At 46.6% G+C, this 71,395-nt stretch overlaps 2 protein-coding genes and 1 long non-coding RNA gene across 9 annotated transcripts; 2 read left to right on the forward strand and 1 right to left on the reverse strand.

The window, feature by feature from the left end:
• Positions 1-23,894: 23,894 nt before the first annotated feature.
• On the forward strand, positions 23,895-32,220 carry LOC132345745 (uncharacterized). Its single transcript, XR_009495254.1, has 2 exons — positions 23,895-24,840; positions 25,242-32,220. It is a non-coding gene; the product is annotated as an uncharacterized lncRNA (long non-coding RNA).
• A 19,330-nt stretch (positions 32,221-51,550) lies between these two features.
• On the forward strand, positions 51,551-55,504 carry SOWAHA (sosondowah ankyrin repeat domain family member A). The gene has a single exon (XM_002689150.6). It carries the CDS (start codon positions 52,316-52,318, stop codon positions 54,005-54,007), a length of 1,692 nt encoding a protein of 563 aa, XP_002689196.1. The 5' UTR covers positions 51,551-52,315; the 3' UTR covers positions 54,008-55,504.
• Positions 55,505-63,523: 8,019 nt separating this feature from the next.
• On the reverse strand, positions 63,524-71,240 carry SHROOM1 (shroom family member 1). 7 transcript variants are annotated; one of them, XM_024994605.2, is made up of 10 exons: positions 71,177-71,240; positions 70,573-70,726; positions 69,834-70,134; positions 66,272-67,261; positions 66,125-66,180; positions 65,673-65,882; positions 64,899-65,468; positions 64,669-64,810; positions 64,288-64,560; positions 63,524-64,192 (listed from the first exon to the last, which is right to left on the reverse strand). In XM_024994605.2, the coding sequence occupies exons 4-10, from the start codon at positions 67,217-67,219 to the stop codon at positions 63,860-63,862; spliced, it is 2,532 nt and encodes an 843-aa protein (XP_024850373.1). In that variant the 5' UTR covers positions 67,220-67,261; positions 69,834-70,134; positions 70,573-70,726; positions 71,177-71,240; the 3' UTR covers positions 63,524-63,859. The 7 variants fall into 7 exon arrangements, with proteins under 7 accessions (XP_024850373.1, XP_005209371.1, XP_015327685.1 ...); XM_005209314.5 differs by lacking the exon at positions 69,834-70,134; XM_015472199.3 differs by lacking the exon at positions 69,834-70,134 and having other exon boundaries at positions 70,435-70,726.
• Positions 71,241-71,395: the final 155 nt, after the last annotated feature.

The raw sequence follows: 71,395 nt of genomic DNA on the forward strand, positions 1-71,395 counted from the left end.
AATCAGTCCTGCATATTCATTGGAAGGACTGATGCTGAAGCTGAAGCTCCAATACTTTGGCCACCTGATGCGAAGAATGGACTCATTAGAAAAGACCATGATGTTGGGAAAAATTGAAGGCAGGAGGAGAAAGGGACAGACAGAGGGTGAGATGGTTGGATGGCAGATGCCATCCATCGATGGACATGAGTCTGAGCAAGCTCTAGGAGTTGGTGATGGACAGGGAGACCTGGCGTGTTGCAGTCCATGGGGTTGCAAAGAGTTGGACAGGGCTGAGCGACTGAAGTGAACTGAACTTATTAATTAATAGAAGCAATACTGTTCATATTAGTAACAAGAAATGTCTCCTTGCATAAAGCTTATATCAGAATACATAAACCCACTAATAGTTAACAGTAAAAAAAACCTAAACCAATACCTAATTATTTATTAAAACAATTGTTAATCAGCATGTTACTGAAAGAGTACGTGGGCTCTGGCTGCTTGCTGCTCAAAACCAACAAACAGGCCAGATTGGCAGAAAGGAAAGTGTGCGTATTTTAGATGCCGGAATTGTGGGGAACGGGGTGGGGGACGTCTATCCAAAGACCGTTCCCACCACCGACAAGCAAGGGTTGAGCGCTCTTATAGATGAGGGCGGGGGGTAGGGGGTAGGAACAGAGGAGGGGGGACTACACGCAGAAACAGCACAGTCAGCTCTGACAGTCATCTCGAAATTGGTCATCGGGGTCTGACCAGCGTCATCTTGTTTCAAGTACAGTTAATCTTCAGTTCCAGGGTCAGTGTGTTCCCATTTTTTTGTGGCCAGTTTTCTGAACTGTGGCGGCTCCTGTCCTGGGTTCGGTCTGGTCATCATGTAGTTAATTTCTCCATCTGGTGTTTTGGTGTCTATAAGGCAGCTCACAGGATGTGGCTCAGAATATTATCTATAGACCTTGAGAAAGAACTAAAGGTCCTTGACCATGCTTAATGACAGCATTATTATTGTTTAGTCTCCTCTGACTGTTTTCCTTTGTTTCAGCATTTCTCACTTTTCTGATTAAACTTACTTTTTGACTAAAACTTCCACAGACAAAAGGCAGGCGGAGGACGCGATGGGGGGCGGGGAGGACAACAGGGTCCTGCTCTGTTTCAAGCACAGACATACATCCAAGGAAAGATTAAAACAAGTGAACGAACTCAGCAATCACAAATCCTGCCTGTTTACCAAGAACTCTGCCTCTTGTAGTTCTGGTATCAGAGGCATGGCCTCTCTGGTGACATCTCTCTAACTGTCACAGGATCCTGTCTGCAGACATGTATCATGGCCATATGTTCTCTGAATAAGGACTTGCAAGAATGGCCATGTATGGGTTTTACCAAATATTTTAATTAAAAATTTTGGTTTTTTATATTTGTAATTTATTTATCATAATATTTGACAGGGGCTGGTCTGGCACATGGGATCATTTAGCTGTGGCATGTGGCATCTAGTTCTCTGACCAGAGAATGAATCTGGGGCCCCTGCATTGTAAGCACAGACTGTTAGCCACTGGACCACGAGGGAAGTCCCTACCATGACCTTTAATCACTGAAATTGACCTTCCTGGGAAGAGGTGGGAATAAAACAAGAGGAGAAGATCCTACAAAGCATTGATTAATCCATTAATCCAAAATATAATCAAATTTTAAGGGAAAACATAACATGTCCTCTGCCTGCCTTCTGTCTGTAGAAAACCTTTACACTCCCAGGCTTCTCTGAGTTCCAAAGAGTACATTTAACAAGAGAAATGAGAAGAAGCAGAAAGGAAGGAAAACTGTTAAAGAAGACAAAACAATAACTTAGCCATTAAACCAAGTCAAGGACTTTGGGCTTCCCTCGTAGCTTGGTTGGTAAAGAATCTGCCTGCAATGCATGAGACCCAGGTTCGATTCCTGGGTAGGGAAGATCCACTGGAGAAGGAAATGGCAACCCACTCCAGTATTCTTGCCTGGAGAAACCCAGGGATAGAGGAGCCTGGCAGGCTACGGTCCATAGCGTTGCAATAGTCAGACGCAACTAAACCACCACCAAAGTCAAGGACCTATGTCCCTCTTCAAGGGCTGTAGATAATATTCTGAGCCACGACCTCTGAGCTGTCTTATACACTCTGAAACCCCCACCAGGTGGAGAAGTTGACTGCAGGCTCCACAAGCACGCATACTCCAGACTCGTTAGAACCAGAAGGTGATGATGCTAAGTCCTGATGACTTCACCACCAGCCAGTCAGGACAAGGTCCCTGAGCAGATCACCCCCTCCTTAACCGTGGCTTTAAACTTCCCATGGAAGCCTTCAGAGAATGTGAGCCTTTTGAGCACGGCCTGCCCTGGACCCCTTGCTCAGCACCTGCAACACACGCTTCCTTTCCTTCCCCACAACACGGGCTTAGCGGACGGGGTTCACCTGCTGGGACCAGAATCTCAACTGGGGTTCAGGAACTGCACACCAAGGGCTATCGGTCATTTAGCAGAGCATAGAGCACAGCTGCCCCAAGGCGCCTGACCTCATATGAATGCAACAAGAGGAGACAAAGGATCACCGGTAAATCAGGGCAACACCCTCAACTAAGATGTCGGAAATCTCAGGGGAACAAGACACGTTACCAGAAAAGGAGAGAGAGGAGGTCTCCGAGTACACACGATCCTGATTTGTGCTGAGGGGTGAGACCCATACAACCCCAAGACCCTGCACCTGAGGTCACATGTGGACACTCTCGAAGGTGACCCTCCTCCCAGACCCTGTACCTGGGGTCACACGTCCACAGTCTCTAGAGTGACCCCCCTCCCCAGACATTGAAACTGGGGTCACATGTCCACAGGTAACCACAGGAATGGACCTTAAAGGATCATTTCTAAGAGAAGTCAGTCAGGCATAGGAAGACAACAGTGTGTGATGTACCTTTTAGGCAAAATATCAATAGACATACAAAGTATCAAATTTATAAGCCCAAAGGAACTCTGAGATTTCAAACACAAACAAAGGGTTCCAAGAAAAAGAAAAAAGAAAGGAATGCAAAGGGCCTGAAAATGAATTAGGAGATCTGAATTTACACAGACATAGAAACCTGTATGTGTAATCAATAATTCTCAAGGATTAGCCTCTTCCTTTCTCCCTTCCTTCCTTCCTTTCCCACATACATGGGAACCTATACCTCTAACTTATACACAGAAATCTGTATCTCTAGGAGAGAATCCACAGAAATTATCTCCTACCTTCCTTTTTGAATGCACAGAAAACTATCTGAGATACATAATCCACCAGTACCTGATGCTCACCACTCTGTTTGACCTTCTATGGCAAAAAATCCAAAAAAGAATAGACGTATCTCATAGATACGTTATACCTGAATCAGGCGGCTGTATATGACAACAATCAGAACACTGCAAATAGACCATACTGCAGTATAACATCGGCATGATATTAAAGAGAAGGAAAGAGAAGCAGTGTCTACTGTATTCCCCCGACCTCCCTGACTGGACCTGCTACCCCATCCCTGGAGCCCAAGCAGACTTAGGTCCCATTGCTGGACTAGGGTTGGTTTGGCACAGCCTGGCAGGGTGCCTTTCATTGAACCCTTTTTAAACATCTACTGTCTGATATGTTCTGGCTTGGACCAGACTTCCCAGCAGGATCCAGCCCTCTAGGGACTGGGGAGCAAATATTATGAACCCTGAATATGCCCTCGTGCTGGGCCTTCCAACTCAAGCCTCCTTTCTGGAGTGCAGCCTCCTAGGCACAGAAGCACACTCAGCAGGGTGCTGTGGACCCAGTAGTAATTAGTCTGGTATATGTGTGTGTGTGTGTGATGCTTTATGGGGGAAAAGTAGTGAAACACAAGCCCTTAGGTGTTTGCTCAGGTACAATTCACTCTAATCCACAGCCCAGGATGCTGACTTTCCCAGGAACCAGAGATGTGCTTTAAAAAGTGCAGTCGCCTGTAAACATTTCCTGTAACTACAACTTGACCAGAGAGGCTGACCAGCACCTCTAATTCACAAGCCCTGGGGTTTCTGTTAATGACAGCTGCCCACAGGAAATCTCCCAGGGTGGGGGTTGCAGAAATAAATTTCAAACACAGCAGAGTCTCAAGAAGTCAATTGCCACAGTAAATTTTCCTCACAAGGAAACAAGAAAAAACAAAAGCAAACCTCCCTAATGCTGCAGGAATACCAATCAAAACAACAATGGCAAATCAAATCCCATCAGTCAGACTGGCCATCCTCACAAGTTTACAAACAATAAAAGCAGGAGAGAGTCGGCAGGTGAGGTAACCCCACCGCATGTTCAGTGGAAATGGACATTGACAATAGCCACTAGAAAGCACAGCCTCCGAATGTAAAAAAAAAAAAAAAAATCTTGAGAGAGAGTCAGTCCTAGGATCAGACATTCCCACACCTGGGCGAATATCCTGAGAAAGTCATCATTCAATAAAAACACGTGCACCCCAACATTCACTGCAGCTTTGCTTTCGACAGCTAAAAGAGAACCTGCAAAGTGTCCACTGACAGATTAAAGGTTAAAGAAGGCGTGTTACTTATAGACAGTGGACCATTACTCAGCCATGAAAAAGCACCATTGAAATTATGAAATTATGCCACTGTCGCTAAGAGGATGGACCTTGAAGAATCATACAATAAGTAAAATCAGTCAGACTGAGGAAGACAACAGTCTTTGATGTCCCTTGTTGCTGCTGCTGCTGCTGCTAAGTCGCTTCAGTCATGTCCAACTCTGTGCGACCCCATAGACGAAAGCCCACCAGGCTCCCCCGTCCCTGGGATTCTCCAGGCAAGAACACTGGAGTGGGTTGCCATTTCCTTCTCCAATGCATGAGAGTGAAAAGTGAAAGTGAAGTCACTCAGTCGTGTCTGACTCCTAGTGACCCCATGGACTGCAGCCTACCAGGCTCCTCGGTCCATGGGATTTTCCAGGCAAGAGTACTGGAGTGGGTTGCCATTGCCTTCTCCGAAGTCCCTTGTAGGAAAAACTTAAAAAGAGATACAAAGGAACTAAGTTTCAACCCAAAAAGAGACTCAGAATTCAAACACAGAGGGTTCCAGTAAAAAAAAAAAAAAAGAAAGGGCAGGGATGACTTTGGAGGTAGGGACTTACGTATACACAGAAATCTGTATGCGTAATAGATAATCCAAAAGGATTATCCCTTTCCTTCCTTCCTTATATACCCAGAAATCTGTAGCTGTCATAGATGCTCAAGAAGGACCTGATGTTCAGCAAGTAGAACTTAGCTTGAGCTTCTGCCATAACTTCTATGGCAAAAGAATCCAAAAAGGAACAGACACGCTGTATGTATATGTCGTAACTGAGTCAGGTGGTTGTACACTAACAGCAAGCACAAAACTGCAGATCGACTGTACTCTGACATGGCTTCAGCATGAGATTAAATAAAAAGAAAAAAATCAATGCCCAGTTTATTCCCTTCAACCTCCCTAATTTGGGCTGCTATCCCATCCCTGGAGCCTAAGCAGGCTTGTGTCTCATGTTTGGACTGGGGTGGGGTCGGGAATACAGCCAAAATATTTTTTAAAATGGGTAACTCTGTGATTTTGACCCCATAAAGTACAATAGACAAGACTGGGAATCAAGCTAATTGTAGAAGCACAGTTGAATTGATACAGACGGTGGGGTACATGTACACAATGCAATATTTCTCAACCATAAAGAAGGAGGAAATAATGCCAAGGCCGGCCACAGGAGAGAAAGTAGAGATGATCATTCCAAGTGAAGTAAAGGACACAGGAAGAGACAAGTATCAGTATCATACGATATCACCTCTGCTGCTGCTGCTGAGTTGCTTCAGTCGTGTCCGACTCTGTGTGACCCCATAGACAGCAGACCACCAGGCTCCCCCGTCCCTGGGATTCTCCAGGCAAGAACACTGGAGTGGGTTGCCATTTCCATCTCCAATGCATGAAAGTGAAAAAAATAAAGTGAAGTCGCTCAGTCGTGTTCAACTCCTAGCGACCCTATGGATTGCAGCCCACCAGGCCCTTCAGTCCATGGGATTTTCCAGGCAAGAGTACTGGAGTGGGTTGCCATTGTCTTCTCTGGATATCACCTCTAGGTGTAATCTAAAGATGAATACCATTGAACTTCTTGCCTGGAGACAGAGCCTCACAGACTTAGAAAAGAAATTTCGAATCACCAAGATATAAAGATGTGTGGCATGAAGAAATGAGTTGCTTCAGACTAATATATGCACATTACTATTTATAAAGTAAATGACCAGGACCCCACTGTATAACACAAGGACACTTACCCCACACTCTGTAATAACCTATATGGAAAAAGCTCAATATGTATTAGTAGAAGTGAAACTAGTTGTGGTAGAAGGAAAAAAAAAACCACCCACAAGACTGTAATTCACCTATACACTCCAGTTCAAACGATGAGATAAAAACAGCAAAAGCAAAAAAGAAGTGCTGACTCAGTTTCCCTCAGGACATAGTGACCTGGGCTGGTGTCACATCCCTGGAGCCTGATTAGCTTGGGTCCGAAAGCTGGAGGGTCCTGCGGCTGAGGGAGCTGGGAGGATGTGGCAGGCAGTGGGCCTACACAATGGTCCTGGAGTGCCTGTTGCCCTCCAGATGTAGGTGGGATAACTTAAGGGACTGGAAGTAACAGTCCCTTAAATATATATATATATATATATATATATATATATATATATATATATATATATATATATATATATACACACACACACACATTAATATATATCAAATAGTACTTACTGAATAGCATAGTGAAGTTTACTGAACACAGTGTGATCATTTATATGTGAAAAAGAAACAAAAAATAGTTAAAAGTCTATGTATTAATATAACTGAATCGAGTTCCTGTACATCTGAAACAAACACAACATTAGAAATCAATTATATTCCAATAGAAAACAAGGAAATAACAGTTTAAAAAAAAAGAGTGCTGCATGAAGACGTGCTGCCCCCTTGTGGCCAGTAGCGTGTAACAGCACCATGAAGAGCAGGCCTGCTGGGCATTTAACATTCACAAGGATTCAAGGTCTGTAAGTTGTCAACTAAAATATATAGCCATAACCTGAAAGTTTCATAACCTGAAAGTCCATTCTAAAGGAGATCAGTCCTGGGTGTTTATTGGAAGGACTGATGCTGAAGCTGAAACTCCAGTACTTTGGCCACCTCATGTGAAGAGTTGACTCATTGGAAAAGACTGATGCTGGCAGGGATTGGGGGCAGGAGGAGAAGGGGACGACAGAGGATGAGATGGCTGGATGGCATCACCGACTCGATGGACATGAGTTTGAGTAAGCTCCGGGAGTTGGTGATGGACAGGGAGGCCTGGCATGCTGCGATTCATGGGGTCGCAAAGAGTTGGACGTGACTGAGCGACTGAACTGAACTGAACCTGAAAGTAGAAAGCTATTTTACTTGGTAGGAATGTTTACAACTCCAAGCCTGGGAGACAACATCTCAGTAGCTCTGAGAAGACTGCTCCAAGGAGGCAGGAGGGGGAGTCAGGCTATATACAAGTTTGCAACAAAGGGAGCAGGCAGTCTGAACAGCAAAGATCAGATATCAAGTTAAGGAATTTAGCATTCTGTGTATGGGAAGATGAAAGCCTCTGGACTCGCTGCGCTCACTCATTCCTTATGCGCCTCAGCTGTCTGGGACCAATTGTTCACCTTGCTTCTTGCAGTCCCCCAGCTCCTCAGCAATCATCAGCATCTGCTGGATCGCAGTTTGAGGAGCCCTCATTCACATTTGGAGGCCAGAAATTGCTGATGGCTGTGGCATTTCTTGTTTATTAATATGGCAGGAGATATTTTCATTTCACAAAGTAAAAAACACCTGCCCTCCTAAGGCATGAAGAAACGCCTTAGGGATGGTCATAGGAAAAGAATTCAAAACAAGGCAGGCAATAATGAAGCCAATTTCAAGAAGTTTAACTCACACCCTTTAAAATAATCACAAGAAAAGATGTCAACACCACTATTTATTAGAGAAATACAAAGCTAAACTACAGCGAGGTATCACATCACACCAGTCAGAATGGCCACGGCCAAACACTATAACAACAGTAACTGCTGGAGAGGGTGTGGAAACAAGGGAACCCTCCTCCACCGATGCTTGGGATGTAAATTGGTAACAGCCACTGTGGAGGCCATTGTGAAGCTTCCTTTAGCCATGGAAATGAGAATGGGGTTAGAATACTCCTTAACACCACGTGCAAAAATAAACTCCAAACAGATTTTAAAAATCTAATTGTAAGGATGGATACTATGGAATTCTTGAGAAAAATATAAACAGAACACAATTTGACATGAATGCAGCAAGTTCTTTGTGGATCCACCTCTTAGAAGAATGAAAAATAAACCACAAATCAGAAAACGGGACCAAGTTAACCGTAAAAGTTTTGCATACCAAAAGAAAACCCTCGAGGAAGGACAAGGACAACCCTCAGAATAGGAAGAAATATTTACAAAAGAAGAAACTCACAAGGAATTCACCTCCAAAACAAACAGCTCATGCGGCTCAATATCAAAAATACATACAAACCAAGAAAAAAAAAAAAATGGGCCAAAGATTGAAATGGATATTTCTCCTAGGAAAGCCTACAGATAGCAGATAGGCACGTAAAAATATGCTTAGCCTCACTAATGACTAGAGAAATGCAAATCAAAAGTCCAATGAGGTAAGCATTCATATTCATCAGATTGGTGATCTCAAAACATCTTAAAGAATAATGCTAGAGAGGGTGTGGAGAGAAAGTGCTCTTGCACGCTGTTCACAGCATACTTAGGAGAATACATGGAGGGCCACTTAAAAATAACACAGAAGTGTTGCTGGCCAAAATCTTAGCTTTCTCTGTCCACCGAAGCTGAATAAAAAAATAAGGTGACAGAGCTTGGAGGAAACAGAAAGGTGGCTTTAATCCTCAGCCAGTGGACAGGGCAACCCAGAAGGCTAATGCCCCAAGAACTGTGCCCTGCACCCGCCATGAGGCGTCTAGGGGCTCATATAGGGCAAGGCTCCCAGTAAGGGGCTGGTGATGAGGAACAACTGTTAGAATCTTCTCAAAAACAGTCATAGGCTGGCATCAGTAACCCGGCAATTGAGGCTGGCAGCTCGTTGGCTCTGCAGCCTTCTTTCTGATGTGTAACCACAAGGGGAAGGTGTCGTAAGGGTAAGCAACGGACAGTAGGTGTGAAGCGCCGCTCCTGCAGAGTTAGGGAGCAGAAAAACTAAGTTACGGACATGCAGAGTTAGGAGCCGCTAAAGTAAAAAGGAAAAAAACAAAACTAGGAATGCTCAAGTGAAAGTGAAACACGACTGAGCGACTTCACTTTCACTTTTCACTTTCATGCATTGGAGGAGGAAATGGCAACCCACTCCAGTGTTCTTGCCTAGAGAATCCCAGGGACTGAGGGGCCTGGTGGGCTGCCGTCTATGGGGTCGCACGGAGTCGGACACGACTGAAGCGACTTAGCAGCAGCAGCAGCAGGAATGCTCAGGCCTGCTCACTGTTCTCTTTATCTTCTTTGGTCTCAGGAAAGAAAATAAAAAAAACTCACTCTTCTTTTTTTCTCTCTTTTTTTTTCTCCTTTTCACTGCAACAAATTCCCCCATCATTTTATTTCCTCCAAATCAATGGAGAAAGGGAAAGAGGTGTTGTTCTTGTTGTCTGGCTGAAGACAAACCCTCAGTTTTGCTGTTTGACAATCACCAGCTGTTAAGCCCAGGGGCCCATCTATCTCCTACTTCAAATTTTTCTTGAGAGACATGAACCCCAAGAAATCTTTATTGAGGTGATGAGGGACAGATGGTAATCTTTTGTAACTTCTTCAATGCTGACATGGGACTCATAGACCCTATCTAATCAGGGTCACGGAGCTCTTGCCCTGTGTTATTAAGGGGCCCCAGAGTGACTTTTGTGGTTATTCCCACAGGATCTGTTTGGAGGAGTGGCTGTAATCTCTTTGGGGGTGTGGGTTTTCTCTCCACATCATTATTATCTTGATGTAACTGTTGTCATCTGGAGGAGACAAGTCTTAACAGGTAGTTTAAGAAAACAGAGGTCATAGATCAGTAAAAGAGTTATTGTAACTAGGGGTCAAAGAAGGAGTAAGAACCAAGTTACGTTTGATGATGATTTTGGTTGTGGTCAAGATAGGGTCAGTGCTTGGGTCATCCTGTCCAAATGGATGGAGCCATTCGGACTCAGAAATAGTCGGAGGAATGACAACTTGAACATTAATAGACAAATTAGAAAAAATTAAGCCTGAATCCTAATTTAAACTTAAAACTTTGAGGGGACTTGTAGCCAGGTGGCCAATTGTCTAGGTTTATCTGCATAGGTCTTAACCTTCAAGGGATTCCCTGGTGGCTCAGAAGGTACTGAGTGGGGTGCCATTGCCTTCTCCGCATGCAGAGCTAGAAGGGACTAAAGTTAAACAAACAAACAAGGAATGTTCAGGTCTGCTCACTGTTCTATCTTCTCTGTTCTCAGGAAGGGGAAACACAAAATTTCATTTCTCTTTTTTTTTCTTTTCACTGCAACAAATTCCTTCTTTTTTCCCTTTTCACTGCAACACAAGTACTTTAGGACCCAGCAGTCCCAGACTTGGGCTTAAACCCATAGAAAATGAAAAATTTTAAAGACATGGGAACCCCTAAAATCTTGGCCCAACAACGTACAGTAGTCAAGTCTGGGAAGCAAGATAAATGTAGAAATTGCAGAAGAATGTAAATATAAGATGGGGCACAGGTACACAATGCAATATTTCTCAATGATAAGGAAGTAGGAAATAATGCCATCCAGCCACAGGAAATAAAGTAGAGATGATCATTCCAAGTGAAGTAAGGGAGACAGAGAGAGAAGTATTATATGATATCCCCTCTAGGTGTAATCTAAAAATGGATACAAATGAAGTTCTTTCCCAAAGAAACACAGCCTAATGGATTTAGAAAAGAAACTTCTGGTCACCAAGAAAATCAAGTTGCATGAGATGGAAAAGGGAAAAAAAAAAAAAAACCCCACAAGATTGTAATTCACCTATATACTCCAGTTCAAATCGTAGGGCAAAAACAGAAAAATACAGAAAAAGAAATGCTGGTTCTATTCCCCTCAGGCCGTAGTGACCTGGGCTGGTGTCACATCCCTGGAGCCTGACTGACTCAGGTACCAAGGCTGGAGTGTCCTGGGGCTGAGGGAGCCGGGAGCATGTGGCAGGCAGCATGCCTCCACAAGGGACCTGGAGTACTTCTTGCCCTCTGCAGAGCCCCCAAACTTCAGAAGTAAGTGGGAGAAGTTAAGAGTTTGGAATTAACATATACACAGTAAAATATATAAAATAGATGATCAAAAAGTAACTACTGAATAGCATAGGAAAGTTGATGAACACACCATAATCATACATGAAAATGAACCCAAAGAGAATGAATAAACATCTATGCATAACTGAATCATGTATCTGTACAACTGAAACAGACACATCCGAAATCAACAATATTCCAACATAAATAACAAGGAAATTACAGGGGGAGGAAAAAAGAACAGTGGAACATGAAGCAGGGCTGCTCCTTTGTGGAGCTTGCTCCTTTTAATTTAACAACACCGTGAAAGGCAGTGCCGCTGGGCATTCAATATGCACAAGGATCAAGGGGCTGTAAGTAACAAATACCCGCTTTCAAGAAATGTCCTGGGTGTCACTGAAGAAAAATTCAAAACAGGGCAGGCATTCAGGTGGCCAGTTTCAAGAGGTAAGTTTAACTCACACCCTTTAAAAGAATCACACGAAAAGATGTCAACCTTACTAAATATTGGGGACATGCAAATCAAAACTACAATGAGGTATTTCCTCATATGGTTCACAGTGACCATTGTCCAAAAGTTGACAATAAATGCTGGAGAAAGTGCGGAAAAAGGGAACCCTCCCACACTGCTAGTGAAAAGATTACGGCCACTACGAAGAACAGGGTGCAGGGTTTTTAAGAAATGGTCATGAGAATGAAATTAGAACACTGCCTAACAGCATACACAAAAATAAACTCCAAATAGATTAGAGAGCTAAATAAAAGGACAGATAATATGAAACTCTTAAGGGAAAAAGCAGAACATACTTTGACATAAAATGCGGCAAGTTTTTCTTGACCCACCTCTTAGAATCATGAAAAATAAAACAAAAATAAATAAATGGTACCTAACTCCCCTTAAAAGCGCTAGCACAGCAGAGGAAACCATAAACACCACAAAAAGACAAACCTCAAAATGGAACTAATATGAGCAAACAAAGACACCCACGAGGAATTTATCTCCAAAACACAAACAGCTTATGCACCTCGAAATCAAAGAAACACCCAGGCAAATGGGGCACAAGATTTAAATGGACCTTCCCCTACAGAAGACATAGAGATGGCCATGAAGCACATGAGAAGATGCTCAGCATCTGTAAGTATTAGAGCTGTGGATCAGAAGTACAACGGGGCATCATCTTAACACAGGTCAGAAAGGTCATCATAGAAAGTCTACAACAATAAATGCTGGAGAGCGAATGGAGGAAAAGAACCCTCCTAGCTGTCGGTGGTCAGGAAATCCACAAAGGAGAACAGCACAAAGAGTCATGAAAACTGAGCAGAGAAACCACAGGCACAGCAGTCCCGTTCCTGGGCGCAGATCCAGGGAAAACCATCACTTTACAAGACAGGCGCACCCCGATGTTCATGGCAGTATTATGTACAGAGCCATGACATGGATGAAGCCTCAGTGGGTAAGGACAGACGAATGGGTAAACGAGATGGGGCACACACACACAGAGAAATGTTGCTCAGCCATAAAAAGGGTGACATTACGCCATGTGCAGCCACAAGGAAGGAAGTAGAGACATCACAGCAAGTGAAGTAAGTAAGACAAAGGAAGGCAACTATCATATGGTATCTCTTGGAGGTGGATGCTAAAACTGGATACAAATGAACTTCTTTACCAAACAGAACCGGCCTCACAACATAGCAAAGCGCCTATGGTTACCAAAAGGAAAAGGTGGTGGGCAAAGGAAATGAGAAGGTGGAGATGAACATACACACACGACTCTTTGTAAAATAATCAACAAAAACCCACTATGGGATGAGGACTCCTAATCAACACTGCATAAACTATATGGGAAGAGAACCAAAAAAAGGACATGTACACAGCTATGTTTAAGTGAATCGTGTTGCTGTCCACCTGAAACAAACAAACAAACACTCCCTACAACATTGTAAGTCACTCTGCTGCTGCTGCTGCTGCTAAGTCGCTTCAGTCGTGTCCGACTCTGTGTGACCCCATAGACAGCAGCCCGCCAGGCTCCCCCGTCCCTGGGATTCTCCAGGCAAGAACACTGGAGTGGGTTGCCATTTCCTTCTCCAAAGCATGAAAGTGAAAAGTGAAAGTGAAGTCGCTCAGTTGTGTCTGACTCCCAGCGACCCCATGGACTGCAGCCTACCAGGCTCCTCCATCCATGGGATTTTCCAGGCAAGAGTACTGGAGTGGGGTGCCATTGCCTTCTCCACCAATACAAAATACAAGTTACAAAAAGAGAATGCTGACTCTCTTCCCTTCAGGCCTTAGTGACCTGGGCTGCTGTCACATCCCTAAAGCCTGGGCAGGCTTGGGTCCCATGGATGGACCGTCTTGGGACTGAGGAAGGTGGGGAGGACATGCCTGTCAATGAGCCCTTCCCCATGGACCTGGTGTGCCTGTTCCCCTCTGCACTGGCCCACAATCTCCAGATCCAGGCGGGTCCTCCTACAGGGAAACTACACCTACTGCACCCACAGGATGTGGAGCTTCTGGGCTGGAAGAGATGTGAAAAGCCCCTTGGGTTCCATGTTTCCAGGTGATGGGGTTCCCACCTCCAGCCTCCTTCCTTAGGGTCACCCCACCTATAATGAAAGCACCCACCACAGAGTGGTGTTGCAGGAACTGGGATGTGTCCAGGGGAAAGGGGTAAGGGAGGAAGAAGGAATGGGACACAAGCCTTGGGTGTTTCTTCTGGCACATGCCACTCTAACTGACAATCCAGGAACAGGACTTTCCCTAAGGCTCTGGTTCCCCCAGTAACCAGGGAGGGGGCCCAAAGGCATGCTGCCGCCTCGTGGCCATTTCCCACAACAATAAGTGAAACCTTTGCTCACGGGCACTTAGTCACTAGGCCTGTGGGCTGTAAGGAAAAAACACCTGCCCTCAAGAGGTGTCCTAGGGGAGGTCAACAGAAAAAAATAAAAAACAGAGCAGGCGTTCAAGAAGCCAATTTGAATAAGTAAGTTTAACTCACACTGTTTAAAAAAATCACACGTAAAGATGTCAACATCACTAAACGTGAGAGAAACGCAAATCAAAACTTCAAGGAGGTATCACCTCACACCAGTCACAATGGCCACAGGAGGCAACTACAAACAATAAGTGCTGGAGAGGGTGTGGAGCAAAGGGAACCCTCCTACACTGATGCTGGGAATGGAAACTGGGAGCAGCCACGGCGGAGGACACAGGGCAGTTCCTTAGCAGTGAAAATGAGAAGGAGATTAGAATGCCCCCTAACACCAGACACAAAAATAAACTCAGAATAGGTTAAAGACTGAAATAAAAGGACAAATACCATGAAACTCTTGAGGAAAAGAGTACACACCTTGACATAAAAATGCAGCAAGTTCTTTTCTGATCCACCTCATAGAATCATGAAAAGAAAACAAAAATAAACAAATGGGACCTAATAAACATTAAAACCATCTGCACAGCAAAGGAAACCATCAGTGAAAGAAAAAGACAACCCTCAGAATGGAAAAAAATTCTTGCAAACAAAGACACCTATAGGGGATTTCTCTTCAACACATACAAACCACTAGTACAGCAATGGCACCCCACTCCAGTGCTCCTGCCTGGAAAATCCCATGGACGGAGGAGCCTGGTGGGCTGCAGTCCATGGGGTCGCTAGAGTCGGACACGACTGAGCGACTTCACTTTCACTTTTCACTCTCATGCATTGGAGAAGGAAATGGCAACCCACTCCAGTGTTCTTGCCTGGAGAATCCCAGGGACAGGGATGCCTGGTGGGCTGTCATCTATGGGGTCGAACAGAGTCGGACACGACTGAAGTGACTTAGCAGCAGTACAGCTCAATACCAAAAAACAAACAACCCAATAAAAAGTCGGCCAAAGAATAAATGCACATTTCTCCAAAGAAGTCATAGAGATGGCCATAAAGCACATGAAACGATGCTCAGCACCACTAGTTCTTAGAGAAAGGCAAATCAAATGTACAGTGAGGTATCACCTCACATTGATCAGAATGACCACATCGAAAATCCTACAACAATCAAGCCTGCAGAGGGTGTGGAGAAAAGGGACCCCTCCTACACTGTTGGGGGGAATGTAAGTCAGTATACACACTAGGCAGAACATTATGGAAGTTTTTGAAAAACTAAACACAGAAGTACCCAGTGACCCAGCAATCCCATACCTACGCACAGATCCAGAGGAAAACAAAATTTAACAAGACACCTGCACCAAAAGATCATGGCAGCACTAGGTACAATAACCAAGACACGGAAGTAATGCAAGGGTACAGGACAGATGAATGAAGGCAGAAAATGGGGTACATGTACACAATGCAATATTACTCAGACGTAAAGAAGGATGAAATAATGCCGGGAAGAAACTAGAGATGATCATACCAAGTGAAGTAAGTGAGATAGACAAAGACAAGTTATAGGATGTTACTTTCTATGGAATCTAAATATGGATACAAATAAACTTCTTTACAAAAGAGAAACAGCCTCATAGAAAACAAACTCATGGTTACCAAAAAATAAAGGCGGAGGGACAGGGAATAATTAGCTGGTTCAGATCAATATATACACCTTAAAACAGATGCTAAAGGGCTCATAATAGTCACAAGTCCGAGAAGGCTTGTAAGTGACAGTCTGAGAGGGCAGGTAAATGACACCTGCCCTCAAGAAATGTCCTGTGGTAAATCATTGGGAAAAACAAATTCCAAACAGGACCAACTTTCAGGAAGCCAGATTGAAGAGGTAAATTGTTTTCACAAGATGTAAAATAAAAATAAAAGCACATGGAAAGACAGTCCACATCAGCAATTATTAAATCAACGCCAAACAAAACTACAAGGTGATGCCTCGCATACACTGGCCATGATGGTCATCGTCGAAAAGATCTCAGAGTAATTACTGCAGAGAATGTACAGAAAAGAAAATCCTCCCTCAGTCTCGGTGGGAATGTAAACGGTAAAGCCATGATGGAAAACAGCACGGAGATTCCTTGAAACACTAAACACAGAAGTATCATATGATCTGCAATCCCATTCCTCACTTAGGTCCAGAGAAAATCGCCGTTCAAAATGACACGTGCACCTTGATTTTCAGGGCAGCACTACTGCAATAGCCAAGACACAGAATCCACCAACATGTCCATTGACCGAAAAATGAAGACTATTCGGAACATCTGTACGCTGGAATGCTGCTCAGCCATGAAACAGAACAAAATAAGGATATCGGCAGCAGCCTGGATATACCAAGAAATTATCATACTATAAATACTTTTCAGAGAGAAAAGGACAAATATCCTAAGATATCACATACAGGTGGAATCTATAAGTTCATACCAATGAACTAAGTACAAAATAGAAACAGACTCATAGACTGAGAAAATCAAATTATGATTATCAAAGGAAAGTTAGAAGGGACAGATAAATTAAGAGTTTGGGATGAAAATATACACACTAATATACACCAAGTGGATAAATAAAAAGGACCCACTGAATAGAACTGGGGACTCTACTGAACAAACTGTAATAACCTATATGAGGAAAAAAAAACCAGAGAAAGGATACACATCTATGCATAACTGAATCAAGTTCATGTACACCTAAAACAAACATAACATTGGAAATCAACTCTACCCCAATATAAAACAACAATAAATTACCAAATAAATTACATGAACTCGGTCTAGAGGACACCGGACAGTGGTGATGCTATGAATTAGATATATGACATGCTACGATATTAATATGACACCACCAAAGGTTTTCTTTCACTCAGTGGAATGCACAGCAGCAACTCACGCAAAGGTGCCTACCATATGTGAATGTGACAACATGGAGAGCAGAAAAAGGACCACAGGTTAGTCATGGGGACAAGACACACTGAGGTAAAGAGCATATATGAGGTCTCTGGGTACAGGATCCGGACCCACGTGGATGGGGGGAGACCCACACAATCCCCAGACCCTGCACCTGGGGTCACACGTCCACAGTCTCCAGGGTGACCCCCCTCCCCAGACCCTGTGCCTGGGGTCACACGTCCACAGTCTCTAGGGTGATCCCCCCTCCCAGACCCTGCACCTGGGGTGGCAAGACCCTTGGTTAGGACACCAGGTCTCTGCTGGTTGGGTCCCTGTGGTGGAAACAAGTGAGCTCCTATAACCTCATCACTTGGTAGATAGGAGTGTGGGGTCAGTCTCCTTCCCCTACACCTGTCCCAGAGAAGTCCTCCTCTCTTCTCTCTGGTTCTATGAGATAGTAACTGTTTTTACAGCTGTCACGATAATGTTGAACACACTACCTTGGTTCTGGCAGTCTCAGTCTTTTCTTGTCCAGCTGAAGTGCTGTGAAAACACATCAGATGCTGAGCTGGAAGACGAGGGACAGGTCTGGTCTCTGTTGAGTATGGACAGTCTACTGGAAGGAGATAACAGCAGCAACCTCACCTGCTGCCCACTGGCTTTTTGCCTGATCCATGTGCCCTGCAATCAATTGCCCAGGTAAACCTGCTCTCTTCTTGTCATGCTCATGCTGGTGAATTGGAATAATCACCAGGTAGCTCACCTGAGGAGTCTCCAGGAGACCCAGGGATGGGGAATCTTGCAGGGGGTAAAGAGGGAATAGGCACAGGTCTGTATAAAATGATATTGTAAAGCATTAACTCCTAACATGAGTGAAGCTCACATGTATTCTTTCCTTTTTTTAAGTTTTGTGTGTATGGTCTCCCTCTGCACATGATTCTGACCCACACAGATGGGGTGAGACTCACAGAGTCCCTAGACACCCCCACCTGGGGTCACACATCCCCTTAGTCAGGACACTATGGCTGTGGTCGGCGGGCCCCCAATGTGTAAACAAGCCAGGTCCATATAGTCAAAGCTATGGTTTTTCCAATAGTCATGTATGGATGTGAGAGTTGGACCATAAAGAAAGCTGAGTGCTGAAGAATTGATGTTTTTGACTTGTGGTGCTGGAGAAGACTCTTGAGAGTCCCTTGGACTGCAAGGAGACCAGTCCATCCTAAAGGAAATCAGTCCTGGGTGTTCAATGGAAGGACTGATGCTGAAGCTGAAGCTACAATATTTTGGCCACCTGATGGGAAAAGCTGACTCATTGGAAAAGACCCGGATGCTGGGAAAGATTGAAGGAAGGAGGAGAAGGGGACGACAGAGGAAGAGATGTTTGGATGGCATCACCGACTCAACAGACGTGAGTTTGAGCAAACACCAGGAGACAGTGGAGACCAGGGAAGCCTGGCGTGCTGCAGTCCATCGGGTCACAAAGAGTTGGACATGACTCAGAGACTGAACAGCAACAACCAGGTAGCCTGCCTGAGGTGTCTCGATGAGCCCCAGGGAAGGTGAACTCATCAGAGGGAAAGACTAAGAGCCCTGCCTCAGCACTGACCCCTGGGAGGGCCATGGAACCCCACGGTTACCCAGAGAAACCCACCTCAGCTCCAGACCCCAGACATCTGAGCACTGACATTCAGACGTAGGCACGAAGTTTTCCAGGACAGAGGCCAGGCCGGGTCTCTACCCAGGTCTCCATGTCCTACTGCACAGAGAACCCAGTCAGGTGTAAATGTTCTCATTGTAGAAGAACACGGTCTCATCTAAACATAATCAGTGTAGACAGGACTTGGAGAGGTCTGAATCTACCACGTAGACAGACCTTGGTCAGGTTCAAAGCAGCTCAGGGCTGCGCTCCCAGGAGGCACACCTTGGGTGTCTCATCATTGGACAGGGGGCTCATCCGTGTGTACGAACTAGGATGTACCTTTCTTGAAGAAATTATCACTGGGTTCCACACTTCACCCACATGAGGAAACGGAACAAAAGCTTTGTCACTAAACATTTCAACGGGCAAAACAAAACTGTGACCAGGTTCTGCAGCCACGCGGTGGTCAGGGCCCAGGGGAGAGCCAGGAGCTTCGTGGAGTGCAGCCCAGTGTCCTGCAAGGATGGACTGAAAGTGGCCCGGCTGCAGCGTCCCAGGCTTCCGGCAGGAGGCGCTGCCCCCTGCGCCCAGGAAGGACAGTCCTGCAGAGTCGGGCGGGGAGAGCGGGTCTGACTACCCTGATGGTCAATTAGGGATGGAGCGTGCTCAGGTCCTGCTTCCCCGCAGGGTGGGGGCAAGAGGGGCTGACACCTCCTAGGCTCCCAGTCAGGTGACTTCGTGCTGGGGCTGACGCCCACAGGGCACCGTGCTGCATCCAAGCGGGAATGCGGAAAGAGGTGGGGCATAGCCATCAGAGCAGAGAACCCACGGGGAGCTCCCACCTGCACTCGCCTGCCCACCTCGGGCCCCAAGCCCCCAGCCCATGACCCACTACCAGCTCCCCGCACCCCTGCACACATATGCCACTGCACACCTACACAACACCGTGCACACGTACAGCACATGTCCGCAAACAGGCGCACACACACGCAAAGCACACACCAGGAATAAAATGAATACCCTAAACACAGGTGAAGCTCACATACATTCTTCCCTTCTGAGCTCTGGTGGATTTCAAAATAAAAAAGTCTATAAAGTAGTTAATGATGAATGACTTTTGTGTCATGGGACTTTCTGAAGTTGTTCCACAAACATTATAAGACATGAGAGATGAATGTAGATATTCTATGTTTCCTCCAGAGAAAAATGGACAAGCAGACCATGAACGTTGTCCAGCATGAAAGGAAGGCAGTTCTGACACAGGCTACAGCCTGGATGAAGCCCGAGGGCATTATGCTCAGTGACATAAGCCAGATACAGAAGAACAAATGATGTTTGAGTCCAGTCATAGAAGGTTCCTAGAGCAGTCGGCTCCCTAGATGCGGAAAACAGGATGGTAAGTGCCAGGCGCTGAGGGAGGGGAATGGGGACTGAGTGTCTCATGGGGACTGTCTCAGTTTTTCAAGATAGAAGTAACGACTGAACAACAACAAGAATGCACTGCAGCAGCGTTTACAACAGCTGACATAAAAGTAACCAAAATGTACATGGACAGATGAATGAATAAAAAAGTCATATATGCATAGAATGGAATATGATTCAGCCAGGAAAAAAATAATGCCATTTACAGGAATAAACCATAGAACAACCATATATTAATCTAGAACAATCATAGTAAGTGAAGTACTTCAGAAGATGAAACTGATATCAATGAGCTATTTTATAAAAGCGAAATACACGCACAGTCTTAGGAAACAAACATGGTTACTGAAGGGGAGTAGTGGGTGGAAGGGATAAATTAGGAGGTTGGGATTAATTTACAGTCACAAATACATATAGAATATAGAATCAACGCGGACCTCCTTTAGAAAGGGTAGTGTACTGCACACTCTATAATAACTTGTATGTGGAAGAAAACAAAGGGGAATCAATATGTTTGGGGATACCTGATGCAGAATCTCTACACCTACAAACACAACATTGTAAGTCAGCTATCCTCCAAAAGAAGGAAACATTAAGTTTCTTAAAAAAAAACAACAAACAAGGACTAATGAGCTAGGCTTCTGGCATGTGCCAGAAGAAACCACGTACTAGGAGTAACCCTAAGGCTCTGGTTATTCTGGTCAACAGGAGTAGGTCATGAAGAAATCATGTCTCCTTGTGAACACGTACAGAGCTGATGAAATGTAAATGCTAAGAATGGCTGTTGAGAGGAGTACGGAACTGCCTTTTTAAATTTTCAGTAAGACAAACATATTGATTCCAGCCCAGGTCACAGGAGGACTTAAAGCATATCCTGCTCAGCGTTCCCAATAAGGGAAGAAGGTGCCTGAACAGCAGTTCCACTTGAAGTTGGCAGACAGCCTCAGTGAGGGACACATCAGTCAAGTCTCTTCCTCATCAGGCAGATAACGAGACTCCCTCCTCAGAGCAAAGGGCTCCTTAACTCTAAATTCATTTTGTACAGAGAAGAGGAAAGAATCAGACAATCAAACTATAAACTAAATCAACTATTTTTATTTTTAAATTTAAATATAAAAAGTGAAGGATAAAAGCAGCAAAAATTATACTTGAAGTGACTAAATTACAAACTAAATCAACTATATATTCTGACATATGTTAAAAAGAGGAGGAGGATGGAAGCAACAGAAATTACTGTAAGTGAGTGGCCCTTGACTATGTGGGTACTACCCAAGTTCTCCAGTCGACTCCACCGCTAGACTTGGCTACAGACACCATCCAGGAACCAGAGTCGCTCTTTCCATCACATCAGGAGGAGCCTTCTTGTCACCGGGGCAGGGAGAGAACCCAGGTCTGTGCCTTCAGGCACCTCTTCTGCCAGGCTCCAAGCAGAAGGCTCAACCTGAGTTATGTCCTTCATCTTCTTCTCCTGCAGGTTAATGGTAGGAGAATGAGGTGAAGGAAGCACCTAGAACTTAGGCAACTCCCCTTTCTGCAGTTGTTTTATTTTCTTCTCCTTCTGTAAGTGACTTTTTTGAATCAAAAGAGAAAGGGCATATTTCCACAGTTCTCCTCACTGGGATTTTGGGCTTAAAAGGTACTCCTGCTGCTGCTGCTAAGTCACTTCAGTCGTGTCTGACTCTGTGCGACCTCATAGACAGCAGCCCACGAGGCTCCTCCGTCCATGGGATTTTCCAGGCAAGAGTACTGGAGTGGGGTGCTCCATCATGGGGTAATTGTTGAGCTTTTATCACTCCTGGCTTCTCCTCATCCTCATCTTCTTGGGTGGGTTTTGGGTTCTCTTCCTCCGAACAAAGGCAGGAGTCCTGGGACAGTGAGTGGAATTGCTTTCTCTTTAGGAACACCCAGAACACCTAACAAGATAGATAAGGGCAAGGCTTTGCATAAATTTAAAGTGTTTATCTTCCAATACCCTCTTTGCTCTTCTCTGTTTGGTTCTGTCCTCCATTTCAAAATCAAAGCCAATAGGCACAGTGGGTGGCTTCTCCGGCAGCTTATTAGGGAAAATGTGCCCACTATAAGGAATTCTGGAATCCAGTTTTCGTGCTTTAAATTTGTAGAGCCCTGCTTCTACAGGATTACATTTCTTGGATTTTGCATTAGTTTCCCTGGTGGCTCAGATGGTAAAAGCATCTGCCCTCAAGTGTCTGCCTACAACGAGGGAGACCCAGGTTCCATCCTTGGGTCAGGAAGATCCCATGGAGAAGGAAATGGCAACCCAATCTAGTACTCCTGCCTGGAAAATCCTATGGACGGAGGACCCTGGTAGGCTGCAGTCCATGGGGTCCCAAAGAGTCAGACAGGACTGAGCGACTTCACTTTCGCTTTTCCACCACCTCTTGCTGCATTTTTATTCTCTTCTCTGATTCTAGCTTCTCGGTACGTTTTAGGATCTTCTGCATATGGGGAAAAGAACCTGAAAAAGTAGGTATGCATTTATGCATAACTTAATTAAGCTCCTGTACACAACATTGGAAAGCAACTCTATTCCAATAAAAGATCAAAATGAAATTGCACAGAAAGAAAAAGAAAAAAGGGGCATGAAGAAATGCTGCCTCCTTGTGGCCGTTTTCCGTAACAACAACGTTGATAGGTGTGCTGCTGCTGCTAAGTCGCTTCAGTCATGTCCGACTCTGTGCGACCTCATAGACAGCAGCCCACCAGGCTCCCGCGTCCCTGGGATTCTCCAGGCAAGAACACTGGAGTGGGTTGCCATTTCCTTCTCCAATGCATGAAAGTGAAAAATGAAAGTGAAGTCGCTCAGTCGTGTCCGACTCTTAGCGACCCCATGGACTGCAGGCTACCGGCTTCTCTGTCCATGGGATTTTCCAGGCAAGAGTACTGGAGTGGGGTGCCACTGCCTTCTCCAGACAACTGTGCTGACGGACACTTAATATTCGAAAGGCCCATGGGGTTGTGAGTAAACAACACCTGCCTTCAAAGAAAATGGCACCCCACTCCAGTATTCTTGCCTGGAAAATCCCATGGATGGAGGAGTCTGGTAGTCTGCAGTCCATGGTGTTGAGGAAGAGTCGGACACGACTGACCGACTTCACTTTCCCTTTTTGCTTTCATGCATTGGAGAAGGAAATGCCAACTCACTCCAGTGTTCTTGCCTGGAGAATCCCAGGGACGGGGGAGCCTGGTGGGCTGCCGTCTATGGGGTCGCACAGAGTCGGACACGACTGAATCGACTTAGCAACAACACCATATAAACTCTAAATAATTTACAGATCTCAGTATGAGGATGGACACTCTAAAACCCTTGAGGCACATATAGGCAGAAAACGCTGTTGTAAACCGCAGCAAGTTCATTTTGGATCCACATCTTGGAGAAACAAAAAATAAAACAAAAATAAGCCAAATGGACAGTCTGAGCTGGGTGACACCATGATGCTGACCAGGTTCCTGGCCCGCGCTACCACTGGCTGGCCAGAAACTGGGTCCCCCCAGTGAGCACGAGGGGCGCCGTGGGTACCGTGGGGCTGGTGTGGGCCCCTGACTGGCGACTGATTTTAGACTGGGTGCCCTACGGCAAGTTCAAGAGGGATGACTCATTAAATTCACCCCCTCAGGCCCCTGTGGTGTCTGCTGGTGCTGCCTCCTGTGTCTGCATCTGGAACAGCCCAGGCTCTCTGGATGGACTCTAGGAAGTATCTGGCACCAGTTCATTTCCTCTGTTGGTGGAAATAGCTTTGGTGTGTGGACATAAGAGAGTCAATTCCTAGGCAGGTTGATAAGAAGTCTGGGGGTCCCCAAGGAGAGAGGGATCTGGAATTCTCAAGGAGGAGGAAAGGACAAATTTTTTTTTTTTTCCTCTACATTCCTTGCTGCTGCTGCTGCTAAGTCGCTTCAGTTGTGTCTGACTCTGTGCGACCCCATAGACGGCAGCCCACCAGGCTCCGCCATCCCTGGGATTCTCCAGGCAAGAACACTGGAGTGGGTTGCCATTTCCTTCTCCAGTGCATGAAAGTGAAAAGTGAAAGTGAAGTCACTGAGTCTTGTCCAACTCTTAGCGACCCCATGGACTGCGGCCCACCAGGCTCCTCTGTCCATGGGATTTTCCAGGCAAGAGTGCTGGAGGGGGGTGCCATTGCCTTCTCCCTACATTCCTTAGGATTATATAATAATAATGCATCCTGCTTGAGGACAGATTCCGGAAAAAACCTTCTGGCTAATCCTGTTACCTTAAAATGTAAATTATGGGAGTGGGTCTAGTGAGGTCTTTACAACCTCCAGACATTCTTTCGATTCACTGTAGTAACTAATGAAAAGTATCTAACTCCATCGCTAACGCTAGTGAGGGGGCACTCTTTCTGCCCCCTTGTGATGTCTATCTCAGAAGCTTTCTCTATCTCTTTTATACTTTAATAAAACTGTATTACACAAAAGCTCTGAGCCATCAAGCCTCGTCTCTGGCCCCGGATTGAATTCTTCTCTTCCAGAGGCCAAGAATCCCAGTGTCTTTCATGGTTCAGCAGCAACCTTTCAGACACACACAGCATTAAACCTCACTCTGAAACCTGCCCGCCTGCACGTGCTCATGCTGGGGTGTGGTGACCTGGGGATCCCTTCAGCGCCAGAACTGCACAGGTCTGGGGTTCCCAGGGGCTGGCAGACATACATGGTTTGATCATTTCAGATGTGTGGTGGGTGATACTTGCATGGTGTTTTTATCTCTTGCTGCCTAAACATTACTCCTGATTTGGTGCCTTAGGACAAACATTACCTCACAGTGAGAGTTTGAGAGTGATCTGTCTGAGGGGTGCTGGCTGAGGATCCCTCACGAAGTTGCAACAGAGGCATTGGCTTCATGGTGGGGGTGGGGGTGGGCAGGTGTTGGGGCTTCTGCAAGGCCCCCTCAGATGGCTATTCCCCATGCGGGCCTCTCAGATGAGACTTGAGCCTCCTTACTACATGGTGGGCAAGGTTGGGGGAGTTGCCTTTTACAAGCCACTCAGAAGTCTCAGGCCATCTCCTCCACATCTCTTCAGGGGGAGACTCTGTCTTGAAGGGAGGCACCTGAGAACCTATCTGTATAGGCACAGATACAAACATGAGCAGGTGCAGGAGGATGGACTGTTTAACACCTGCCAAGTCCTGGAGGAGGCTAGAAACATCCTCTCTGTGAAAACAGCCATCTCATGACTCTGCCTGCGCTGCCACCACAGAACAGAGGCCCAGCCGCCGAGGCTGCAGTGAACCTCTCCTGGTTCTGGAGGCTGCAGCCTGAGCTCACTTCTGGAGGCTTGGTTCCTGGTTCAGCCACCTCCTCACCATGTCCTCATGTGGCCTTTCCTTGATCTGAGAGCAGGGAGCTCTCTGGGGACTCTGGACACACTGCCTCTAGGAGATCAGGGCTGCACCCTTTTGACCTCATTTAACCTTGACGGTGTTCTTGGGGGCCCGTCGGCAGATGCAGCCACACTGGGGGGTTGGGGTGTCAATACACACACACATTTCAGGGAGACATGCTGACACATACTTTGAGTCCAGAGTAGCTTCACACATTTTAACACAAGGAGTGGCGTGTGCTACATACTTTGTGCACCAGCCTTTTTCACCTACTGTTTATTTCCTGGAGGCCAGGGCGCTTCAGAAGGAACCCAGCTTCATCATGAAAAAGTCTACAGATAATAACTGCTGGAGAGGTGTAGAGAAAAGGCAACCCTCCCATACTGACAGTGGGAATGTGAACTGGTTCAGCCATGGTGGAGAATGGTTACGGAGGTTCCTTAAGAAACCAGAAGTGGAACTACCATGGGATCCTGCAGTCCCACTCCTGGGCATATATCTGGAAAAGATGAAAACACTCATTTGAAAAGATGCATGGATCCCAATGTTCACAGCAGCACTATTCACAATAGCCAAGACATGGAAGCAACCTACATGTCCATCAACAGATGAATGGGTAATGTGGTGTATATACAATGGGATATTATTCAGCCATTAAAAGGATGAAGTATTGCAGCAACGTGGATGGGCCTAGAGATTTTTGTACTAAGTAAAATAAACAAGACAGAAAAATACAAATGTCATATGGGATTTCTTATGTGTGGAGTCTTTAAGAGATGATATAAATGAACTTATTACAGAAATAGGCTCACAGGCATGGAGAACAAACTTTGTTGGGGAGGAATACATTAAGAGTTTGGGACTGACACACACACTGCTATATATGAAATGGATAAACATGGACCTACTGTATAGCACAGGGAACTATACTCAGTACCTTATAATAAACCATGAGAAAGTTTGAAAAAGAAAAAAAATAAGCCAAAAGGACATAATTAACCTTAGCAGCATTTTCACAGCAAAGGAAACCCTAGATGAAAGAAAAACATGCTCAGAATAGGGAAAAAATATATTTCAAAACAAAGATCCCCATAAAGAATTCATCTCCAAAACATACAAACAGCTCAAGCAGCTCAATATCAAAAATAAAATGAACCAAAACTAGGAAATGAACCAAAGATCTCAGTGGACATTTCATGAAGGAGGCATACCCATGATCATCAAGCATTTAAAAAGATGCTCAGCATCACTAATTATTAGAGGAAGGCAAATCAAAAGTCCAGTGAGCTATCACCTCACACCGGTCAGATGGCCATCTCAGAGAATCTCCAACTAACATGTTGCAGAGGATTCGAAGAGACGAGAACTTCCCCGCACTTTTGGTGGGGATATAACTCGGTACATCTATTAGGCAAAGAGTATGAAAGTCAAAGTGAAAGTCGTTCAGTCGTGTCTGACTCTTTTCAACCCTATGGACTATACAGTCCGTGGAATTCTCCAGGCCAGAATACTAGAGTGGGTAGCCGTTCCCTTCTCTAGGGGATCTTCCCAACCAAGAGATTGAACCCAGGTCTTCCGCATTGCAGGTGGATTCTTTACCAGCTGAGCCACAAAGGAAGCCCAAAGAGTATGAAGTTTCTTTAAAAAAAAAAAAAAAAACAACAAAAAAACTAAACATACAAGTACCATAGGATCCCACAATCCCACACCTGGGTGTAGATATGGAGAAAACCAAAATTTGAAGACACCTGCAGCCTTGTGGTCACAGCTGCACTAGGTGCCACAAACGAGACACGGAAGCAAACCAAGCGCAGAACACAGACAAACGGATAGAGAAGATGGGGCACCTGGACACAGGCAATGTTACTCAGTCATTAAAAAGGGTCACGTAATGGCATTTCCAGCCACAGGAGGAAAGTAGAGGTGATCATTCTAAGTGAAGCAGGGGAGACAGGGCAAGACAAGAGTCATATGGTATCACTTCTAAGTGCAATCTAAAAATGGAGACAAAAAAATAAATAAATAAAAATGGAGACAGATGAACTTCTTTACCAGAGAGAAATGGCCTCACAGACTTGTGGTTCTCAAGAAGAAACTTATGGCTCCCAAGGAGGAGAAGAGGAGGGCAGTGAGAAATGAGCTGGTTCAGATTAACACACTCAGTCAGTTCAGTCACTCAGTCATGTCCGACTGTTTGCGACACCATGAATTGCAGCACGCCAGGCCTCCCTGTCCATCACCAACTCCCGGAGTTCACTCAGACTCATGTCCATCGAGTCGGTGATGCCATCCAGCCATCTCATCCTCTGTCGTCCCCTTCTCCTCCTGCCCCCAATCCCTCCCAGCATCAGAGTCTTTTCCAATGAGTCAACTCTTCGCAAGAGGTGGCCAAAGTACTGGAGTTTCAGCTTTAGCATCATTCCTTCCAAAGAACACCCAGGACTGATCTCCTTCAGAATGGACTGGTTGGATCTCCTTGCAGTCCAAGGGACTCTCAAGAGTCTCCTCCAACACCATAATTCAAAAGCATCAATTCTTCGGCACTCAGCTTTCTTCACAGTCCAACTGTCACATCCATACATGACCACTGGAAAAACCATAGCCTTGACTAGATGGACCTTTGTTGGCAAAGTAATGTCTCTGCTTTTGAATATGCTATCTAGGTTGGTCATAACTTTCCTTCCAAGGAGTAAGCATCTTTTAATTTCAGGTCTGCAATCACCATCTGCAGTGATTTTGGAGCCCCCAAAAATAAAGTCTGACACTGTTTCCACTGTTTCCCCACAGTAGAAAGAGTAGATTTTACACTCTATAAAATCACCCACAAGAACCCACTGTATAGCACAAGGAATCCTCCTCAACACTCCGTAATAATTTATATGGGAAGAGAACCTGAAAAAGAACATGTGTATGTCTAGCTATACACGAGTCAAGCACCTGGAGACACCCCCCTCACTCATTACTGCGCTCAGTTGCTCAGTCATATCTGACTCTTTGCAACCCATGGACTGTAGCCTTCCAGTCTCCTCTATCCTTGGAATTTTCCAGGAAGAATACTGGAGTGGCTTGCCTTTCCTTCTCCAGGGGATCGTCCTGTCTCAGGGATCAAATCTACATCTCTAGAATCTCCTGCATTGCAGGCAGATTCTTTACTGCTGAGCCACACCAGGGAAGACCCACTCATTATTAAATCAATGCAAATAAAATTTACACTGAGGAATCACCCCCCGACACACACACACTGGTCAGAATGGCCATCATCAGAAAGATCTCCAAAAAATAAATGCTGCAGAAGACTTAGAGAAAATGGAATCCTCCCTACACTCTGGGGGTGCACAAGGGTGCAGCCACATTGGAAAACAGCATGGAGATTCCTGAAAAAAGTACACACAGAGGAGCCATGGGATCCTGCAATCCCACTTCTGGGCTCAGATCTGGAGAACATCACAATTTGAAATGACACGTGCACCCCTGTTTTCAGGGAAGCATAGAGTCCACCAAAATGTCCAGCAACAGGAGCACGAAGACTGGGTGGGCCATCTATACATGGGACTACTCCTCAGGCTCTGGGGGTGGAATCAGAATGGGAGAATGTGGGCCTCTGACCAGCAGCTGGTTGGAAGAAGGGAGACCAGTTCTGAGGGCAGGGGTTCCCTGAAGTCTGTGGGTCCTGGTGCCCTGATGGGCTTCATTCCCAGTGGGGATATGGGTGTGGCCTGAGGCCCTTTGATGAAGCCACAGCAGCACTGGGCTCAGAAGTCTCCTGAGGGTGTCTCAATCTCTGACACAGTGTTTTACAAAGGAATAAGAGAATGAAGCTGTGCCTCTGAGGGCCAATCCTTCCGGCTCTGAGTTGCTTCCAACAGGACCACCATCACCTGCTTGGGGTTGGCTGTGACCCACCTGCCCCCCACCCCTCGACCCCGGCCTTTCCTCTTCCTTCTGATGATGATTCCAGTGACATTTCCAGCCTGGATCCCTCTCCCAGACCAGATGCATCTGTCTATCTACTGCCTCACCATTTCACCTTGGGGACTAAGAGGCCCCTCAGAGGACTGTGATCCTGATGCTCCCCACACCCAGGAGGGAGCCCCACCTTCCCTGGCTGCTGAGCCCAGACACCTGGTATAATAGAGCAGGAGCCTATAGGGCCTTCCCAGGACTGACTGCATCCCATATCCTCTGCTGTAGCTCCTCTCTGAAGTACGGAGGTAATGGCATCTGATGCACATGCCCGGAGTTGTTATACAGATGCTAAAACCCCCACTGAATGGAAGAAGTTAACTACTCGATGAGCATGAACACATAGCCCTCTGATGAGCGTCTCTGGTGGGTATGGGTTTGATTCTAAACGCAATTTCGCCCCTCCTGCATCTTGCTGGAGCTTCTCCTTTGCCCTTGGACGTGGGGCATCTTTTTTTGGTGGGATCCAACATTCTCCTGTTGATGGTTGTTCAGCAGCGAGTTGCAGTTTTGGAGTTCTCACTGGAGAAGATGAGCGCATGTCCTACTCCACCATCTTGTTCTTGTTTGGCCTATTGTTTGCCAAAGAGACTTGTTCTATTTTTCCAAGACAATAAACTTAAAAAAAAAAATCTTTTGTTTGAAAAAAATCAGTGTTTCTGGTATAGTGAAGGACAGTGAAAGCTGGCATGCTGCAGTCCATGGGGTTGCAAAGAGTCAGATTCGACTGAGCCACTAACAACAACAACAAAGGATTCTCTGCTTCCTTCCTTTCTTCCTTCCTGCCTGCCTGTCATGTACATATAGATATCTGTATCTCTGAAAGATAATCTGCAATGTTTATCTCCTTCCTTCCTCATACTGGCCAATACTTTGGCCACCTGATGAGAAAAACTGACTCATTGGAAAAGACTCTGATGCTGGGAAAGACTGAAGGAAAGAGGAGAAGGGGACGACAGAGGATGAGATGGTTGGATGGCATCAGTGACTCAATGGACATGAGTTTGAGCAAGCTCCGGGAGTTGGTGATGGACAGGGAAGCCTGGCGTGCTGCAGTCCATGGGGTTGCAAAGAGTCGAACGCAACTGAGCAACTGAACTGAACTGAACTTCCTCATATACACAGAAAGCTGATGCTCAACACTCTGATAGAAAAATCTATGGCAAAAATAAAAAAAAGAGTCGAGATACTCCATAGATACGTAATACCCCAATTAGGCGGCTATATACAGACAGTAATCACTACGTTGTATTTTGTCTATACTGCATGATGTTAAATAAAAGGAAAGAAAATCAATGCCTATTTTATTATCTCTGAAATCTGACTTGGATGCTAGCCCATGCCTGGAAACTGAGCAGGCTTGGGTCCTTCTGCTGGGCTGGGGTGGGGTTGACACAGCCTGGGACGATGCCCTTCACTGACCCTTTTTTTTTTTTTAGTTCTACCAACTCATCTCCCTCCACCCTCATGCATGCATGCTCAGTCATGTAACCCCATGGACTGCAGCCCACCAGGCTCCTCTGTCCATGGACTTTTCCAGGCAAGAATACTGGAGTGGGTTGCCATTTCCTTCTCCATTCACTGACCCTTTTTAAAGATCCACTGTCTACTATGTTCTGGTTGTGATGAGAGTCCCATGTGGCATCAAAGCCTGGAGGAATTTGAAGGCAAGAGTCAGCTAGCTACAACCTCTTCTGGTGCTGGGGTTCCCAGCTCAAGCCTCTTACCTGAGAGTGCAGCCTCCTAGCACCTCAGCACACTCAGCAGGGTGCAGTGGATCTGCAAGGGATTAGTCTGGACAGGGTGTTTGTGTGATGCTTTAGGTGGAAAAAGTAGTGAGACTCAAGCCGTTAAGTGTTTGCTCAGGCACACTCCACTCTATTTCACAGTGGTAGGAAGCATACTTTCCTTAAGGCTTTGGTTGCCCCAGGAAACAGATTTTTTTTTTAAGATTTTAAAGTTGCTCAGTCATGCTATACAGTCCATGGAATTCTCTAGGCCAGAATACTGGAGTGGGTAGCCTTTCCTTTCTCCAGGGGATCTTCCCAACCCAGGGATCGGACCCAGGTCTCCCACATAGCAGGCGTATTCTTTACCAGCTGAGCCATAAGGGAGGCCCCAAGATACTGGAGTGGGTAGCCTATCCCTTTTCCAGCGGACCTTCCCCACCCCAGGAATCAAACCGGGGTCTCCTGCGTTGCAGGTGGATTCTTTACCAACTGAGCTACCAGGGAACAGAGGTGGGCATGAAAAAGTGCTGCCACCTTGTGGACATTCTCTTTAACTACAATATGACCACCAGTACTCACTGCCCCCTCTAATTCACAAAGCTTGGGGTTCTGTTAATGACAGCTACCCTCAGGTAATTAATGTCCTGGGATGGGAATTGCAGAAATACATCCCCAGTACAACTGACTTTCAGGAAGCCAATTGCCAAAGGTAAATTTTCCTCAAACCCTTTAAGGGAAAAAAACCTCATGCCTCCACCAAAGGACAAGATGCTCAGCATCCCTAATTGCTGTAGGAATGTCAACAAAATGACAATGAAATATCAAAACCCACCAGTCACAATAGACATCTTCACAAGTTAACAGGCGAGAGAGAGCCTAGAGGCAAAAGAACCTCTTACTCTGTCTGTAGCAGCACCCAGTATAATGGACAGTCTCCGAATGCCTGAGGGGGAAAAAAAAAAAAACTATCAAGGGGAACAAAGCCTAGGATTTGAATTCCCACACCGGGGCCTATATCCCAAGAAAACCATTGAGGCAAAGGCGTGTGCACACCAAGGAACACGACTACAGCGCTACATCCGAGAGCCAAGACACACAGCCAGCAAAATCTCCAAGGAGAGATTAAAGCTCAAACGAGATGCGGTACATATACGGTGGACTATCTCTCACTCATAAAAAGCAGCCACTGAAATTAGGGAATTATGACACTGGTAGCCACAGGCATGGACCTTGAAGGATCATACACTAAGGGTAGTCAGTCAGGCAGATGAAGACCATAGTATGTGAGGCACCTTCCAGGCAAAGTAAAAATAGACAAACAAGGCAACAAATTTACAATCCAAAAAGAGATTCAGAGAATTCAAAATCAAACAAAGGGTTCCAGGAAAAAAAAAAAAAAGTGAAGTGCCTAGAATGAATTAGGATCTCCAGACTAACATAAGCATAGAAACCTGTATCTGTAATAGATAACCCACAAGGATTATCCTCTTCCTGTCTTCCTTCCTTCCACATATACACAAAAATCTGTATCACTACCTATACACAGACATCTGTATCTCTAAGAGATAATCTACAGCAATTGTTTTGTTCCTTTCTCCGTTGTATACACAGAAAAGTGTATCTGAGATAAATAATTCACAGAGACCTGATGCTCAGCACGCTGTTCAACCTTCTATGGCAAAAAATCCAAAAAAAAAAAAAAGGATATCCCGTGGATAAATAATACCTGAATTGGGTGGCTGTACACTGAGCACAACACTGCAGATCATCTATATTCCAACATAACGTTGGCCTAATGTTAAGGACAGAAAAGCAGTCCCTACTGTATTATCTCTGACCTCCCTGACTTGGGTCCCATGGCTGCACTGGGGTGGTGTCGACATACCAGGCTAGGTGCACTTAGTTGAGCTCCCTCTTAAACCTGTACTGTCTGGTTACCTCTCTGGGACCAGAGTACCTGATGCACCCAAAGGATGGTACTGGGGCCTCTGGCCTCAAGGACCTTTGGGAGAAAGTTCCCAGCTCAAGCCTCCTTCCTGCCAGTGCATCCTTCTAGGCACCTGAGAACCCTCAATTGAGTGCTGTGGCCCCCGTTTGAATGCACCTGCAAACAAGGTGTGAAACTTCAGGGGGCAGAAATAGTGAGACACAAGCCCAGACACATTCCACTGCAGCCAGGAAGCTGACTTTCCCTAAGGCTCTGGTTGCCCCAGTAACCAAAGCTGGGTATGAAGAACTGCTGCCAACTTGTGGACATTTCCTGTAACTACAACTTGACCACCACAGCTTACTGCAATTCTGTTTAGTCGCTCAGTCGTCTCTGACTCTTCACGACCCCATGGACTGCAGCATGCGAGGGCATCTTCCACTTGGGTGGCAGTCACTGGGGGACAGTGGGCTGTGGGCCTTTAGAACACAGCAGAGAGTAACTCTGGCCAGAGTTCCTCAGTTGTTTCCACAGCCACTCGCCTGTTTGCAGAGGGTTTGAGAAGAAATGAGAAAATCGTAGAGGAAGCCTTAGAGTGATAAAAAGTTAGTACCAGATGTCTGCACATTACCAAAGTAACCAGAATAAACCAAAACCTAGCCAGCCGGAAAGTCACATTAACATGACTTTCCAGTCTCATTAAACCAGTGACCTTTCTCCAAAGTGCCTTATAAACAGTTTCCCTTCACAGGGAGAACACCCCTAACTGGAGTCGAAGCCCCCAGATGGAAGCCAAAGCTCCCCAGATTGGACACGGTCAAAAAAGGCCCCAATGGGACCCTGATGTCAAGCTGTTCTGGGGGAAAGGTTATTTGAGCTTTTAATTCACAAAGGAGAGTAGTGTCTCTCACAGAGTCAATCAATTTGTTCCCCACTGTCAAAGTTATCCAGGGCTCCTGTAGAGGAAGTTAGAATTGGATGCCTCACATTCAAGGAAGCCTGCGGGCCTGTTCACGTTCCTCACCTTTGTACAGTGCTTCTGACTGCCAGATTGTTTTATTGTGAGCAATTGCTCTTCTGATCTTAACATATCTAATATGCAACCCAAAGATCTTGCCTTCTGGATAGATGAAATATTTCCCATTTTTGTCCCATAAAGGAAAAACACAAATTGAGGGGGGAAAATGTTCCCAGTGTGCACACCGGAGTGACTTACCCTCCAAAATTGAGCCCACAGGCTCTTAACACTAACGGGCAAACAAAACAAGCAAACTGGCTGAATAGGCTATTGGATTGGGTAGACTCACTCTACAAATGAAATCGAGTCGTTAATGAAGGAAAGTCACACGGCTCAAAATAGCCTGGAGTTAAAACTCCCCTCCAGGTCCTCCCCACCATTTTATGCAAAACAAAGAACTCTCTCACCAGAAGAAAAAAACAAAGGACATAAAGGTTGATTACGCACAGCCTACGCCCAGCCAGTCCAGCCTTTGGCCTATCTCCAGAATTTCTTGCGCCAGCCGTTTAAGAGAGAACTACTCCGAACAACCTTGGAAAACAGGCCCCCTTAAGATGGTAGCTTTCCATATATATGCCTATATATACTTAGTCTTTTCTTGGGTTAGTGCAGCAGCTCACTAATCTGACTGCTGCCCCTTCTCGCCTCATTAAAGGTGATCTGGTCCAGTAAAGTGCCTTCTCTAACTCCCTTACCCTATAGTCAACTCTTGGAAGTTTGTTGGTTCCTGGTCTCAACTGCCAAGCACTGGGGGCAGCCATTGCCACTACAGAGAATCTTAAAGAAAAGACCCTTAGGACAAATGGTCCCAATATGCCCTGATCAGGGCCAGCTAGCCACCAGCAGCAAGGATCCTGGTTGGCTAAGCCAAATTGTTACTGAGTCCAAGCTCGCTCTGCTTGCCACACGACAGGCCAATGAATCTGCTCTCAGATTCATTGAGGGGATGAGGTAAGGAAGAAGCTTTTTTATTCAAAGCCACCTGGCCAAAATGATAGCAGGCTAGGGTCTCAAAACAATCGTCTTGTCAAGGCCTGGTTGCCAGTTCTTTTATGGGTCAGAGATGAAAGAGGGGGAGGTGAGGAAGCAAAGCAAAACTATTCAATCCTTGGAAATGTCCCCTAGAATGGGGCAAGCCTTTAGGCAGGCGAATGTGTTAGTTTCACTTTTAACAGTCCTTCTCTGGTGGGCTGCTCAGGTTATCTCCCCCAGGAAGGGCATTATGTATGCTTATAATAACAAAAAAGGGTTAAAGTCCCATAAGCAGATGGAGAGTAAATTTAAAATTAACCCTTCTCCATTACAGTCTGTCCAGGTTGGTGATAGCCCTTTGAATTATGTCTTTTTCACAATGTATAATTCTCTGGTTGCAGGTCACAAGGCATCTTATCTCTATCCAAAGATAGATTAATGAGATAAGCTTTAGGAACAAACTTAGGTCTATAATAGATGAAGTAAACTTTTTAACAATATAACACAACAGCAAGGAACTAACTGGGAAGTGAGCTTTGCCAAACACAAACCTTAATTAACAAGACTGGAATTTAACATTTAGTGAAACAAAAAAAATTTTTTTTTTCATTGTGAGGACATTAGTCTTGCAGCCTGAGAAGGCTTTATTCCATGAAATAAAAGTGAGATTCATCAGGGGGCCAAAAAAAGCCAAGTGTCCCTGACTGTTTGATTTCAACAATAGTTATGTCAGGCGAGTGTATACTCCTCGGTTCTGTCTCGTCACAACAAAGATTTGGCGTGACGGACATTAAAGCCGTCCGCGTGTCACAGCTCTCGGGTCTTGGACAGACTGTGTTACAGCTCTCAGGTCTCAAATGGACCGTGTTATAGCTCTTAGACAAACCAGTGTTACAGCTCCGTGTTACAGCTCTATTTTATTTAGATAATAGGAAAATCCATCCTTGAGACGTGAGGGCATGTCGACCCAAAGACGCGAAGAGAAGAGTGCCCCAGCACGCAGGAGAGAGAGGGAGAGAGGGAGAGAGGGAGAGAGAGCGCGCGCTTTGGCTCCTCTTTTTATATGTTTCTTTCCTCCCCCGGGCCTGCCCTATGTAAATTGGGCTAGCCAGGAGTGCTGTTTGTTCTACCTGAGGTCCTCACTCAGGTCCTCGGATCTTCCTTTGTTCTATTTTCGCGAGCTTTTCCCTTCTTTATCTTTTAGCCACCGCCATTCTGGACTCCCTTTCCCTATTCTAACTACCTAACAGTTATTATTCACTTAGCCAAAGTAACTGTTAGGGGAAGTACACTGCCAGAAACCACCCACCCTGGCCAGGCACTGTCTCACCATGTAACCAGGTGCATGAGTTGTTTTACCACAGGAGGTCCATAAGGAACATGGAACTAATAAGCCACCACCAACTGGAAGAGATCAGGAAAGGTCAGAAGGTGACACCACGTGTCTAACCAACTCCCAGAATCCTTCTCGGTGACGTCCATCTTGGCTGAGCAATGTGTGTGCCACCAGGAAGGACTCTGAGTCAGAATGACTGGCCAAAGACAACCCAGAAACTAAGCCCATCACCATAAAATCTGAGACTGTGAGCCATGTGGCAAAGCAGTCCTCCTGGGTTCCCTTAGCCTGCTGCTCTCCACCCAGGCGCCCCTTCCCAATAAAGTCTCTTGCTTTGTCAGCACATGTGTCTCCTCGGACGATTCATTTCTGAATGTTAGACAAGAACCCCATTTGGGTCCTGGAAAGGGTCGGTCCCTCTTCCTGCAACATAACCGTGGAAGACTTCAAAGATAGTACAACATCTTAATAAAACTTATACCATGGACGAAATTCTTTTCTTAGATTCCACTTTCCACAAAACTTCTTTTTACTTTCTGTATCTTTCTCCATTCAGAAACAGTTGTCTGTAAGCCAGACTTACTTCCCCCACCCCTCCCTTCCCCCATTATTATTATTATTATTTTTTGGCTTTAAATCTAAGGCAATGAGGACTGTATCTCAAGGACATGATAAGAGTTAACTTCAAGCTTTTTTTTTTTAGGCAAGTTTTTAACATGCTAGAGGGTTTTAATTGCATATGCAGAAATAACTGGTTTTATAATTTTGAAAGAAATTTTCTCTTAGCCAGTTTTCTCCAGAGTCTAAAGAATATTATTGTGGCCACACTGTTGTTGGGGCTGCTGGGAGGAGGGCAAGAGGGATTCCATCTTGAAGATTGTCAGCCATCTTAAGGCAGGATGTGAACTGGGCCTGAACCTTGCTAACCATCCTTAAAGAAAAACCAGGAAACCCCCTCCCAGATGGCAAATAAAGATTGGAAGTAAAGGTCAGGTTGTCTCAGTTAGATAAATGATAGTGCCTGCACCTGCATATTGTAATTGTTAATTCTTCTGCACCTGAGTGTTGTAAAAATAATTACTAACATGTAACCAGTCATGTAGCGAGGGCATAGAACCAAGTCCTCCAAAATCATCGGGGTCCTTGTTGGGAACCAGTTCCCCTGGACCCTCTAGCGTAATAAACTGCACTCCACTGTCTTGAGTGCCTCCCTGGTGTGTTTTGTGACTCTGGATTCTTCAACACTGTCTTTTCTCTTTCAGTGTTCTTAATATTGATATTACCTTTTAGAAGTAGAGGTACTTCATATATAATATGTACACAGATATAAAGAGGCAGACTAGAGTTCTCGTTGTTGGTTTTCAGTCACTCAGTCATGTCCAACTCTTTGTGATCCCATGAACTACAGCATGCAGGCTTCCCTGCCCTTCACCATCTCCTGGAGCTTACTCAAACTCACGACCATTAGGTCAGTGATGTCATCCAACCATCTCGTCCTCTGTTGTCCCCTTCACCTCTTGCCCTCACTCTTTCCCAGTCTCAGGGTCTTTTTTAATGAGTCTGCTCTTTGCATCAGGTGGCCAAAGTATGGGAGCTTCAGCCTCAGCATCAGTCCTTTCAGTGAATATTCAGGGCTGATTTCCTTTAGGATGGACTGGTTGGATCTCCTTGCAGTCCAAGGGTCTCTCAAGAGTCTCCTCCAACACCACAGTTCAAAAGCATCAATTCTTCCTAGCTCAGCTTTCTTCACAGTCCAACTCTCACATCCATTCATGACTACTGGAAAAACCATAGTGTTGACTAGACAGACCTTTGTTGGCAAAGTAATGTCTCTGCTTTTTTAATATGCTGTCTAGGTTTATCATAGGTTTTTGTCCAAGGAGAAGAGTCTTTTAATTTCATAGATGCAGTCACCACCACCACCTGGAGTGATTTTGGAGCCCAAGAAAATAACGTCTGTCTCTGTTTCCATTGTTTCCCTATCTATATGTCATGAAGTGATGAGACCAGATACCATAATCTTCGTTTTTTGAATGTTGAGTTTTAAGCCAGCTTTTTCACTCTCCTTTTTCACTTTAATCAAGGGGCTCTTTTTTATTCCCCTTTGCTTTCTGCCATAAGGGTATTGTCATCTGCATATCTGAGGTTATTGATATTTCTCCCAGCAAACTTAATTCCAGCTTGTGCTTCAACCAGCCCTGCATTTCTCATGATGGTCTCTGCTGCTGCTAAGTAGCTTCAGTCGTGTTCAACTCTGTGTGACCCCATAGACGGCAGCCCACCAGGCCCCGCCGTCCCTGGGATTCTCCAGGCAAGAACACTGGAGTGGGTTGCCATTTCCTCCTCTAATGCATGAAAGTGAAAAGTGAAAGTGAAGTCACTCAGTAGTGTCTGACTCTTAGCAACCCCATGGACTGCAGCCTACCAGGCTCTTCCGTCCATGGCAGGAGCATTTTCATTTCCTCCATTCATTTTCTAGGCAAGAGTACTGGAGTGGGTTGCCATTGCCTTCTCCGCATAAAAGTTAAATAAATAAGGTGACAATATACACCCATTGTTACCGAGTCAAATCTCACTCTGCTTGCTGCACAATAGGCCAATGAATCCAAGAGACAAACTGTTGAGGTAAGAAAGATACTTAAATCGGGGAGTCAAAGACTGAGAAGATGGCAGGCTAGCACCTCAAAATAACCATCTTATTGGGGCCTGGATGCCAGGTTCTTTTATAGGTCAGAGAGAAAGAAGCAACGAGGAGCTACAGTCAAAAGGCAGAATAGAGAGGGAGATGCAGTAGAGAAGTACCATAAAAAGATCATCAGTCTTGTAAAACATCTCCAAGGGAATGTCCAGCCTTCAGAAGAGGTGTTAATCTCTTCTATTCACAGGTGGGCAGGGACAAGCTATCTCTCCAAGAGCTGAACAAAGGCACTTTAATTTACAGTCCAAAAGAGGGGCAGGATCCTCTAGGCAAGCCATTGAGTATGACTATAATATTAAAAGCAAGTCAAAGAAACAGTTTCCAACATGGAGTCAGAATTGGCTTCTTCTCTGCAAAACCTTGATGTACATCTTTCCCAGTTTTGAACCAGTCCATTGTTTCATGTCTGGTTCTAACTGTTGATTCTTGACCTGCATGAAGTTTTGCCAGGAAGCAGGTAAGGTGGTCTGGCATTTCACCTTCTCTCCCTCCTTCGAGAGATCTCATGGCTTAATTTAAAAGCTTAGTTATGAATCAGGGATTATCATTTAAACTTACTAGTTTATAAGCAGTTGGTATACATTAAGGTTGTGTCAGGCGAGTGTATGCTCCTCGGTTCTGTCTCGACACAACAAAGATTTGGCGTGACGGACATTAAAGCCCTCTGCGTGTCACAGCTCTTAGGTCTTGGACAGTCTGTGTTATAGCTCTCTGGTCTCAAATGGACCGTGTTATAGCTCTTGGACAAATCAGTGTTACAGCTCCGTGTTACAGCTCTATTTTATTAGATAATAGCAGGAAAATCCATCCTCGAGGGATGAGGGCATGTCGACCCAAAGACGCAAAGAGAAGAACGCCCCAGCACGCGGCAAAGAGGGAAAGACAGAGACAGGGAGAGAGGGAGACAGGGAGAGAGCCCTTTGGCTCCTCTTTTTATATGTTTTTCCCTCCCCCTGTGCCTGCCCCATGCAAATTGGGCTAGCCAGGAGTGCTGTTTGTTCTACCTGAAGTCCTCACTCAGGTCCTCGGACCTTCCTTTGACCTTCCTTTGTTCTATTTTCGTGGGCTTTTCCCTTCCTTGTCTTTTAGCCACCGCCATTCTGGACTCTTGTTTCCTATTCTAACTACCTAACAGTTGCCATGTTCAGATGACTGAGGTCAGCTATCTCTTAAGTTTGGCTGAGGAACATTTTAGTCTTTTGCATTGAAAAGTGTCCTTTTTTTCCTTGGTTGCAGGTCCTTGAGTCCTGTATTTATATTCTGGTTTAGACATTTGCAAGACAAAGACACTATTTGCTTTTTCAAAGAACAGTTCTGTTGCCTAAAGTTACTAAAATCAGGGACAAGATTTTTAATCAAACTGATTTAGGAAGTTCTATGTTCTATAACTTCAGAGTTAAATTATTATACCTTCAAAGTTTGTATAAGGTATTCAGCACAGATCTTTCTGAATTTATAAATTGAGTCAAAGCAAAATTCCTATTTTTATATAAGAGGTTCTTGGATCCCCAGAGTCAGGTAAAGCTGAGGAAGTCAGGCCCTTTTTGCCTAACTGTTCCAAAATTATTGCTGGATAGATATCTCAGTGTAAATTTTTCTAGCTTCTTAAATATATAACTTAAAACTAGGGTAAATAGAACACACTTGTTTGGATTTTACTGTTGGGGACCAGTAGGGAGCCTCTCTTGGCTCATTAACTTTAGGTAGTGTAATAATGTCAAATTTTGTTTTAATTACATAAATGTCCATTCTATTTATCCCATACCAAATAAACATAAAAAGTTTTTTTTTTTAATTTGTGGAGAATATTTTTTCTTTTTTTTTACTTTACTTTACCTCCTTTTTTAATAGCTAGATTTCCCTTCCAAATTCTTCCTGTTGATATTCTTAATTGTTCTTATTAGCATCTGTAAGACCCATTGAGGGCAACATCACAATGCCACTATCTAAACTAGTTTCTTGGGCTTCCCTGATAGCTCAGCTGGTAAAGAATCCACCTGCAATGCAGGAGACTCCGGTTTGACAGGAGACCCTGGTTCAATTCCTGGGTCAGGAAGATCCCCTGGAGAAGGGATAGGCTACCCAGTATTCTTGGGATTCCCTTGCGGCCCAGCTGGTAAAGAATATGCCTGCAATGCGAGCAGACCTGGGTTTGATCCCTGGGTTGGGAAGATCCCTGGAGAAGGGAAAGGCTACCCACTCCAGTATTCTGGCCTGGAGAATTCCATGGACTATACATGGGGTCACAAACAGTAGGACATGACTGAGTGACTAGCACTTTCTTTCTTTCACAAACCAGTATCTCTCCTTCTCATGTTAATTAGACTTTTGCTTTATCAGTCAGTTCGGTTCAGTTGCTCAGTCCTGTCCCATTCTTTGGGACCCCATGGACTGCAGCAAACTAGGACAGTTTCCCTATCCATCACCAAGCCCCAGAGCTTGCTCAAACTCATGTCCATCGAGTCAGTCATGCCATCCAACCATCTCATCCTTTATCATCCCCTTTTCCTCCTGCCTTCAATCTTTCCCAGCATCAGGGTCTTTTCTAGTGAGTTAGCCTTTCGAATCAGGTGGCCAAAGTATTCGAGCTTCAGCTTCAGCACCAGTCCTTCCAATGAATATTTAAGACTGATTTCCTTTAGGATTGACTGGTTTGATCTCCTTGCAGTCCAAAGAATTCTCAAGAGTCTTCTCCAACACCACAATTCAAAAGCAACAATTCTTCTGCACTCAGCTCTCTTTATGGTCCAACTCTCATATCCATACATGACTACTGGAAAAACCATAACTTTGACTGTACAGATCTTTGTCGGTAAAATAATATCTCTACTTTTTAATATACTGTCTAGGTTTGTCATTGCTTTTTCCCCAAGGAGCAAGCATCTTTTAATTTCATGGTTGCAGTCATCATCTGCAGCAATTTTGGAGACCAAGAAAATAAAGTCTGTCACTGTTTCCATTGTTTCCCCATCTATTTGCCATGAAGTGATGGGACCAGATGCCATGATTTTAGTTTTCTGAATGTTGAGTTTCAAGCCAGCTTTTTTACACTCCTCTTTCAGTTTCATAAAGAGGCTCTTTAGTTCCTCTTCACTTTCTGCCATAAGGGTGGTGTCTGCAGGCCAGAAACTCTGCGCCCTGTCATGGTCAAGGCATAGGTTGGAAAAGAATTTCCAGACATGAGACAGAATGAGAGGGAAATAAAGTTTATTAGAGTGTGAGACGCTGTTAGAACAATGGGCCAGCTCAAGGGAGAACTGATATTGAACAGGGGTCCTTAGTTCACTTTTATAGCCAGGGTACAAAGAGTGGGATAGGGGTCTTGTGGGTCATTTGCTGATTGGATGAGGCATGTATACTGGGTGGGGGAAGAGTAGGGCAAATACCTTCTGCCTATAAGGTAGGAGGGGAGACAGGTTATACTGTTTCATTAATAGTTACAACATGAGGGAGGGAAGGATGATAAGGGTCTGGTTTTTCCATTTCTGCATTCTAAGACCCTCCTTGGTTTTATCTGCTCTTTTGTCCTTTGGTCACCATATTCCTCCCTCTCTTTATTTTTAGGGTCAATTCTTTGGCCCCTGTTGATACCCTGCTCATGTCTAACTATCTACCTATTTCCCTTTTCAGGCATTTGGGAACCCAGTCTCAAAGGGAAAGGGGCAATGACCGCTCTGACTTCCTTAGGCTGCACAGGGGCGTCGTGGGGCTCTGGGTGCCCTTTGCCTGCTCTCTGTCAGGGTGCATTTACAGAGGGAGATGAGAGTCCATGGAATGAGAAGGTGACTTGTTTCAGCATTGTCTAGGTGTTGGTCAGGGAAAATTCTTGTCGTACTACCGCTTTAGATTTGTTGTATTCTAGAAGAAACAAACTTAACAAGAAAGTCAAAGGTACATGGCCCAAAGATTAATAGAAATAGAAAAGCTGCTCAGGGCCTAGCCAGGAGAACCAGGGCCAGACGTTGGTTCGTGACGTTAGTGTTTCTCTGGGTGCGAGAAGAGGCAAGAATTTGGGCTCATAAAATATTTACCTGAAAATCATCTGACTATCTGAAGGCTGGTTCTTCTGGGTTTTTCCCAGAGCACAGAGTGTGAACTCCTTTCAGGGGGTGTTGAAGGTCAACAGCTTGCAGTGGTCATGATTTAATCTTTGTAGAGGCAGCTGGCCAGTGCCAACTTCCAGTCAGCAGGGTCCCTTCATAGCCCCATATCTGACCATGCTTTGGGGCATTTCATGGCCATTTGTGTGCCGTGGTGCTGGGAAGGCTCATTCCCAGGTCTACTGAAGATTCTATTGACAGTCCACTCAATATGCTGTTACTAGACCAGGCCTTGGCAAGCGACAAAAGTCTCTGGACCATTCCTGTTTTATTAGCCTCTTGGTCCAGGGAAATATTCCCTCTTGTTGCTTCTTCCCACATCTAGAGTTACATTATTACAATCATTGATCTCGTATGGAACTGCATATCAGCATTTTATCACAGGCTGAGTCACACATTTAGTAACATAAGAAACAATCTTCTGAAACAAGCGACATATGAAATTAATACAGCTAGCAGTTATTAGTAAGGTCACAAGTAAGAATTTAAGTCAATTACAAAACAAGCTTTGGTTACAAAATGGGAAACGTGGTGGGAGGGATAAATCAGGAGCTTAGGCTGAACATGCACACACTGCTATCTTTAAAATAGATAACCAACAAGGACCTACCATACCACACAAGGAACTCTACTCAGTATTGTGTAATAACCTATATGAGAAAAGAATCTGAAAAAGAATGAATGTATGTATAACTGAATCACTTCGTTGTATACCTGAAACTAACACAACACTGTAAATCAACCATACTCTGATTAAATTTAAGAGAAAAAAAAAGAATTTAAGTCAAGAACTTTCATTAGGTATAACCCAGTATACCCCAGGTCATCTGACTTAGTTAAATGATTATAGCCAGTTGTTAATCTCCTGGTTGTACATCATGGAGCATCTGATCTTTATCTGAAGGTTGGTTACTGAGCTAAGCTTTAGAAACAAACTTAGAGTGTCTTTTAAAATAATTTAATCTTTTAGCAATATAACATAACAACAAGGAACTATCTCAGAAGTGAGTCTTAGTAAACACTAGACCTTAATTAACAAAACTAGAAACTTAGTTTAAAAATTAACAAAACTTAATATTCAATGAAACATGATTTTTTCATTATGAGGGCATTAACTCTGTAGCCAGGGAAGGCTTTAACCCATCAAATAAAAATGAGGTTTGTCAGGGAGCCAGGAAAATCCAAGTGGCCATCTTGGATTTCCCATAGCCCTGACTCTTTGATTTACAGCTATTGTTCACCCATTTTTAATTCCCTGATTCAGGAGTAGACTGCTGCCATGTTTTAAGAACATCAGAATATCAAAAGTCTAACTGTGAGGGCTTATTTTTTGTAGAAGCAGAATGAGCTTTGTCTACATGTACTATAATCTTAAATAATGTTTATTTGGTTTACCAAAGTAACAAAATATTTTAAAAACAAATATAAATCACTTAAAGGCAAAGAAATTCATAATCTGTTATTGAAAGCTTCACTCTAAGAAAACTTTGTTCTCTTAACAGAGAGAGTAGACTAAATTCCAGTCTGTTACCAGTTTACCAGATAACAAACAAACAAAATTTGGCTATTGGTTAATCTTAGAAAAGCCTTTTCCATAAATCTTGAAGTAGTAGTATTCTTGCAAAGGCATCATAGTGAAACCATAGAAGGCATGTTTAAAATATGATTAAATTGTAATTGACAAAGTAACTTGGTCATTGCTGTGACTTGTAACACTTTAACATGATAACTAGAATTATAACTGACAACATTATACCAGGACATATCAGATTTTCATGAATTTCACATAATTTTAGGATATCTATATTAGTAACATCAACCATAACAGTATAACCTGAGAAGATTTATCACCCTTTCAACAGTACTTCCCATGTAATTTAACATGTCCAGTGAACCTAGGTAGTTTAATACCTCTTTGGGATATCTCAGGGGTCCTCTGAAGCATCCCAAAGTTAGCTAGAAGTCAAGTTCTTAGGAAGTTTTGCCGATAAATATCAACAGGGTTGGTAACACTCAGTCAGATAGAATCATATAGATCACTGTGAAACAATATATTCACTTAGCCAAAGTAACAAAGAAGATTTCAAAGGTAAACATAGAACAGATCACTTCAGACGTAAAGAAACTTAAAATCCATTATCAAAGGCATTTCAACATCTCAAGAAAACTTGTATTTATGCACAAAACTCTTCCTTGGGGTCCACTTTCTATAAAATCTTCTCACTTTTTATACCCATTACTTTGTTCTCCCATCCTGAAACAGCCACCTGTAAGTCAGACCTACTTCCTTTTCCCTTCATAAAATGTAATTTCATTCCTTATACATTTTTTACGAAAACACACTTCTTACTTTCCTTTAGCAACCAAGAACTGACCTTTATATTAGCATTCTATAGATTGGTAAACATAAATACCAGTGATAATTTCCAGAAAAACATTTGCTTTCTTATAGAGAATATCTCAGGATGGCACCAAACACTATTCATTAATAGTCCAAAATCTTTAAGGGTGTTTGCTATGACCAGTGCATTCTCTTGGTAGAAATCTATTAGCCTTTGCCCTGCTTCATTCTGTACTCCAAGGCCAAATTTGCCTGTTACTCCAGGTGTTTCTTGACTTCCTACTTTTGCATTCCATTCTCCTATAATGAAAAGGACATCATTTTTGGTGTTAATCCTAGAAGGTCTTGTAGGCCTTCATAGAACCATTCAATTTCAGCTTCTTCAGCATTAGTGATTGGGGCATAGACTTGGATTACCTTGATATTGAATGGTTTGCCTTGGAAATGAACAGAGATCATTCTGTCATATTTTAGACTGCATCCAAGTACTGCATTTTGGACTCTTGTTGACTATGATGACTACTCCATTTCTTCTAAGGCATTCTTGCCCACAGTAGTAGATATAATGGTCATCAAGAAAATTAGACATACCAAGGGAACATTTCACGCAAAGATGGGCTCGATAAAGGACAGAAATGGTATGGACCTAACAGAAGCAGAGGATATTAAGAAGAGGTGGCAAGAATACACAGAACTATACAAAAAAGATCTTCATGACCCAGATAATTACAATGGTATGATAACTCACCTAGAGCCAGACATCCTTGAATGCGAAGTCAAGTGGGCCTTAGGAAGCATAACTACGAACAAAGCTAGTGGAGGTGACGAAATTCCAGTTGAGCTATTTCAAATCCTAAAAGATGATGCTGTGAAAGTGCTGCACTCAATATGCCAGCACATTTGGAAACCTCAGCAGTGGCCACAGCACTGGAAAAGGTCAGTTTTCATTCCAATCCCAATGAAAGGCAATGCCAAAGAATGCTCAAACTATCACACAATTGCACTCATCTTACATGATAGCAAAGTAATGCTCAAAATTCTCCAAGCCAGGCTTCAACAGTACGTGAACTGTGAACTTCCAGATGTTCAAGCTGGATTTAGAAAAGGCAGAGGAACCAGAGATCAAATTGCCAACATCCATTGTATCATAGAAAAAGCAAAAGAGTTCCAGAAAAACATCTACTTCTGCTTCATTGACTATGCCAAAGCCTTTGACTGTGTGGATCACAACAAACTGTGAAAAATTCTGAAAGAGATGGGAATACCAGAGCACCTGATCTGCCTCTTGAGAAATCTGTATGCAGATCAGGAAGCAACAGTTAGAACTGGACATGGAACAACAGACTGGTTCCAGATAGGAAAAGGAGTATGTCAAGGCTGTATATTGTCACCCTGCTTATTTAACTTATATGCAGAGTATATCATGAGAAACGCTGGACTGGAAGAAACACAAGCTGGAATCAAGATTTCCAGGAGAAATATCAATAACCTCAGATATGCAGATGATATCACCCTTATGGCAGAAAGTGAAGAACTAAAGAGGCTTTTGATGAAAGTGAAAGAGGAGAGTGAAAAAGTTGGCTTAAAGCTCAACATTCAGAAAACTAAGATCATGACATCCTGTCCCATCACTTCATGGCAAATAGATGGGGAAACAGTGAAAACAGAGACAGACTTTATTTTGGGGGGCTCCAAAATCACTGCAGATGGTGATTGCAGCCATGAAATTAAAAGATGCTTGCTTCTTTGAAGAAAAGTTATGACCAACCTAGATAGCATATTCAAAAGCAGAGACATTACTTTGCCAACAAAGGTCCGTCTAGTCAAGGCTATGGTTTTTCCAGTGGTCATGTATGGATGTGAGAGTTGGACTGTGAAGAAAGCTGAGCGCTGAAGAATTGATGCTTTTGAACTGTGGTGTTGGAGGAGACTCTTGAGAGTCCCTTGGACTGCAAGGAGATCCAACCAGTCCATTCTAAAGGAGATCAGTCCTGAATATTCATTGGAAGGACTGATGCTAAAGCTGAAACACCAATACTTTGGCCACCTGATGTGAAGAACTGACTCATTTGAAAAGACCTTAATGCTGGGAAAGATTGAAGGCGGGAGGAGAAGAGGATGACAGAGGATGAGATGGTTGGATGGCATCACCAACTCAATGGACATGAGTTTGAGTAAACTCCAGAAGTTGGTGATGGACACCAGGGAGGCCTGGTGTGCTGCAGTCCATGGGGTCGCAAAGAGTTGGACATGACTTAGCAACTGAACTGAACTGAATTAATGTTTCAAAATCTTATTTTATTTGGAAGTGACATAGCTATTCAATAAACTTCTATCACTTAGTTCAGCACAACTCTAGAAATTCAGGTTACCAAAATCTAGACAGACTGTTTTAGACAGACATTTCTAAAGTATAATTATTAATAGTTTATCTAAAAATATAATATCTCATTTATATATTTTTTTGAAGTTTCTTCACTTGAGGTAATTTCCTTGCTGACAAACTTGTAACAGATAAAACAATATTACAATATTTAATTTATAATAAACCTAGACACAATGAAAATATTATGACTCTTAGACCTGTCTATATCAGATTAGCAAACAAACATTAATACTAGATATTTAATATTATTTCCCAGTTCATGTGAATCTGAAATTCATTTAGGTTAATTTCTCTTGTATTAAGAATTGTCTGATTTGTAAGCGTTTACTTTTCTTTAGGCCAATTAGAACTCATTTACAAATTCAGCAATATTAAAAAAAGTCAAAAGACACACACGGAGACATACATAAATCCAGACAGACAGAGATCTCATAGTTTTCCACTTGAGATTTAAAATGTTTCTTTAACCACCTCCCCTTTTTTTTTTGCTTGAAGTTCTAATTTGCCCAAGGCTGAGGTCTCAGGCAAAGTGGGCTGTGTATTTCAAGGACATGGAAAGGGTTAACTTCAAGCTTTTCCCTAGGCAGGCCTTTTAACAAGCTGCTGCTGCTGCTGCTGCTAAGTCGCTTCAGTCTGCAGCCTACCAGGCTCCTCCGTCCATGGGATTTGCCAGGAAAGAGTACTGGACTGGGTTGCCACTGCCTTCTCCTTTAACAAGCTAGTTGTTTTTAATTGGATATGCAAAAAGAACTGGTTTTGCAGTTTCCAAGAAAAAAAAAAATTTGATTTTAACCAGTTTTCTCTGGAGTCTAAAGAATATCATGGCCATCCTGTGTCAAAAAGTCATCTTTCCTTTCTGTAGTCATAGTTTTATAGCTAAAATATAGATCAAATAGTGCTCAAATTGACTCTGATATCAGGGGCAGATCATCTGATAAAAATCTTGGATTGTCCCTCTGGTGGGACATGAGGTATTGGTCCCATCAGAAGACTCTGAAGGGTTAAGGGAATTTGCAGGAGTTGGGGAAGCTTGGTCCTTCCCCACCCTGAGAAACCACAGTATTTAGAAGGGAATTCTTTAGAATGTTAGGAGAGTTTTGATCCCTCAGGCTTTTGAAAATAGGAGAAAGACCTGAACCAAAGGGAACCCCAGAATTCTTTCCTAGAGGTCATGTGGATATGAAAGGTCAAGCAGGGGTCATCTAGGAAATCTGATGGAGAGAGACAGAGGGCGACAGGAGATAGGGAAGCAACAGAAAGACACATGTGGCATGAGTCTCTCAAATCTGGATTCTGACTAAGGGCCATGAAGGACTGAAAGTAAGAAAATTCTGAGCCCTTTCCCTGCTTTTGGCAAAAGCTAGTGTGCCATTCACAAAAGCTAGTGTGTTTGTATTGGGGCCGGGTTTGTATTGGGGCCAGGACTTTTGCAGCTGGGCTGAAATACAGGGAAGATCCTATTGCAGGCTGGAAATTCTGCGCCCCAAGTGCCCAGACCAAAATAGGGAAAAGTTCCATTTTCAGGCCGGAAACTCTGCAGGCTTAAAGGTCCTGCAGAGTAATGTAAATCAACTGTACCTCAACTGAAAAAGAAAGAGTAGATGGATGGCTACAAACACAAGAAATAATACTTAAGATTGAAATTTTGCAAAATAAAAATGGGAAAAGTTGAGGAATAGAAACTCCCATCAAGAAATTAATTTGGATGGGATTACTAAAAATCTCCATTGGTTCATCCACTAGAAAGAACAATTTGGAGGATCTTTGAAAAAGATCCTCTGCTTTTTAATATGCTGTCTAGGTTGGTCATAACTTTTCTTCCAAGGAGTAAGTGTCTTTTAATTTCATGGCTGCAGTCACCATCTGCAGTGATTTTGGAGCTCAAATGAGGAAATGGAGCCCAAATCTCATCCAAAGAGGATGAGGTGGTTGGATGGCATCAATGACTCAATGAGCATGAGTTTGAGCAAGCTCTGGGAGATGGTGAAGGAGAGGGAAGCCTGACATGCTGCAGTCCATGGGGTTGCAAACAGTGGTATATGTCTGAGCAACTGAACAACATACTACTAATAATAATGTGAATATTCACTGTGGGCCAAGCATGTTCTAAGTGCTTTATATTTACTTTCTCACAGAATTCTCACAACAATTTGCTAAGTGTAATTACTGTCCACTTCTCCCTTCACAAATAAGAAAATTGAGGCACAGAGAGGTCAAGCGAGTACTCAAGGTAGAGACAGGACTCAAGTGTGGAATTTTGATTCAAGAGTCTTGCTCTCTTTAACTACCAGTGTCTTTATGTATTTGTAGTATTGTGTTTGTAAATTAAAAAACTGATCACACCTCTGCCCTGGCTGTTTCTTCTGCTCAAAGTTTCTTCTACTTACCTATATAAATCTCTAATCCCTTAAAGGGATTAGTAGTGAGTCCTACCCTGAATACAGGGTTCGGACTTGCAACCTGCCCCTCTGCTGCTGCTGCTGCTGCTGCTGCTGTCGCTTCAGTCGTGTCCAACTCTGTGCAACCCCATAGACAGCAGGCCATGAGGCTCCCACGTCCCTGGGATTCTCCAGGCAAGAACACTGGAGTGGGTTGCCATTTCCTTCTCCAATGCATGAAAGTGAAGAGTGAAAGTGAAGTTGCTGAGTCTTGTCCGACTCTTATCGACCTCATGGACTGCGGCCCACCAGGCTGCTCCATCCATGGGATTTTCCAGGCAAGAGTGCTGGAGTGGGATGTCATTGCCTTCTCTGAACCTGCCCCTCTATTTTACTCTAAATACCCATAGTATTTTATTTTACTTTAAATACCCATAGTATTTCTCTAGTATATTATACAATTTGCAGATTCACCATATCACTTCTCTTTGTCGCTCCCCACCATCCCCTAACAGGGAAGCCTGGCATGCTTCAGTCCAAGGGGTCACAAAGAGCCCCACACGACTTAGCGACTAAACAACAAAAACCTTCCCCCATTCTACCATAAGAGCTCCACTAAATCAGGGGTTTTTATCTGTCTTTCTAAACCATGTATCACAATCTGAAAAGGTACTGGCACAAACTACTGCTACTGCTACTGCAAAGTCGATTCAGTCATGTCCGACTCTGTGCCACCAGGCTCCCCTGTCCCTGGGATTCTCCAGGCAAGAACACTGGAGTGGGTTGCCATTTCCTTCTCCAATGCATGAAAGTGAAAAGTGAAAGTGAAGTTGTTGAGTCATGTCCAACTCTTAGCGACCCCATGGACTGCAGCCTACCAGGCTCCTCCATCCATGGGAGTTTCCAGGCAAGAGCACTGGAGTGGGGTGCCATCGCCTTCTCTGAGGCAGAAACGAGGTGCGCAGCAAATATTTGTGGAGGAAGTGAATTTTTAAAAACATAGCATGATTCCAATTTTACTTTCTTATTTTAAAGCATAAACATGTATACACATGTGTAGGGGGAGGGAGAAAAAAAACAGTCAAAAATGTTAATGGTAATTTTAAGTGATATTTTTCCTTCTTTATGTTTTCCTGTGGTTTTATTCCCCAAACTCGATGTGAAAATGTACTATCGCATCATAAGAAAACTGCTTTTTAAAACGTCTCTTCTAAATCTCGGGTGACATACATTGCCACGCACAGCGAATTGTCTACTGCAAGTTACACGAAGCCATTTTTCTGTAATCAACAATTCAGAAGGCATTGATGGTCTTTAAATAAATTACTGGTTGAAGCAATCGCCCGGTATTTTGTGGTGGTTAAACATTTCTTAAAGGAATAAGAAACCTTGCTTCGGCTGGCGACCGCGTTATCCCTGGGGAACACACCCACCTAGCAACCGGGAGCGGAGCTGAAGCTTGGCACTGCGCCTTTAATTCCCGGGTTGGGAGGGGCGGTGGAGAATTTCCGCTCCCGTACTCCCACCGCGGCCCTGGCGGCAGCTGTCACCTGTAAGGCGAGCACCGCGCATGGGGGATGGAGTCCGGCGCCCATTGGACAGATTGTAAAGGCAGACACCTACCCCGAAGACTGGGGACCCCGCGGGGCAGCGGCGGGGGTCGCGCGCCGCGGCCCCCGGCTCCTTTCTCCAGGAGACTGCCGGGCCCCGCTGCGCTGGCATGACCGAGGTCCAGCTTCTGGGACACGCCCGTCACGCCTCGGTGAAAAAGATCAGGTGAGCCTGGCCGAGGCGGACCTGACTCCCGGAACCCCGGCTCCCTCCTCCGGCGGCGCCGCGACGTCCACCTTGCCCAGCAACCGGGAGCCGCAGAGTTGGTGGGAGCGGGCGGCCTGGCTCCCCCCTTGCGGGGCGGTAAGTGACCATGGCACTGGCCGCGGCCGCGGCTGCTGCGGCCGCCGGAGTGAGCCAGGCGGCGGTGCTGGGTTTCCTGCAGGAGAACGGCGGGAAGGTGCGCAACTCTGAGCTGCTGAGCCGCTTCAAACCGCTCCTGGAGGCCGGCGACCCACGCGGCCGCGCAGCCCGCAGGGACCGCTTCAAGCAGTTCGTCAACAACGTGGCCGTGGTGAAGGAGCTCGACGGCGTCAAATTCGTGGTGCTGAAGAAGAAGTCGCGGTCCCACGACGGACCCGAGCCCCCGGCCTGCTGCTTCCAGAGCGCCCCGGAGGCACCAGCCCCGCCGTCGAAGGTCACTTCTGTCTCACAGGAGGAAACCGCGGCCTCGGGGGCTCCGTCCGCGTCCTGGGCACCGAGGGCGGCGGAACCGGCTGAGGACCCGGCCCCGCCATCAGAGCAGCAGGATACCGCCGGGGCTCCGGCCTCAGAGACCACTCAGGGGCTGTTGTTAGACCCGGCCTGGCAGTCAGGGGTGCCCTCTGACCCCCAGATTCCAGCCTTCGAACTGGCCCAGCCCTCTGAGGGTCTCTCTGAAGACGTGGCCCCACCGTCCACGGCACCGTCGGAGGCACCTTCGCCCCACGTAGAACCGCCAGACCCGGAAGCTGCGCCTCGGGGGCCACCACCACCTACCCCTCGCCCTCCGCCTCAGAAGCCTTGCATGCTGCCTGTGCGCTGCGTCCCCGGCCCCTCGGCGCTGCGGATCCGGGCTGAGGAGCAGGGCCTGCGCAGGCAGCTGTCGGAGGAGCCCAGTCCGCGGAGCTCCCCGATGCTGCTGCGGCGGCTCTCGGTTGAGGAGTCCGGCCTGGGCCTCGGTCTGGGCTCTGGCCGCTCCCCTCACCTGAGGCGCCTGTCGCGCGCCGGTCCGCGCCTGCTGAGCCCCGACACTGAGGAGGCTCCGGCTGCCCCGCCGCCGTCCGCCGTGCCCCTGGAGCCGGCCGAACACGAGTGGCTAGTGCGGGCGGCTGGGGGCCGCTGGACCCACCAGCTGCACGGGCTGCTGCTGCGCGACCTCGGCCTGGCAGCCAAACGCGACTTCATGTCTGGTTTCACAGCCCTGCACTGGGCCGCTAAGAGCGGCGACCTGGAGATGGTGCAGCAGCTGGTGGAGGTCGCGCGGCGTGGGGGCGCACGGGTCGACGTCAACGCGCGCTCGCACGGCGGCTATACGCCGCTGCATTTGGCGGCGCTGCACGGCCACGAGGATGCGGCCGTGCTCTTGGTAGTCCGCTTGGGTGCGCAGGTGCACGTGCGCGACCACAGCGGACGGCGCGCTTACCAGTACCTGCAGTCGGGCGCCTCGTATGCTCTGCGTCGCCTACTTGGCGACCCTGGCCTGCGAGGTTCGACCGAACCCGATGGGGCTGCTGGTGGTAGTGGCAGTTTTGCGGCCCGGCGCCCCGTGCAGGTGGCGGCCACCATCCTCAGTTCCACCACCAGCGCGTTTCTGGGCGTCCTGGCTGATGACCTTATGCTCCAGGATCTGGCTCGAGGCATGAGAAAGTCAAGCTCCTTAAACAAATTCTTGGGAGCCTCGCCCATGGCTCCTCGTAAAAAGACAAAGATCCGCGGCAGTCTGCCAGCCTTTTCAGAAATCTCTCGTCGACCCACTCCAGGAGCCTTGGCTGGTCTAGTGCCCAGCCTACCCCCAGCAACCTGACGGTTCCCAAGGTGACGACTTGGTGGCTCTAATCGCCCCTCCCTCTCACAGTCAAAGCCTGCCCAAGACCATGGTCCAACACTTTTGGCTCCATCGTGTCTCCAGCTTTGTCCACTGCAGCCTGTTTTACCCAAGTGGGCCTTTGCCTCCAACTTAATCTTTCTCCAGAGATGGGATTCAAGATCTCAGTGAGAGCCTCCTATGAAGAACTCTGGAAATCAGGCTTGAACCTTGGAGGAGATTTGCAATTTAGGATCAAAGGTTCAGGGGCAGCAGCTGGTCTGGCCCCTGAATGATTTAAACCAATGCCTCTGCATCTATATACTTCCAAAGCAGAATTACAGCTTTGTGTGATGATAGATTATTTGTCAGCTTTAAGATATGCAGTGCATTTGTAATTTGATGCTTTTATCCTGTTTTTAAGTTGAAATGAGGTAAAACAACTTTCATAAAATAACCTCTTGAAATTATATTTTTCCAAAATGCTCAGATATGTTCAATCTTTTGCTAAATATTTTGGAATTCTATTAAAAAAAAACAAAAACGATCAAGATCTAAAGGAATTTAGTCCCAACCAACAAAACCCTTGAATGGTTATCTACCTCATTTTAAGCAATCAAGATGTCAATCTTGAACACAGAAAGTGACCATTGTGAATGTAATTAATTTCAGTTATACTGTGAATGCTAAATATTAGAAAACAAGTGCATCTTGGGAGTAAAAGTGATTTAACAATGAGAGAAAAGACATTTTTGGCAAATACTTTTAATTTGTGGTTGTCTTTATGGTGAAATGTATCTTTGTCACTGGTCGCTGGCTACTTTGCCATGGCATGAATATTTAACTTTTTAAAATTTGATTTGTGAATTGCACCATTGTGCCATGTTTCTGAATCTGTGGCTTTCAAATCTGGCTGAGCCTTTCACTGCAGTAGGTGAATATTCAAAGAAAAAAAATGTCATATCCTAACACCAGAAAAATAACTGGCTAAATAGTAACAGATACAATTAAGGAGCAACTATTTTATAAGAAAGTTCTATACAAGCAAAACTTATGTGGTAGCCATTTTAAAAAGCCATCTGAAAGCAAACAACTTATTCCAAAATAGCAAATGCAAAGTCTCCTTACTCAGCGACCTTAGAGAGGGGTAGCTTAGTTCACCTGTATCTTTGCTCCTATTTGTAATTGAGAAGGTTTTAAGTATTGCCAGGATTTCTCAGGTTCAACCCAGCATAATTATAATGGCTCTTTTCCCATTTTAAAGATACGAAGTCTATTTGCTCAACCAATCTTTTTTTAAAATATCATATTGTAATAATGCTCTGCTTTTGCAAATTGGGTTTGCATGTGATTAGTTATACCAAATAGTTTTTGTGGCCAGGGTAGTGGGGCTCCCCTCCCATATATGTATCAGTGAGGCCTCTGAAAATTATTTAAGGCAGTCCTTCCTGGAATGTTTTGATTTAACCAATGAAATAAACATTTTCCCATTTTGTTCCTGCTGTGTGATGTTGTACTTCCCTTAAACATTCTATAGCATGCTACTGTATTTGCATTTCTTTTCATTACTTTTATCCCCATCCTTTTGCTTCTTTCAAGCATTCTACTATTGAAAGAATTTGGATTTCTCTGCAAAGTAAAGGAATCAACCAAACATGGATATGATAGCCAAAAACTGTAGATAAATGTAGGCCCTGATCTGGCCTCTCCCATCTTCCTTGCCTGGAACTCTAGCTAAGCTGCATAAATTATTTCAAAATGCACATCAAATCGTCTGCCTCTGTGAAAAACTAAATGATGAGAGGCAATAATGAAAGCAATCTGAGTAGCTGAAGGCCTAAGAATAAAATATTAGAAATTTTTCATAATGAAAGAGAAACTTGACTGAGGGTAACAAAGGTCACACACAGGTATGACTGGCTTTGAGAAAGACAAAATGTAAGCCAGAGCAGTAGCGATAACAACAATAATGTTTATGGCACACTTAAATCAGAGGAAGATTCTTAAACTGCGGAAGAATCTTTGTGTTTCACAAGGGTGTGCTGCAAACCTTCCAAGTGAAGTAAAAACATTGGGCAAGAGTTTAGGGTCAATAAGCCTAACACGCAGGTGTAACAAACCACTGCTTTTCCCTTGCAGGCTGAGACTGTCTGAAACTATATGGGAAGTTAGTAGGAAATTAAGGTTTGATATGCATATGGGAAGTTTGCAAGAAGAATATCTGGTTAACAGGAGGCATACCTGTGGAAGAGTATTTCCAACAAATGACCAAAAAAAAAGTTGTTCATCGATTAAGGCAATTTATCTGGTTAAAATTATCCCAGGGAACAGAATCACTCCTCTTAATAGGGAAAGAGTTAATTGCTGATGTGGATGTGTATGACTCATATCCACAGCAAGCTTTTTAATACAATTGTACATTTCCTCTCAGGAGGACGGAGGCTATTCTTGAGTATGTGTTACATACCTAAAGGAGACTAGGGTATGTTGCTGTTGTTCAGTCACTCAGTCATGTCCGACTCTTTGCGACCCCATGGACTGCAGCAAGCCAGGCTTCCCTGTTCTTCACAATCTCCCAGAGTTTACTCAAACTCATGTACATCGAGTTGGTGATGCCATCCAACCATCTTATCCTCTGTTGTCCCCTTCTCCTCCTGCGTTCAATCTTTCCCAGCATCAGGGTCTTTTCGAGTGAGTCAGCTCATCCCATCAGGTGGCCAAAATATTGGAGTTTCAGCTTCAGCATCAATCCTTCCAGTGAATATTCAGGGTTGATTTCCTTTAGGAATGACTGGCTTGATCTCCTTGTGGTAAAAGGGACTGTCAAGAGTCTTCTCCATCACTACAGTTCAAAGGCATCAATTCTTTGGCACTCAACCTTTTTATGGTCCAGCTCTCACATCCATACATGACTACTGAAAAAACCATAGCTTTGACTAGACAGATTTTGCAGGCAAAGTAATGGCTCTGCTTTTTAATATACGGTCATATTTAACAGCATTTTAATATGCTGTCTAGGTTTGTCATAGTTTTTCTTCCAAGGAGCAAGCATCTTTTAATTTCATGGCTGCAATCACCGTCCACAGTGATTTTGGAGCCCAAGAAAATAAAGTCTGTCACGTTTCCATTGTTTCCCCATCTATTTGGCATGAAGTGATGGGACCAGATGCCACGATCTTAGTTTTTTGAATGTTGAGTTTTAAGACGGCTTTTTCACTCTCCTTTTTCATCTTCATCAAGAAGCTTTTTGGTTCCTCCTCACTTTCTGCCATAAGGGTGGTGTCATCTGCATGTCTGAGGTTATTGATATTTCTCCCTGAAATCTTGATTCCAGTTTGTGCTTCATCCAGTCTGGCATTTTGCATTATGTACTCTGCATATAAGTTAAATAAACAGGGTGACAGTATACAGCCTTGACATACTCCTTTCCCAATTTTGACGAGGCCATGCTGCTGCTGCTAAGTCACCAGTCGTGTCAGACTCTGTACGACCCCATAGACAGCAGCCCACCAAGCTCCCCCGTCCCCGGGATTCTCCAGGCAAGAACACTGGAGTGGGTTGCCATTTCCTTCTCCAATGCATGAAAGTGAAAAGTGAAAGTGAAGTTGTTGAGTCATGTCCAACTCTTTGCGACCCCATGGACTGCGGCCCACCAGGCTCCTCCATCCATGGGATTTTCCAGGCAAGAGTACTGGAGTGGGGTCCCATTGCCTTCTCCAGACCAGGCTATGGGGAATGCATATATAACCTGTGTTTACTAAGTGCTAAGCACGGTTCTAAACACTTTGTAGGTATTCACCACCACCTTACAATGTATGTACTGTTAGTATCTTGATTTTTAAAGTGAGGAAGCCTAGAGAAACTGTAAGTAACCTGTATGGCCTCAAGCTACTCATCTCACATGCTAGTAAAGTAACGCTCAAAATTCTCCAAGCCAGGCTTCAGCAATATGTGAACCGTGAACTTTCTGATGTTCAAGCTGGTTTTAGAAAAGGCAGAGGAACCAGAGATCAAATTGCCAACATCTGCTGGATCATGGAAAAAGCAAGAGAGTTCCAGAAAAACATCTATTTCTGCTTTATTGACTATGCCAAAGCCTTTGACTGTGTGGATCACAATAAACTGTGGAAAATTCTGAAAGAGATGGGAATACCAGACCACCTGACCTGCCTCTTGAGAAATTTGTATGCAGGTCAGGAAGCAACAGTTAGAACTGGACATGGAACAACAGACTGGTTCCAAATAGGAAAAGGAGTTCGTCAAGGCTGTATATTGTCACCCTGTTTATTTAACTTATATGCAGAGTATATCATGAGAAACGCTGGACTGGAAGAAACACAAGCTGGAATCAAGATTGCCGGGAGAAATATCAATAACCTCAGATATGCAGATGACACCACCCTTATGGCAGAAAGTGAAGAGGAACTCAAAAGTCTCTTGATGAAAGTGAAAGTGGAGAGTGAAAAAGTTGGCTTAAAGCTCAACATTCAGAAAACGAAGATCATGGCATCTGGTCCCATCACTTCATGGGAAATAGATGGGGAAACAGTGGAAACAGTGTCAGACTTTATTTTTGTGGGCTCCAAAATCACTACAGATGGTGACTGCAGCCATGAAATTAAAAGATGGTTACTCCTTGGAAGGAAAGTTATGACCAACCTAGATAGCCTATTCAAAAGCAGAGACATTACTTTGCCAACAAAGGTCCGTCTAGTCAAGGCTATGGTTTTTCCTGTGGTCATGTATGGATGTGAGAGTTGGACTGTGAAGAAGGCTGAGCACCGAAGAATTGATGCTTTTGAACTGTGGTGTTGGAGAAGACTCTTGAGAGTCCCTTGGACTGCAAGGAGATCCAACCAGTCCATTCTGAAGGAGATCAGCCCTGGGATTTCTTTGGAGGGAATGATGCTAAAGCTGAAACTCCAGTACTTTGGCCACCTCATGCAAAGAGTTGACTCATTGGAAAAGACTCTGATGCTGGGAGGGATTGGGGGCAAGAGGAGAAGAGGACGACAGAGGATGAGATGGCTGGATGGCATCACTGACTCGATGGACGTGAGTCTCAGTGAACTCCGGGAGTTGGTGATGGACAGGGAGGCCTGGCATGCTGCGATTCATGGGGTCGCAAAGAGTCGGACACGACTGAGCGACTGATCTGATCTGATCTGATGGCCTCAAGCTAGTAACTGTCACGGTCAGGATGGCATCCTGCTGCTCTTTTCCAGTAAAGCATCCTGTTACAGAAAAGCAAGGTGATCTCATCTCAGCTCTTTATTCATTTAGTGACCTTAAGCAAGTCACCCAATTCTCCAAGCTCCATCTCTCTCTCTGTGGAATTGGCAGTACCTATTCTACAGGCTGTGGGGAGGGAGGAGCACATGGAATGAGTAGGTAGAGTTGTCTGTGAACTGCAACATCATCCTGAAATATTACTAGGAGTGCCAAGTTGGTCCCAAAGGGATATCTGGATGCATTCCAAAACCAAATAGCTCTGATTTGTGCTGTTACTCTACCTGATCACCATTCTTTTACCATGTTAGTACCTGTATATATAAACAACAATATTGACACTACTAGGAAAAATATATTCCCACAAAAGGGAAACTATCCTATATTCTGTAAGTGATATCACATTTTTTCAAATATCACAGTGCCTTTTATTTATTTTTGGCTGCACAGGGTTTTCGTTGCTGTGTGTCAGTTTTCTCTAGTTGTGGCGAGTGGGCTTCTCATTATGACGGCTTCTCTTGTTGCAGAGCACAGGCTCTAGGCTCATGCTGGCTCAGTAGTTGTGGCACACAGGCTTAGCTGCCCAGTGGCATGTGGAATCTTTTCTGGTCAGGGATCTAACCCTTGTCTCTTGCATTGGTAGGTGGATTCTTTTTTTTTTTTTAAATTTGTTAATTTATTTTTAGCTTGCTGGGTCTTCGTTGCTCCAAGTGGGCTTTCTCTAGTTGGGATGAGTGGAGACTACTCTCTAGTTGCAGTGCTCAGTCTTCTCATTGCAATGGCTTCTCTTGTTATGGAGCACAGGCTCTGGGCTCACGTGGGCTCAGTTGTTGTGGCACAGGGGCTTAATTGCTCTGAGGTGTGCGGAATCTTCCCTCACCAGGGATTGAACCAATGTCCCCTTCGTTGGCAGGCAAGATTCTTAACTACTGGACCATCAGGGAAGTCTCCACTATGCCTTTCTTACCGCACATACCTCTGAAATCCCCAGCCTCTCCTTCCAGTCCTAAACAAGTATTCAGCCTTCTGGATTGAAAGCACCCCTCTGCGCACATGGCTTTAAGGCTGGGCCTATCAGGACCTATATTCTTCCCCTTTTCTTTGCCTTATCCTGGAAGAAATTATCTGACCTTTTAAAATGGTTTAATAAGTAGACTGTCACTCTCCAGGCAGCTTGTTGCCTTGAACCTCTATGGCTGGCTTCACACTTCCAGAACTGCCCCACCTCTGGACTTAAACCTGTGGAGCAGAGGTGGCCTCAGATATTACTGCAGGGAAGTGGAAAGAAGGACCAGATAGTGAGAGAGGGAGTGGGAGGAAGAGAGGTGGGGAGGGAGTGATTGAGAGAGAGATCTCTGGACCTCTCCTCCAGAAGGGGGAAAAAAGTTCTCCTAGTGAGAACTTAGTGCTGACTTCAATTTCAAAGACAGCAGGTAAACACCCATGGTGATTTTCTAAACTGCAGCTAGGCCGTGAAAGTAATGTTATGGGTTTGCTGGGAGGATTGATTTACAGCATTTGCCTGCGTCCCGCCCCCCACATTCCCCCTTTCTCTCTTCTCTCTGCGGTGGTCCTCAACCGCATTTGACCTAAATGTCGTCTGAAAGCTTCTGAATCACTCATGACTGAACAGCGAGGTAGTTTGTTCCCCTGAGGATTTCTGAGGTTCACTCCAGCTGCTTGCCGAGGTAGGTGGTGTGCAGAGCAGACTGCTCCAGCCAGATTGAGCGCCGGCTTGGAGCACCGCGGAACATTGCTTCCCTAGTCAGTTTCCAATTTACAGTCAGAAGGTAAAAAGTACACTAATTAAATCCATATTAGGAGGAACCGCGGGGGCGGGATGAGGCGAGTGGGAGAGGAGGCCTCCGGCTGCCTGTTGCCCAGCAACAAGGGCACTCCGCTAAGCTGTGGGGCGCAGCGTCTCAGGCCGCCAGGCTGGGGGTGGTGGGACCAGCAGGCTGGGGCGCAGAAGCTTGGGGAGGTGCGGACAGAAACCCCAGCAGAGACCCAAGGAACCCTCTTTTCCACCGTGGGGAACTAAGTAAGGAACTAAGTAAGGCTCTTTTGGATATTGATCCTCAAGATCACCCCCAACCCCCACCCCCAGCTTTCCCCTCCCCACTCCTCATTAACCAACAAATGTCGAAGGAGGTGGCAAAGGAAAGCGAGCCAACCTTCCCACAGCCAACTGGCTAGAATTTCTTTCCGACAGAAGCAAAGGCTTAGCCCCCGCCTTCAGGCCCAACAGGGACACTGCTCAGGACAAGGCAGCATCCCTGGGGCTAGCCCGGAAGGCCTGGTAGCTGGAGAGGTGGTGAAGGGTCATAAAAAGAACAGCGCCATCTGCTGGCAGCGTCTAGGAGGGTGGAATTCACCCGGCTTCTCGTATTCACTGCCTCCCTCCACACCCAAGTCTTAGCCTGTGGTGCTAATATCCAACACCTATGCTGAGATCGTTCTTGTCCTCTGAAGGAACAACGGAGTGTGGAAGAAAGATAAACTGGGGCAGGAAGGAGAAGGAGACAAATGGAAGGACCTGCTCAGTTGGGGCCGCACTTTGGTGGGCGCTTTCGATCTGATGACTGGGAGGGATTGGGGGCAAGAGGAGAAGGGGACGACAGAGGTTGAGATGGCTGGATGGCATCACTGACTCGATGGACGAGTCTCAGTGAACTCCGGGAGTTGGTGATGGACAGGGAGGCCTGGCATGCTGCGATTCATGGGGTCGCAGAGAGTCGGACACGACTGAGCGACTGATCTGATCTGATCTGATCTTCGATCTGGTAGAGACAAGTACAGCAGCCTCGTATTTCCCCATGGCCAAAACCAGCCAAGAACCAAACTGCAGTTTAACCGGACAAGAGCAGACGCTGCTACCCATGCCCATTCAGGGCTGGGAGTGTTTTGTCTGAAATACACAATTTCCACTGGCCTAATGGACAAGGTTAAGTGTATTTCTAAGAATATCACAATGCGCGCTGAGTCGCGTCCACTCTGCGACCCCATGGACTGTAGCCGCCAAGCTCCTCTGTCCACAGGATTTTTTCAGGCAAGAATTCTGGAGTGGGAAGAATATCACAATAGGAGAAAGCAATGAGCACTGTATAGGGCAAAAGGCAGAAGTAAGTATATCCCTCCAGAAGGCGTCTGGCAGCAAGCTGTCCAGCAGGGCAGAGAACCTTGGAGCGGAGGCCCCGCCCACAGCGTTCAAAGGGGAGAAGCAAAGCAGAATGTTAGAACCCGCAACCGCCTCAGCAGGAGCCCCATATGTTTTTTATAAAAAGGCACAATGTGAGTATTGTTCTGTGCTCAATAGCGCGACTGTTGTAACTAATGCTTTTAGTATGAATACGACCACTTAAAATTCCCAACCAGTTGCACTTAGTGACAATATGCATCAGAAAAAAGCTCAGAAGCAGAGATTTCTCACTTAGAGGTCAGTTGGCTTTAGATACCATTATTATTAAGGTGCCTGGCTTACAAAAATACACTCAGTATTTGCATGAACAATGTTCTGGTCCCCAGCCTTTGCAGCTACAAATGCTAAGGCAGATTTTCACATGTATATTGGAGAACATTGATTCTATGTACGCAGGGATGATACACAGAGGGTGTGTGTGTCATTTGTTTCATTTCACTCTAGCCCTTAACCCCCCACTCCCAGCTCCAGCCCAACCCCAAATAGGCATCTCCAGGACATAAGACCCCCAGCATAATAGGTCTCCAGATACCCCATGACTCATCCCCATTCAGCTCCCATCCTCCCAACTGCCCTCTTCAAGCCTGGTTGACCCCATAGGGTCTTCCAAAGGAGAGGTGGACAAATTCAGTTTTGATAACACAACTGGATGAGGAAGACAGTTCTTTTTGGGCCTCAGAATGAATTTCCCCAAATGCCCAAGTGTATTTGACACTCATCAGGGTTTTTAGGCAAAGCATCTGAATCCATTTTCCATTTGGGGAAGTTCCCTGTGCCTTGAATCTTGAAGGGAGGCAGCCCTACCCACTTCTACTATACCACTGAGGTTAGGGGCTTGGGTAAAAACCAGCAAAAGGGACCTAAACTCAGCCAATCAGGTCTAGAGTTTTGTGGTAAAAATGTAGTCACCAGAAGAGTTAGGGACTACTGGTGACAGCATCTGCCTGGCCCCTCTTGTTTTCAAGCCTGTTTCTTCAGTCTTCCTAGGAATCCCTAGACCTGACTGATGTCCTCTGACAAATAGCTAATCTGCTCTAGTCAGGGAGGTGTCTGAAATTTGCAAACAAGACCCTGCCTCCAAGCCAGACTCCAGGTATTACTTCTCATCAATTTTTTTATTGAGAGGGAAAAGAAATGGCCATTTTGAACCTTAAGTTGAGGTTGTCTCATCTCCCTCCAACCAACCGTTACCGGAACTCTTGCTCATCAAAGGAGAGAATTCTGCAGATTTAAAATTTCTGTTAACTACCAGATAATCCACAAGATTTGGGAAAGACCACGTGAGAACACTTGGAAGAAGTACTCCGGCAAAGCCGGGCCTGGGTCTTCCCCACCACAAGGGAAAAGCACCGAATAAACCAGCGTCATCCGGAATCATGCGGGTGAGAGGCAAGGGCAACGCTCCCCACCCTCACCGCCTGTAACTAGATGAGGGGAGGGGGGAAGGGCGGTTTATCGGGAGGATGGGTCCCTGAGGGGAAGGCTGGCCTGGGAGACGAGGGATGACGGCCAAGGTCGTTCCTGACTGCGTCCAGTTGGTCCTGAATAAGGCGGACCCGCTCGTCCAAGCTGCGCTGCTGGGCCAGGACGGCGGCCTTGCCGGCCAACAGGGTGCGGTAGGCGCTCAGCTCCTCTGCGGGCAGTGCGCGCGCTAGCAGCTCCCGTAGGGCCCGCTCCCGCCGCGCCACGTGCTGCTTCAGCTCCTTAGCATCTTTCTCCTGCCGCTGCAGGAGCCCCAGTCGCTGCAGCAGAGAGGCCTGGAGATGCAGGGCGAGGGCACTGTGAGCCAGGCCCGATGCAGGCCCCTCACCGCCCTTCCCGTCTCCCCGCCCTCCTCAGCTCTAACCATTACCTGCTCTTCAGGGTCGCTGTCTGCACCCACCCGGGCCAGGGCACGGTGCACGCGGGCCAGGCGACTGCCCAGCAACAGCAGGAGGCCAAGCACGCGCTCTAGGTCGGCCATGAACCGGCTGAACCGCTCCAGCTCGTGGGGTGCACAGGCCTGGCCGACAGCGGCCTCCAGAGCAGCTCCGCGCCTGGCCCAAGCTTGGGCCGCTCCCTGCAGCTGCTTCTGCTCGGCCTGAAGGTCCCTTAGCATCTTTTGGAGGAGGTCCGCCAGCTCTGCCTGCCGGGAGTGCGTAGGCACTTAAGTCTGGAGCCAGGCCCCTGACTCCCCAGACCAGACTCTGGGTTCTGGCCTCACTCAGCCACCAATGGCCCCTTCCACACTCACTTTCTTGGCTTGGATGCTGTTATTTGGCTTTGGTACATCCTGGTCACATGGTTGGTCAGGTGCAACGTGGGTGGTAAGGTTTTCAGGCCTTGTTTCCTCCTGAGAAGTTGGCAGGTGCTGGGTGGAGTTAAGTAGATAGGACCTGGGGACAAAACCAGAGCTCCTTGTGTTGTCCTGCCCCAGAGATCAGGGGCTTAAAGTCCTCTGAGTCCCTGATGCCCCTTACTTACCCTGGCTCAGAATTACCAGCAGCCTCCTCTCCAGCCTCCCTACAGGCTGGTCTCATTGCAGCCCAGACCTCAGCTAAAGGAATCAGTCCATCTAGCAGGCCCAGGGCTGGCTCTGGGCTGGGATAGGAGGTGAAAGTGTCACTCTGAGAGGGATCCAATCTGGCCAGCTCCTGAACCAGCTCCTCGAGGCGTGGACTGGCCCATGTTGACTGGGGACCAGGCTCCCTAGGGCCCCAAGCCAGGGCACTACGGCCAGGGAGCCCTGGGGTATCACTGTCTGGAGGTCCCAGGGTATCACCTGGGAAAGGTTTCAGGTCAGTCTCTGCAGCTGTGGGGGGAACAGTGGTCAGCAGTCCAGTGGGGTCAAATGTAAGGATGTCACCATTTGCAGTCTCAGGGGGGCTACAGCATGTAGGCCTGGAAACATTCACAGAACCGTTTAACCCCTGCCAACACTCATCCACCCCTGCAGTTTCTGGGTCCTCATGGAAGGGCTTCTCTGGGGGGATTATAGCTTGGTCAGTCCTTTGACTCAAGCCAGCTCCGTACTCCTGGTCAGAGACATGGACACTGAAAGTGGAAGAGACACTAAATCAGAAAAAGCTCTGGCCAAGGGCCCCCCCCCTCCCCTCCCCCTGCCAACCACTCCCAGCTCCCAACCCGCCCCGCCCCGACAGCCTTCCGTCAAGAGAGAGTTCCATGCCTCTCCAGCAATTTATAGATGTGTGTAGGAAAGGTGTATCTCACTCTGCTTGAAAGTCTGAGGGAACTCACCAGGTTGGGAGCCCCAGGGGAGTCTGGGAGTCTGCAGGTGATCTTGCTCTGACCAGGGGGGCTTCTTCCAGGAAAACTTCATCATCAGGAAGGGATGGGAGCCGAACAGACCCAATGCAGTTCTCTGAGCCCCTCTGCTCACAGTCAGAGGGACTGCTCTGGGGTCCTTCTGCAGGACACACTTCTGCAGCTTCCTTCTGATTTAGGAACCTGGAGGCAAGGACCCCACACTGACCACAGTGACCAGGAAGGAAGATTCTGGTTCTGCACCAGAGACACAGTGGGGTTTGGGGGTGGGATTAGGGGGTGTGGTTTGCACTCTGCCTTGAGACATAAGGCTCAAACTGAGGGTGGGCGGAGGCCTTCTTTCTTGAGCAAGAGCCATGAAAGCTGCCTCCCCCAACTTTCAGTTCCCCCAACTTTCAGTTCCCAGAGTGGTCCATGTCTCTCACCTGTTAAGTTTGGTCTGCAATGGTGGTCTAGGGGTTTCTGCTCCTTGGGGAACAGCCTGGAAAGGCAAGCAATTGGGTGAAATGTTGCTCAAGTTTTCAGTCCTCTAGGTTCCCCCACCCCAAGGTGGCAGCCCCTATCTTCCATACCTGGGCAATGGGCATGACACCTTCTGGACTTCCCCAGGGGGCCAAGACTTCCCCGGAAGCGCTCCGACTCCGACTGGTGGCAGGCCTGTAGGCATTGCCAAGCTTCAAGGACCGGGGATTTGGGTCCTCTACACTTGGGGGCTGGGTCGCAGGCAGCCATCTGATCTGGTGACCTTCAAACTCAGCCAGCGTCCTCTGCTGCCATTCTCGAGGCTCCGGCCCGATGAAGCCAGAGCTGGAGCAGGCCTCTCCGGAGCATTGCCTCGCCAACCCAGCGCCCCTACCCAGGCGATCCAGTTTCCCTGGCTCTGAGAAGCACCACTTCCGCTGCTGGGTGGGAGCCCCTGAGCGCGCCGGCTCTACTTCCCCGCCGGGGTGGCTGAGAGAGGCGGAGCGCGGGTGTTCGGCAGAGGGCCGCGCGGGGGCCGCGGGCCGCAGGCGGGAGGGCAGGCTCATGCGGAGCTCCTTGCGCTGGAAGGACGTCTCCCGGAGCACTCGCCGCTGCGCGCCCTGCAGCCGCTGGCGGTAGGCGGCCCGCGAGGCGGGCGGGCTGGGCGGCTCGGCGGCCCGCGCCTCGGCCTCAGCCTCGGCCGCCAGCGCGTACAGCAGCGGGGTGGTCTGGCGGCTGAGCGGTCCCGGGCCCTTTTCAGGGGCACGAGGCCCACTGCGTGCGGGGGCCGCGGGCCGGGGCTGCGCGGAAGTGCGAAGCCTGGCGGCGGGGGCCGGGCCGCCCCACACCACGCGCACGTAGTCCCAGTCCAGGTAGGGAAGTTGCTGGGTCCCCGCCAAAGGCGACGGCGTGCGCGGCTCAGGAGCCTCAGGACCGCCTGAGGCAGCGGAGAGAGAGCTGTAGGCCGAGTCGGTGGGCGCGGACAACCGCCGCAAGTCCAGGCTGCGAGTGGACGAGGCCGGGGAGGTGCGGCCACCTCCGGGACCCAGGGCCTCCATGGCTGCTCGGACGAGGGCGGAGGCTGGCCAGCTCTATAAGGCCTGGAAAAGCATAGGCGGCGTGGGAGGTGAGGCGCTCCGGGTATGGGTTAGGATAGCCTGCTGGCCCCTCCAACACCGACATGCTTACACATTGCCTCCCTGGCCACGGGACCCATGGCCCTAACATCCCGCACCTCCCTCGTCTGGGATGGCAAAGGCAGGAGGACCAGGGGAGCACCTCTGGAGGTTGAGAGCCTTAGCTCAGAGGAAGGAAGTGGCGCCTAGGCCATTCCCTACCGGGGCTCTTCTGGCCCAGCCTCTACCCTGGCACCTCCTGGAGCGCTGAGAACATACCCATGCTCCTTCCCTCCCCAACCCTGTCCCACCCAGGCCGCTTCCTGGCTGCTTTGTTAACTCCTCCGGGTGATCTTTTCCTCATAAACAACATCAACAACGATCTGAGATCAGAGGGGAGCCAAGAAAGGAGGGGAGGAAAGACCCAGGTCAGGTGGCAGGGGCAGCTTCACAGCCTTCCTCTGGGCCAGTTATGTTCCAGGTGCTCTGAATAAATATTTATCTTGAACCTCACAACTGTTGCCTGCGTTTTACAGATGAGGACAGTGAGGTTCTGAACCAGGGAATGATTTGCCCAGAGGCACATAGCTAGTAAAAGCCAGAGCCCTGCCTGGAATCTGGGCTTGCCTCCAAGCTTACTGAAGCCAGAATCAATTTCCTAGAAGCAAACTCTGCTGAAAGCCAGTTTACCCCAATCCCCCCCCAACAAAGCTCAGACTCCTCTGTGGGAAACAATCCGCACCCCCCCCTTCAAATTACTGTCAGATCCCAGGATAATATGTTCCCTGCTTGGGAGACTCTGCCTTTTGTCTAGGAGTGACAGGCTTACCCCATTTTGTGCCACTCTTGCTCCTCCTATAGAGCTCAGCTTAGAGGTTTCCTGGCCCTTTGGGATCCCTCTAGTGTCCTAGCTTCCCCATCACAGCACTCGACACCCTGCATGGTGATTGTTGGTTTGCCTGTGATTCCCTCTCCCCATTCCCACCCATGAACTTCCTGAGGACAGGCCCTGCACTGACTCATCTCTGTACCCTCAATGTCTGGCATGTAGTTGATGTGAAATATTTGTTGAATGACAAGGAAAGGAGCAGAATTGCAGGAACTAGATGGGGGGGGGGTGGCTTTGGTGGAGAAGGTTGAGGGCTTCTTTGCTTCCACCTACTCTTCTCTCCCTATTAGTCTTTTTGAAGAAGGGGACAGAATGGGTGAGACAGTTGCCACTCATGGACACTGACCAGGTTATTCAGGTTATTAAGAACCAAAAGAGCAGGCAAGCATAGCTTGGAACAGGAATGGCCAGAAATCAATACCTTCCCAGTGCCAGGAGGGGGAACAAGGGGAGGAGCTGGGGGAGTGTACCTGGATCAGGGGTGAAAGTAGCTTTGAGTCTTGGGAACTCAGGGTTCAGTGTGGGCTAAAGGGACTTTTGTGTGTGGAGGTGGATGGTGGGGAGAAAGCAGGTTTGCCTTCCCTGAGCTTCTTGGTTGGGACTGCAGAGGAGGGTGGCCCATAGCTGGGTGGAAACTGAAAAAACAGACTTTGGTGAGCCTCCTAGACACATTTTAGAGTTCAGGATCACCCTCTACCCCATTCCCTGAGACCCCAGATTCTACAGATTGCTGGCTAGGGCAGGTAGAGAGGTTAGTGGTGGGAGGACATGGTGTTTCCTTAAAGGGAGAAGCAGTACTTCCACCATTCCCAGGAGGGGCTGTCAGCTGATCTGGTACCAGAACATCTTGACATCACCCACCTGGAGGCATCACTGTGCCTACTAAAGCCAGCCCTGAAGGCTGGTCCTCACACTCAGGCTTGGGGACCACTTTTGCAAAGTAGTTTATACTCTCTGTATTTCAGAAAGAAAAGCTACTGAGTAGCAGCCCCTTGGAAGACTCACCTCCTCTAGGGAACCCCTCCAGCCACCCAGACGCTGGCCCCCTCTCCTGCTATCCTTCTGAGCCCAACTTGGGAGCACTGTTTATCCTGGCTCATGCCACCGAGGCCTACCCATGTTGACTTTCACTGCATCTATAGGCATGGGTAACTGTTCAAATACAAAGATGTTTCCTTAAAAAAGACCTTGAAAATTCTTTATTTGTGAGTTACTGAATGACAAAGGGTTCTGAGTTCGCCCAATAAAAACAGCTCAAATGGATAATAAAAATGTCTGTATATTTTCTTATTGATCTTGTGTTGAGAATGCTTTATCAGTGGTAACCTGAGCACCCGATACCCATGCAAGATAGGGTAGGAGAGTCCAGCTCCTTTAGTGTGTTTTGGGGCCTCAGCCCAAAGAGCAGAGAGTTTTTGTCTGGCTGCAGGGAGCCTCTTGCAGTCCAACCATCCTCTGTGGCTGGGAGTGGCCACACCCCAGGAGCCCTAGAGTCAGCACTAATGTCAGCTGTGGGCTGGGCTGCAGAGCCAATGCCTGCATTGAATATAAGTCAGAACTAAAGCTTTCTCAAGCCCCATCAGCCCAGGGGGAGCAGCATGTTATCCTGGAAAACCGCTAGATTAGGTAGGGTCATATGGTATTGGCATTGTTTGCAATAAACATCACCTGAATCAAAGAGCAAGAGACGAAAAGGAGACAACGATGACTTCAATGTTCAGAGCTAGGAACTGAGGAGGTGGAGGTGCCGGTGTCAGGAATGAGGAAGCTGGGATGCGGACTGGCCAAGGGTTCCAGGCCGGGTCTGGGGCCTGTGGACTTTGCAGTGTTTGTGGCAAGTCTGGTGAGCAGTTGAGTAGGTTGAGATGTGAGTCTGGACCTCAGCAGAGAGGTTGGACCAGGCAAGCAGACAGACCCAGGCTTTTAGTTAGAGGTTCTTGGGGAAACCGATGGAGACTGCTTCCAGTGACTAAAGTCACACAAAGGCAACAGAAACAGATCCAGGTAAAGTGACCAGAAAGACAGACAACCTCAAATGATCAATAAGGATCAGGAATTAAATCATATCTAGGATGGTCTTTCTCAGTGGTAGGCTTACTGTAGGGTGTTGCCTCCATGTCACCCAGACTGAGTTTCTGGGTCCTGGGCCTGTCTTGAATCCCAGCTCTCCAGACACAGTCTGGAAGAGCAGGCATTAGGGGGAAGTTCCATGGCTCTCTCAGCCCCCTACGGCTCCCCATTCTCCAAGCCTGTCCGCCCCACAACGCACCCTGCGAAGCATCTGCTCTCCACTGCTGCCGCCCTCCCGTAGAGTCTCCATAGGCTCTAGCTCCGTGCCGCGGGCAGGAAACGAGGGATGCTAGGGCACATGTGGAAAGGAGGCCGCTGTCGAGGTCGGACCACATACCTGGGGCTTCAAGCTGAGTTGAGGTCAGAGAGGCAAGAAGCACAGGCCTGGTGGCCACAGGGGGCGACAAAGTCACGAGGTGCAGCAGGAGAGCGACGCCTCGCGAACACTGGCACAGTGGATGGCCCCCGGCCGGCGCATTTCTCGGCCTTTCCTGTTGGGTTCACCGTTGGGGAAGGAGGGCTCAAAACGCGCGCAGGGGACCACGCGGTCCTGGACGCAGGAGAGAGGGGCAGGGGGTGGGGGCTGGATTCCCTAGCGGCTCCGCTGCCGAAGGGCATGAGCCGGGGGTCGGGGAGTGGCTAGGGGGTGCGGTGAGGCCCCATTCCGTGTTCGCCAGCCCCCGGCGTGCTCCCCCAGCAGCTCCCGCCGCTACCGGTTCTGCGCTCACCACCCCTCTGCCGGAGGCGGGGACAGGGGCGCAGGAGCCCGACCCGACTCGCGCAGACCAGACGTGCTGTGGAGCCCAACACCTTCAGACCCAGCGACGCGCGGGCTGTTCCTCAGCGACTCAGCCACTCCCATCCGCACCTAGCTGCGGGGCTCGCCCTACCGCCCCGGGGAACGGCGATTCCGCCGCCTGGCCCCCGGCCTCGCCGCGTACCTGAGCTCCAACCCGAGACGAGCTCCTGGACTGCGGCCGCGCGGTGACATCAGAGCCCTGGGCTATGGCTCCCGACCCCACCTCCAGGCTCCCTCCGCAGCGGGGGAGGCGCCAAATCCGACTCCCGGGGGCGGGAGCGCGGAGCGGCCGCGCTGCCCAGGCAGCCGACAGCCCCTTCCTAGTGTCCGCTTGTAGGCTTAGACCCTGGTCGGGGTTGGA

This window comes from Bos taurus, chromosome 7 (genome assembly GCF_002263795.3).
Source record: "Bos taurus isolate L1 Dominette 01449 registration number 42190680 breed Hereford chromosome 7, ARS-UCD2.0, whole genome shotgun sequence".
NCBI classification, from domain to species: Eukaryota; Metazoa; Chordata; class Mammalia; order Artiodactyla; family Bovidae; genus Bos; species Bos taurus.

Excerpts from the sequence above, each read along its gene's own strand:
- SOWAHA (XM_002689150.6), top strand. The coding sequence starts at position 52,316 with ATGGCACTGGCCGCGGCCGCGGCTGCTGCGGCCGCCGGAGTGAGCCAG.
- SHROOM1 (XM_005209314.5), bottom strand. The coding sequence starts at position 67,219 with ATGGAGGCCCTGGGTCCCGGAGGTGGCCGCACCTCCCCGGCCTCGTCC. Across the intron at positions 65,883-66,124 it reads TTGCAGACCAAACTTAACAG|GTTCCTAAATCAGAAGGAAG; the intron begins GTGAGAGACATG and ends CCTTGCCTCCAG. Across the intron at positions 64,561-64,668 it reads ACAGCATCCAAGCCAAGAAA|GCAGAGCTGGCGGACCTCCT; the intron begins GTGAGTGTGGAA and ends CACTCCCGGCAG.